The following is a 72089-nucleotide window of genomic DNA, read 5'->3' as shown; positions in this document are numbered from 1 at the left end:
AATCAATTGAATAGGATGGTGCTTAAATCAGAATACATTACAATTAAGGTATCAATATTTATTAGGGTTTTCTGTTGATAATTAAACTAAAAATACATTTTTTCTGAAATACGTGCATATTAAAACAGTCTTCCTTTAACAAACTTACCAGTGTATTTAGAAAATTTTACATTTGTTCACAAATATGTCAGATAGCAAGCACTGAAGATATAGCATTAAAATATGAATAAAAATATTTTACTTGAGAGGATAATATATGTTTCCCTAATCTTTTGAATTTTGTGTATGGAAGATATTTCAATGCAAAGAACACTTTGAGAGCTTCTTTCTCCATTTGTACAAACTACATATAATAAATTTTGAAAGTGCTAGTGCAGTGACACCCACCTATTAAAGTAAATTATTCACAACCTATTTTATTTTTCACGTGTCTTGTTAGACTCTAAACAGAAATTTGTTTCTAATTTAACACTAAAAATGTTAAATGTTAAATGTCAGGAGTTTTATCTTTAAAATTTGGTGAATTTTTATAGACAATGCTGGGCATTCAACACAAGAAGTCATATACATTGCAGACCTAATTACTATAATATGGAACATCCAAATATTATGTAATAACATAATTAAACTTTTTAAAATGTTTTTATTTTTAATCACTTTTAATAAAATATTTTAATTGTTACATTTAATTTTGATCTTTAGATTCATTACAATTCTGATTAAAAATTCTAATTAAGGACTGAACAGATAATATCAATGGTAGGCTACTTACTTTGCACATGGCTGACCCTGAGTTCAATCTCCGCCACCCAATAAGATCACCCAAGCCTCATTAGATCTGAACCCTGGATGCAGAGTCAAAATAAGCCCTGTTACCTATATTTGTGGTCCCCAAACCAGTATAAAAGCAAACTAATATAATTTTATATGTGAAGTTAGGATCACCCTTCATCTAAACATTTTAAGTATTACACCAGATATAAAAAATATCACATTAAATCTTCCATCCTTGGTTACAGCAAAACTATTAGACCTCACAAACTTAAAATACAAAGACAAAATATTTATCTCCATTTAGTAGTAAATAAAAAATATTAACATTGCAAAATATGACAGGAAACATTGATGTTATTGTTTAATATTTAGAGACTTCAGTGTTGTTTATAAGATTTTATTTTTTAAATAGAGTAACTTTAATTTATATGTTGATTTTTACTATTACTTGATTAATTCCAGAAGAAAATTCAAACTAAGAATGCAACTTAACATCCTGCATATGGTAATCTATTAATTATTCTCTATCGCTAAAGTTTGACAATTCAGCAGTCTTTTCTGGTCAATAGTTCTTGACAGCTCTATCCTTTAAATATCAACTTATTACTATAGTGAATTTTTACCAATCAAATTGTGAACAGGGAGAAGAAATTTTGTACTCTTCGGTGCATTTCATTTAGCACTTGTATAACAAGTATCATAGTCTTTTAAATAAAAGAAGCAGTGGGAATTCAGAGAATATATCAAGTCTGACACTAGAGGTTTTTTCTCAACACATAAGACAATCTGAGTGCAGTTTTCAGGTAGTAATAGTTTTTGCAAATAAAACATGTCATGAAGCTATTAGAAATCATCTCCGCCTTTGTTGCTCTACATATATTATGACACTAATTTTTTTAAGTTGAGAGTATCCACTACAGCTTCACAGTTATGCCTTGTGGAATTTTGATGTTACTAGATTACTAGAGTTTAAAACTTAAAATACATTTATGACATCTTTCAAAAAATTTATTTTGCTATTTTAGATGTAAATAGAAACAGATCACTTCAGATACTTTTTAAAATATTTATTGTCTCATAAAACTGATGCTTACAATTTAAAGAAAGCAATTTAAAGAAAGGCAAAATCTTAAGCCTACCTAAATAATATATAAAAGTTGTTTTGGTAATATAGATTCTGAATCATTCTTGTTTCCCAAGTAAATCTTCCAAATGTAATGCTTCTAGTAGTGTAGGGTAGATCTGTGATAATTATATTTTCATATCTATTGAATCTATATTCCCTTGTGGCAATAGAATAGATAACTAAAGGCTCATTGAACTCCAAATTTTAATTTTCAATACATAAACTAGAAGGGAAAAATCCAGGAATAATAAAAGAATACAAATAGTTGGCAAGGAACTGGGTTAGATTTTTTGATCGAGTTAATAAAGTCTCTATACTGACGAAACGGCTTATGCTTTTCTGTAGATGCAAAAGTCCTATAAAATTGGTATCATTCTTTTTCAGCTTTTAAAAGTCTTTTAGAGGTAAAAAATAAATTGAGCTTAGATCATTTTTGTCAGAATACTGTTCCAAAAAATGACTGAATGTTGCCTTTTCCCTGCCTCTAAAGCTTGTTATAAAACCAAGTTTGCCCAGTTCTGCCATTTAAATGCTGTCTTAAGGTTGTGATAGATGGAAAAGAATTTCCACAATGTTTGGTTCTCTTTACTCCCCCCCCCCCGAGAATAGTTTTCTATTTATCCCAGATCAACATAGTCAAGGAGTTTTGTATACATATGCTGTTATGCCCCTCTCCAGCACTCTTTCTGCATTGGATGTCATCTTAAATAAAAGTCAACACTAATATCTGTAACTACAGTGAAATGCATACAATGTTTGTAAAACTTGATCACAGCATAAGATCATTCAATGTAGATGATGAGTAATACCTAGTAAATGTGCCTTAAGCTGTAGAATTTTTTTTAACCTATACAAATTGCAATGTGGTTTTTTAGTTCAAACTTTCTAGAGTAAACTTTAGTATAGAACTAAAACTTGTCAGGAATCAAGATTTTACATTAAATATTATTCCAGACGAGTAATAAATACAAAAGTTATCAACATAAAATTCATAATTACAGGCATTTCTTATAATGACATTCTAATCAGATTTTTATAGCATACAATATAAAAATTGCATCATATGTGTAAGATGCCGGGTTGAATCTCAGATGTATAAAGAGGATAAAATAGAAAGAAGAAAAGAAAATAATTAAGAATGAATCTTGAAATACATTTTTTCTGATTTAATGACTTGTATACTAGTTAGATAAGTCAATTACAATATGTACTTTGAATTAAATCATATTTATTTATAATATGAACTAATGCAATAAATATATCATTAAATATTATGATATAAATCAATTATTGAAAAGACATTGAAAAATGTGGAAAAACATTTGAAGGACAATTAAATAAAAGCCTGAGGAACTTAACTGAAGTTGATCAAATGAGTCAAAGAACTAGAACAGCTAAGAAACAATTAACTTAGAACACAAATTAAAATTATCATAGGGTTTTAGTATTTTGAAAGATCAATTTTTGCTTTCAAGAAAATAAGATATATCGTGGTAAAATCAATATCATAAAAAATAATTCTTAGAGAAAATTACCTGATTTTTAGGTTGATTAATTAAATAATGGCTAAGAAAGATAGGAAACTACTGGGTTAAAAAAGTTTACAATATATTAATCAAAGTGAGAAATAGCCCAGTCACCAGACAGAACATGAAAGGTGATTAAGACACAGGGAAAATATAGAAAACAAGTTACACTGATTTCATTTATTGAGACCAATTGATTTATTGACTTTTTGGGTTAAGTTACTTAACCCAAGAAAAGAAATTATAAATGTGCCAAAAAATAAACAAACAAAAAAGAATGTATGGGTCAAGATGGTTTCTACCTTTGGACAATGCCACTTACCTTTCCCAAGCATCAATGAAATAATAGGAGTGATTAAAACATAGTGAGTAAATTGCTGAAGTATTACCTTAATAAATAAAGTTATTTTCACTTAAATGAAGAAAACTATGATTACTTTAAAAAGTGCTTTATATTTTCATTTTGTCATGCAATATAAACATAACCTTTAGCAAAAGTATCTTCAAATACATGTAAAAGTCGGCATAGTGGTTGCCTTTTTATTTGCTATCATTTCATTTAAAATTTTTATTGTAAATTTCATTGGAAGTTTCTAGAAGTCTTCAAAACTTTTTGTGAAACACAGTTTTAGATTGATCTTATTACTACTAACTTAAGATATATTCAGCATTTTGAATATTCATCTGTTATGGAATGCTTCAAGATTCTTACAAGGTTCATCATCTTGAACTGACCATTCAAAACATGTGGTTTTTACTTCGTGGTTGAACCAAAAAAAAAAAAAAAAACACAATCTTTTTTTGTTAAAGATCTTTGAAAAGTTTACTGTTATCCTGGGAACAAAGAAATAGCTTTGGTTACCTTTGAAAGGGTTATCAGCTAAGATCACAGTGTTCCCATTCATCAATTTGCTTTTCCACACTGATCTCTGCCTGAAAATTTTCTGGCTGTCTTGAAGGTCAAGTAACAAAATAGCACTATTCATTATAGGGAACATCACTCCTGCCCTTTCGTATACAGGGCCCCACTGTTCCCTAGGTGTGACAGCCTAGATGAGGGCAGGAAGGTCTAACTTCTCCTGACCTTTGTAAGCTTCATTTCAGGAGAAGCCAAGATTAATGGAGAGAAATGTCTCTTCTTTTGAAAATATTGTTAAAAATTACACAATGAAATAAAAACTTATCCAAATGTTGAATTTCTTAAAATAAACTCAAATATAATATCTAATTATAGAGATTGCACATTCATTACCATTTTGAATTGTTAAAAAATTGAACCTCTTAGTCTTTTGTGTGGAAACATTGTGCTTGACATAACCTGGTGTGGCTTGTTCTTATGGTAACTTAAGCATCTGCTTTGTAAGAGTAGTTCAGTAAACATTGAATCAAGTGCTCAATTCACCACTTTCTTTAATGAAAAGTATGTTCTGCCCTGTCAACTTATTTTATTTTATTTTTTTGGTTTTTGGGCCACACCCGGTGACACTTAGAAGTTACTCCTGGCTCTGTGCTCAGATATCACTCCTGGCTCGGGGAACCATATGGGACGCCTGGGATCAAACCGAGGTCCATCCTAGGTCAGCCGCATGCAAGCCAAGTGCTCTACCACTTCGTCACCGCTCTGGACCCCTGCCCTGTCACCTTTTGAAGGACAATTATTCAATTTCCTCACACAATGCCTCTCCCCACTTGGCTCTGTAGGATGTCCTTTCATGTTCATCCTACATCCTTAAAATTTGACCTAAAGAAGGAAGCTGCCTTGAATTAGTATATGAGCATGGACCTAAACTGGAACATGAGCAAGGGAGAAGATGTCATTTTGTATGAATCATTATCTACTTCAACTCTCTGGGTTTCATCATAGTAGCATATATGAGATGATATGTAAATAGATTATCATGTGCTTTAACCCAGAAAAGAGAAGCATCTCTCATTCAAATATATAAGTTATCTACTGAGAGTATGTATGGAATTAAATAAAAACAATCAGGGGGCTACAGATATAATACAGTGGGTACCATATTTGCCTTGCATGTGATTGACCCAGCTCAAATCCCTGGCATCCTGTATGATACCCTGGACAATGCTATAAGTAATACCTGAGTGCAGGACCATAAATAACTTCTGAAAAATGCCAAGTGTGTTCCTCTCAAAACAGCAGCAGTAGCAGCAGCAACAACAACAACAACAATAACCAATTATAAAGTTCACACTTTCAAGAATATGTCCATAAAATAAAATAAGCCATGGGGGCCAGAGTGATAGTACAGTGGTAAGGCATTTGGCTTGGACACTGAAGAACCAGGACAGACATGGGTACGATCCTTTGCCAACCCATATGTTCCTCTGAGTGCCAGGAGTGGCCAAAAAACAAACAACAAACAAAAACTAAACAAACAAAAAATCAGTCACTATCACTTTGCCAATAAGTCATTTGCCTAATATTTTTTCTGCAAAATCCAGGATGAAAAGAATAGGAATATTATGGCTCATTTTCAAGTCTTGATTTCTTTAAATTCATTTTATACATGATTATTTTCTAAACTTTATTGCACTATCATTTTAATCTTTATGACTTACTATTTTATTTTTTAATTTTTAATTATGAGAACAATGATGCAAAGTGAGAGGACAAGGTAAAGTTACCGTGGATATGACTTACTATTTTAATTATTGGTGTAAGAAACAATATTTTGTTGGTACAGTTTCCAAATAAATGTTAGCTGCTTTCCAGTTCATGCTAGTATTTTTTCCTAGTCATTATTATTTAGTCTACTGATAACTTAGATATGTGCAAAAATGTTTGAGAATAGGTGTCCCAGACATTGCAATAGATAGTGGTGTGTGTGTTTTATTTTAAGGAAACTAAAGACATTCTTTAAAATTAGGGAAGCTACTCTTGCCTCTTGCTCTGTCTAAAGCCTTTCGTGAACTCTAGGATGCTAAAAATAATATGAAGATACTTCTCAAATGATATTTTGTGTCTTGAAAATAATTTTCCTCTATATTATAACCATATCTAACCTAAAAATCTATGAAGTGATATTCAAGATAGTCTATCTGTTCAAGGAATCTTAATTTTTATAAATAATAATATAAAAATAATGTCACAACTGGTCTTCCTTGATGAATTTGGAACATATTCATTGGAATAGTAGCTTAGCATGCCTATGCTACAATCTACAAAGTTTGGTTTTCTATTTTTAGCAAATTCAGGCAAAGTATTGAGCAAGGTATATTCCCTAAATTCTATAAGTACTCTTTAGAATATCTAAAAAATTAACAAATAAATCAGGGGATGGAGTGGTGGCACAAGTGGTAGGGCATCTGCCTTTCACATGATAACCTAGAATGGACCACAGATCGATTCCCCGGTATCCCACATGGGTCCCCAAGCCACGAGACATTTCTGAGGGCATTGCTAGGAGTAACCCCTGAGTGACACCGGGTGTGGCACAAAAAGCAAGCAAACAAATAAATCAGAAGCTATTTGCTGACTTTCTAATATAAATTAAATTTTGAATATATACAGTTCAGCACTAATATTGGAAATATTATAAATTGTGCATGTGGAAAATTATTGACAATATGATTATTCAGTTATTATCTTACCTCTGTGCCACCACTTGGGCCCCTTATTATCTTATCTTTTTTAAGTATTTTTATTATAAGTGTTAAAAAGATATCTGTCTATTCAGAAGCTACTTAGTAATGAGCTAAATACATAGAAATATATAAATTAGGAAATTAAGAACTGGAAGTAAAATTGATTGTGTATATTGGAGAAAAACAATATCTAGAAAATAAGAAAATTATAAAGATAAATAACCAAACAAATATAATTACATAAGAAGTAGAAATAAAAGACAACTGCACTATTATCATAGTGAAGAAATCTACTAAATACAGAATAATACTTTTTATATATTCAAAATTTCAATATCAGCTCTTGTGCCTAATAAGACTGTTTAAAAGTCTCCTGTGATTAATAAAATGTGTTTGCTTAGCCCAGGAATTAGATATTTGAGACTCATAAGGTCTTGGTTTGATTCCTAACACCATACAAGGTCCTGAATATTGCCAGGGACAGTCCTGAAGATTCATCCAAGCACCTTCAGGATGCCCTAGTGTCCCTGACACCCTATCTTTGGGCCCCAGATTCAAACCACTGCCCAGATGACTAAAAGTTGCCATAAGTAATACCTAACCACCCTCAAATCACAGCTTTGGAGATGCCCTAATATAAATTTTTCTTCTTTTGCTTCTAAATACTTGCTAAAAAACTTCATTATTAAACTGTCTTTATGGTATCCTTATTATGTGTTATAATACATACTGAAATTTCTTTTATATTTCCAGTTTTTACAAGTGACCTGTCAAGTTTCATAAAAGAAAATTTATGCATTGGCAGTATGGGCAAGATTTCCTAGAAACTATAACTCAACATTATGTTTCATGTCCACCCAAAATATAAAATGGAATTTTACTTTTGAAAGTTAATTTCAAACAAGAAATGCAATAAAACTAATCTTAAAATACAAAAAAAAGTAAAATAGAACATCATTTTTCAACGTTTTAAAGTTAAAAGTTGCATATATTTATATTAAAAATCAAATTTAGGTTACTGAACAGGGGATAAACAGAAGAAAGAAAGGTCCAATGGCACTTGAAAAGCTGATGTGATTGGTACCATATTTTTGAAGAAGTGAGATTGAACCCTAAAACATAGTACATAATCTTTGAGCTTAAGTTAAGAAATGATTATTATAATATCTAGTTTTGAAAAATTCCAACTTGTCTTTGACCACTGTGTATCCTTTCTCATTTGAAAATATAGAAAACCTGCTTTATATTTCAGCTAATTATTTTTAAGGAAAAGGTAAAAGATCATTCTCATATTACAACATAGCAGAATTATAGGAATCTTTACATTTAGGGTGTTCAAGGTTATTCCTTGAGATCACACCACAAATGAGGATCTGAGGGAAGTGCATAGGTTTCTCAATAAAAGCCTAAGATACTGGAAACCTAAGAAAAAAAATATTTAACAAGAACCCAGAGTATTGCATGTGTGTATGTGTATAAGTTGTGTGTGTGTACTGTGTTATATTTGGGAAGTGAATAAACAAGGGAGGATTAGGAAAAAAGAACAAGAATTAAGGGGATTGGAGTTGGAATTATGTTCATGGGAAAACATCTTTAATAGGGTTGTAAACCACAAAACCTCAATCAAATTAAATAAGGCATGAATACATTTTTCAAAAACTCCATTTCATTTGAAAACTTCAGTCTTTAATTAAAAAAATTAAATAAAATTTTAAAAAGTTATAAAGAAATAGAAAGTAGTATATCATTCCTTAAAAAAAGGAAAGAAAAGGGGTAAAGAAGCAGAATACAAAAGAAGAACTTAGAATGAAGAGCAAAATGTACTTAATTAGGCTAAACTTGAGAGAGGTCCAAACAGCCATAGTTAATGTTTTTTTCATATTTGTCAATTTTCTTAAGCACGGGACTCCCTGTACCAATTAAACAATGCAGAACATGCCAGGTTTGCATGTAGCTCTCCTTTTGTTCTCAAACAGTTCTCAAATGGACTATTTTCTTCATATAAAAGTTCCCCTAAGTGGTATTGTGATTCTAAATTATCCTGGATAGGATTGAGCCATTTTGAAAGATAAGTGAATACACAATAATATTACAGTGAAAATACACATAAGAGACTAAGTTCTGGCAAGGAGGAAAGCCTAGTTTTAAATAAAGACATTCAGAAGAACCTGGCAAACATGTATTTCAAAATATTAATTGTATATTATGCTTTAAGTTTTTAACCTCATGTCTGTTTAACAGTAGATAGAATATACAGAGAAGTTTATTTCTCATAACTAAATTTTCAAGAAGAAAGGGTTGAACAGAAATTATTGGGTTATATTACCTTGAAAGCAGATAATACACAACATCCCATAAGGATCCCAGATCCCTGCCAGAAGTGATGCCTGAGAATGCAGCTAGAAGTTACCCTTCAGCACCATAAGTGTATATAAAATTCAGAGTAAGTTTTTTCGTGGATGAAAATATTCTCAATATTATTTTACTCATATTTTATAAACTGCATTAAACATGGCATATTTAGAATGTGCACCATTTATTATAATGCTTTTATAAGTAAGCAATAATCCAATTCTCCAATTAAGAGACTCAAAATATCTCTTAGGTCTGAATAAAGACGGAGATCAACTGATAGCAGCCCAGAGAATTTATTTTCACATTTCCCAAAGGCAAAAGAAAAAGGGAAATAGAGTCACTAATAGAGAAGATTTCCATCAACAGTAAAATGTTTTAATCTACTCATATTCCAAATCAATTTATGCCTGAAAGAAATATATCTGTAGATTTCTTGAAGACAAAACAAAGTCTGGTCAACAAGCCTTAGTGTTCAAGTCTAATCTGGAATTACCTCTCGCAGCAAACTTCACCACTGGCATGACTGGACAGACATCAGTGAAGAAGCTCTGGAGAATATGAGAAAACTCCCAGGTATGTTGAATTAAGTATTTAAGACAATCTACCTGGATTTTAGAGGTTGTCTGGGACTACTAATACCTCTGAAAAATAACAATACCATATATAGTTGGCCAAGCAAAACTAAATTTGTTAGTCCTATTAATTTTCCAATCTTTTGTACTGTCTTCAGGTTGGTGAACCAGATAAATGCAGATTTTATTTGGTTTGAGTTCTCAAATAATATGAATTACCATCTGCTATTCCAGTCACAGGATAATTAGATTTAGATATTAATTATCTATGTGAATTTTTGAATACCACAAATAAGCTAGAATTTAATATCTTTTATTTTTGTTCCAGAAGTTTAATAATCAAACTTCCAATAGGATTTTTAAAATCATTTACCAAAGCAAACAGTGACAATCTTTTGCCACAGAATTCCCATATGGTCCCCCAGCCTGCCAGGAGCGTAGAGCCAGGAGTAACCCCTGAGGGCTGAAGGGTGTGACCCAAAAATCCAAAAAAAAAATTGTACTATTATTAATAAGTTTATAACTCTGAAAATATACTACATAATGAGTCATTGAGACTTTAATAAAATTTAATTAGAAACCACTTTTTATGAATTAATATTAATATTAATTTATTCATACCTTGCAAGTATGAGAGGTCACTCCAGAAATAATGTAAGCAGGTCTTCTGGACCAGGTTAATTTACTCAAACCTGGATTTATTCGTGTGTGTGTGTGTGGGGGGGTTGCTGTTCGATCTACAATCAGCAATGCTTAGGGCATTCTACAAAGTTCAGGCTCAAACTTGGGGAGCACTATATGCAAATCATGGGTCTAGCCCATTGAGCAATCTCCTCAAGCCTATTGGGAAAATTTTAATATGATCAATAATTTTTTGTTTGTTTTGTTTTGTTTGTATTTTGGGCCACAACCGTTTGACGCTCAGGGGTTACTCCTGGCTATGTTCTCAGAAATCGCTCCTGGCTTGGGGGGACCATATGGGGGGAATGATATGGGACCATATGGAACACCAGGAGATAGAACCGTGGTCCGTCCTAGGCTAGCCCTTGCAAGGCAGACGACTTACCTATAGAGCCACTGCTCTGGCTCCATGATCAATCATTTTTACAATAAAAATGCATTTCAAATCTTGATAGTAAAATTTGGAAGCTCACATCTAAAAATGAGTAAGGCATCTGGACCTGATCCAAATTGAGGCCCTTCAGACCCACTGTTTCACACCAGGGCGGCCCAGGTTCCTTACGATCAAGGTATTTTACTGTGCATCAAACACTTAACTGACATACTTAAGTGAATTCTCTTGGAGGGTTGAAGTATATAAAACGGCTGGTTCCCAGTTTTCATAATGCTAAAGTTTCTACCCTCTGTGTGCAATTCAACACACTATTATCCAACTTTATTTTTATTCAGCCACTACCCTTTACATTTTTTTTTATTTACAAATGTCTTGTTTTTCAAACACTCACTCTTGTAACACACTAAGATATGATGATGTACAATTGAATAGCAGGTCTATTTTCAAAAAAAATAAAGATTATAAAAAATAGTGTAGGTTTTCAGGAAAAAAATAAAGCATCATGTACCCATATTGGCTGACACTTAAAAAGTGCAGTGGTGGGAGATAATGCAGCAGGTAGGGCACATACCAAGCATATACCTGACCTTGGTTTGATTCTCAGTACCACATGTGCCCCAAACATTAATAGTGTTCTTCTGAGTTCTATATTAAAACACTGCTAGAATTTACTCCTGGTGCTGGGCTCTGTGTTCAGGGATCACTCATAGTACCACTCAGGGGATGCAATGCAGTGACAGGTATGGAACCAGGTTGCTCACAGGAAAGACAAATGCCTAAACTCTATGCATGCACTCTTTATTTTTATCTTTCTTTTTTATTTTTTATTTTTCTCTTTCATTCTTTCTCTCATTTTCTTTCTTTTTTCCTTTCATTCTTTTTCTTTCTTCCTTCCTTCCTTCCTTTCTTCCTTCCTTCCTTCCTTCCTTCCTTCCTTCCTTCCTTCCTTCCTTCCTTCCTTCCTTTCTTCCTTTCTTTCTTTCTTTCTTTCTTTCTTCTTTCTTTCTTTCTTTCTTTTTCTTTCTTTCTTTCTTTCTTTCTTTCTTTCTTCTTTCTTTCTTTCTTTCTTTCTTTTTTCTTTTTTTTCTTTTTCTTTCTTTCTCTTTCTTTCTTTCTTTCTTTCTTTCTTTCTTTCTTTTTTTTCTTTCTTTCTTTCTTTCTTTCTCTTTCTTTCTTTCTTTCTTTCTTTCTTTCATTCTTTCTTTCTCTTTCTTTCTTCATTTTCTATCTTTCTTTCTTTCTTCTTTCTTTTTTCTTTTTCTTTCTCTTTCTTTCTCTTTCTTTCTTTCTTTCTTTCTTCTTTCTTTCTTCTTTCTTTCTTTCTTTCTTTCTTTTCTTTCTTTCTTTCTTTCTTCTTTTCTTTCTTTCTTTCTTTCTTTCTTTCTTTCTTTCTTTCTTTCTTTCTTTCTTTCTTTCTTTCTTTCTTTCTTTCTTTCTTTCTTTCTTTCTTTCTTTCTTTTCCTTTTTTATATCTCCAACAGAACAACATTGATTGAATCATCTTGTTCAGCCTCATAAATTGAGGGGGTAAATGAATGGTACCTGGTCCACACACTCATATGAACATTTAGTGGAAATAAAAAATGATCAGACTTGAACATAAAACACAAAGTCAACGTCAACAGAAGTGTTGACTAATCCACAGCAATCTGTACAAGTAGGGACCAGTTGCACTAGTATTCTGGGGAGTAAAGGAGGGAGATATGGGATGCATATTTTGAACAGGGGTGGAGGAAGGACATCACTGGTGGTGGGAATGCCACTGATTTATTGTCACTATGTACCTTAAATATTACTGTAAAATATTTTTAATTCACTTTGGCCACAATAAAAATTAAAAAAATATTCTCTACTAATTCAATAAGTTCTACTAAACATTAAACATCTTTGGGAAAATGTAGGGGCATACATTAGTAAAGGGAAAGCCACATATAGTTCATAAATTACGTAACCTGAATTCTTCCATTTCAAAGATTACTCACCCAATCTGATTGATATGTTTGTGTGTATTTGCTTTCAAGGTAAGTGCCATTCCTTACTTGTTCTATCTTTCTGGTCCCAGTTGAATGTATTTAATGAATAAAGGTTTGGAAGCTGGAAGATAGTACAGCACTCATGCTACATACCTATCAAGTGCCTAACCTAAATTTCATTTGCAATCTATGGTTGCTGAGAATCACAGGGTGCAACTCTGGAGACTTACATCACTGGTAAGTGACCCAGGTAATCCCCAGCACTTCTTAAAACCTTTCAGTGTGTCCCTAATCCCATTAATTGGGAATTGCCTATGAGACCTCCAGATCATCTGAGAAAAGGCAGTATAATTTATCCTACAAATTTTAGCTCGTTTTATTCAATAACCCACCACTTGAGCATGCTTCTATATTAATTTATTTATTATAAGTCAAAAGCACTTGCTATTCCTAAAAATATGAGGTCACTATTTTTCTTACTTTTGTTAACTGCAAGTCTAAAGTCAGTACTAAGACTAAAGCAACCCTACCTACACTTATTGCCTCCTGATTCTTATCTAAAATAATCAATCTGTAAATCTGACATACCATCACCAAAACCCACAATATTAGTTCTATTTGTTTACTTAGGAGGAAAAATTAGCTATAGATCATTTCACAAGTCATAAGGTAAACTTATCACCATTATTAACATTTATGATACAGATACTTCTTGAGTAAAGCATATTTTTATTTATAGATTATAAATAAAAAGCAGTAATGTCATTGAAAAGACTAATTTAAGTGCCTCTTTTACTTTTTTGCTGTCTAACATTATTTATTGTTGACTAAGTGAGATGAGCGATTATTTCACTCAAAAAGAGTCTTTAATAGCTGGATCAATGTGATAATACAATTGACTTGAACTACATATATAGTATAGATTAGTCTTGACTTTTAAATTTGGTTGCCATTAACTTTGTTTTATTTTGGGGCCACATATAGCTATTCTCATGGATTATTCATAGCTCTACACGAAAGAATAACTCCTGGCAGTTTTTTGGGGACCATATGGGATATTATGGAGTGAAACCGGGTCAGCAGCCTGCAAGATAAGCCACAAACCTGCTGTACTATCTCTCTGGCCCCTTGGTTGCCATTTTTAATTAGCACCTTTGTATTATAACGATCATAAATTATGAGCTAGAATGTAAATTAAAAATTTTTATACAAATATAATAATTTTATAAAATTTTATAAATAAAACAAGTGATGGATCTGTCAGCAATGAGCAAGAAATAGAAAGCCTCTTGCTGATATTGCTTGTTGTACATGCTTCAATTGTAAGGGATTGTTTCTACTGAACTAAGATGTCTGACTACAGTGTTCTCTTACTTTCTAATTTGAAGTAATCAACACAGTTTAGGTTTCGTCTTGTCATTTAATTTTAAGTGCAGGCATGATCCTTCAGAGACTTCAAGATTCAAATATGAAGAACTGTTTTCTCTTATGTACCTCAGAATTATGAACTGTGCTTCTGTACAGAGAAAGGCACATATGAAGGGAATGAAACTATTAAGGATGAACTCTAGTTTCTCAAATGACATCAAGTAAAATTTGCATATAATATAATAAAAATCTGGAATATCATGGAAATATATGAGTATCATATTAAAAAGTTGTATGATACAAATTTAAAAAAGTTTGTATGACACAAATTTACATAACTTAGACTCTTCAAAATATTGAATTATGATTACAAGTACTCTGTTATTCTTTTTATTTATTTATTTATTTATTTATTTATTTTGGTTTTTGAACCACATCCATCAGTGCTCAGAGGTTACTCCTGGCTCTGTGCTCAAGAATCACTCCTGGCAGGTTTGGGAGACTATATGGGATGGCAGAAATCAAACCTAGGTCCGTCCTGGTAGATCATGTGCAAGGCAAATGCCCTACCTCTGTGCTATATGGCCCTTCTCTGTGATTATTTAAAAATATTTTATAGCTTTTATCAGTGATGTATTTTAGTCTTCTCCAAAAATATTAGAATCTGGAGTGGTGGCACAAGTGATAAGGTGTCTGCCTTCCTTGCATTAGCCTAGGACGGACCGTGGTTCAACAAAAATTCTCTTATTTGCATATTGAAATAATTGCCATGTTCTCCAAAGGGTTATCCTTTTACTCCAGTTTTGCTGCCAAGAGTAGAGATATTTCAAGAAATAAATTAACAAAATTTCTTTCACATTTTCCATGAAAAATAAGATGTATGTTATTGTATGGCTTTTTGTAGTTATAGAAAATTTTATGCTGCCTACTAATGTCCTTTTTCAAGATATCTAGCAAAAATCAATTGAAACAACCTGGCCAGCTTCTAAATAATCACATATTTTGTCACAACATATAAGCCATGGAAACAACAGCCAGAAACTATCTGAGCAGAAAACCTGGTTTCTGAAGATTTGCTATAATCTATGATCAAAAAATGTGCCAGTAGCCTTTGGTTCTGATTTGCTAGATTTAATTTTAACATAAGCACATTCATTGGGTTATCTTCATTTTAGCCTTAATTTCTTTTAACATCACAAAGTTTTTAATTTTATGTAGTAGTAGTATTTATATATTTTTCTTCTTACCTTTGTTCATGGAGTCAAATTATTGGAAAATCATACCGTGGGAAAGTCTGCCTATCTATTTTTAATTTTTTTAGCATAATGTCAAGGTTTTTAATTCACCTTGATCCAATTAATTTTTGCTTAGGGTATGTCACGAGATCAATTCCTACTATTTTCCTGTGTATACCCAGTTTTTCTAGCACCATTTTTATTTATTTATTTATTTTTTTTGGTTTTTGATTTTTGGACCACAGCCGATGATGCTCAGGGATTACTCCTGGCTATGTGCTCAGAAATCGCTCCTGGCTTGGAGGACTATATGGGAACCACAATTCGTCCTAGGTCAGTGCATGCAAGGCAAATAAATGCCCTATTTCTTGCGCCACCACTCTGGCCCCAGCACCATTATTTTTTTTTAAAGATTTTTTATTTAAAACTCTGGGATTTACAAAATTATTTATAGTTGAATTTTAGATATGTAATGTTTCCTCACAAATCCCACCACCATTGTTACCTCCCTCCAACAATGTTCCCAGGGTCTGTCTTGTTCCTCCTCTCCCAAATTGTTATCTTAATCTGTGCCTTTTTAAGTTTGGTTGTTAAAAGTTTGAGGTTCATGATTTCAGTGTTGTTGACTCAGTTAAATACTTAGTTCTGTCCTTCCTTAAGACAACCAGTATACCTGAATCCTCTTGATTTTGTTTCTGTCTTTCTCCCCTCTACTTTTTTCCTTTCCATCTCACTATTTCCTGGGACCAAGAGAGTTTTAGGCAATGACCATTTTAACCACTGTGTTCCCTCATGCAGTTACTCTAAACACCTCATATATGGGATAACATCCTGTATTTATCTTTCTTCTGACTTATCTCATTTAACATAATATCTTCTAATCCATACATATTGTAATGAATCGCATTATTTCATTATGTAATATTATTGTAAATATATACGACATGTTTATGATCCAATCATCTGTTATTGAACATCTAGGTTGATTCCACTCTTAGCAATTGTACTAAGTACTGAAATAAATAAATGTATAGTACCATTATTTAATAACATTTACTTGTCTTTTGTGTGTCTATCCCCTTTTTCATAGATTAATTGTGCATGCATATGAGGATTTTAATTTTGTTTTATTAGTTTGAGTGCCTATCTTAATCATAGTACCACATTATTTTCTTTACTGTGCTTTTAATGATTTTGATTTCTGTAGTGTTATAGCATATTGCAAACCCAGAAAATGCAACATTTGTCCTTTTCATTTTTCCTCGGAATTCACTGGCTTTTCAGGAATTTTTCTGATTCCATACAAGGTAACTTAATTTTAATATATTGATAAAATTATTTTTAGTATATTTATGGTTCCAAACAAATAAATTCCATTTTATTGAGTTTTTTTCCAAGTTATTTTTCCAATTCTTTTTAAAATGCAAACTGGTATTTTTAGTTGTTTTTATTATATATAATGATTTGTATTGGATTGCCATTTTGAAAAAGACACCCAACTAAATAACAGAAACTATTTTATACAAAAAATCAGATAAAGGAATAGTATCAAAGATGCATAAAAAATAGCACACAAAGCTCAACAATAACAAATCTTCAAAAATGGGGAAAGATCCACTAACATTCTCATGTACAATAGTTACAGACTCCACTATATATATAAAAATATTTACAATCACTAATTTAAGGAAAACACAAATAAAAACGTGTGATATATCATCTCTAAAAATCAGTTAAAAATGACATGCATTTAAGTGACAAGAAACTATCAATGTTGATAAGAATGTGGTGAAAATTGTACTCTCATTCATTGTTGATGGGGCTGTTGTTAGGTTTAGGCTCTAGTGAAAATTCCATTGAGATTCCTGAAGTCTAAGAGTAGAACTCCCACTCCCAACCATGATTCCTTTGGTGACAATAGAATCCCTTAAAAACACAAAAGCATTAAGGCCCACAATAATCTCTTAGAGATAGTATACAGGAACACAGGTAAAGAACACCACAGGAAATCACTGTCTCCAATAGAAACATCTCATAACACTACGTTTTAATGCCTTTATCTTACTATATTTAAAATAACCTCTCAGCTTTTATGTCCACAGGTGTCCTTGGATACAAATGGCGGATAAACTAAGATGACAGCGCGGGATACCACACGAGATACCATACCTAGCTTGCACTATAAGATGGCCTCGAGAAAACACTTTAACATACACTTTATCTCTAGGTTACACCTTCTTTTAGGAATTGAAGCACGTGACCAGTCAGACCACCGAATCAGTAAATGAGACGTACAGACTTAAACTACACGCTCTATTCTTTGAACACATTCAAGCAAACTAGCATTCCCTTGCTATTCTCTCCTCTCTTCTCACTACTTTCTTTTTTATTTTTTCTCTTCATTTTTTTCTTTTCTACTCTTCTCTTTACTTTTTTCCTTTTCTCTTCTCCCTTTCTTTCTAAAGTATTTTCTCTTTTCTCCCTTCCTACCCCTTCCATATACCTTCCCCATTCCCCCCTTTGGAAATCCAACTATCCCTTCACCCCTCAATCCCATAGAGACCTCCCGCCATATTAAAACTCTCCAACCTCAGTCCTTAATCTATTAGACATCAAGATTGACCTCCTACCCCAACGAACCACTACCCAGCACCCAGTCGAGAGGACACCTAGTCAAACCCACACCTCGTCTCCTGCAAGAAAAGGCAGCCAACTCCCCTGCGGATTCATGCTGTGCGGCCCTCCCTACCAACTCCCCCTAACGTGGACTGTTACTTGAAACCGGACTTAGGTCTAAAAGTATCCTCAATGCAAGAACTCTTCCAGGACTTCCCTGCCACAAATCTTTTGCCAATCTGAAGAAGATCAGGGGATGGGATGGAAAGACGCCTGAGAACCCACATACCACAAGAAAAACCCAAAAGACAATGGGAAAATCTGTATTTCCAACATAAGCATAAGAACTGTATCATGCCACCTCTTTACCTGCTTTTCCCCAAATGTAAGATAGTCTTATGCATCACTTTGGTCCTCTAAATACTTTGCTACCTCATTTAAAAAAAAAAAGTCTGGCCTACATATACATATGTAAGCACATACATTTTTATTACCTATTTTTTTCTATTTTTTATTTTTTCATCTTTTTTTGGGTTTGTAATCTGTTTCTGTTTTCCCCTTTTGACCACCCCCAAATGCACTGACAATATAGTGTAGCACCATTTCCCCCTGCAAAGGCACACTAAAAAAGGGGAATTCTTACATAAAAAAAAGAGCTCTTATCTATTAGAGATAGGAATTCATAGTTGTTTACAATACAGGGATATCTCCTACCTTGAAAGTATGTCATGTGGAATCAACTTAGACCTCAGAAGATTAGATACCATTCATCCAGCCTTGAACCCTGGATCCCAGACATAGGAATGGCACAGTTCTTCACAACTGCTACAGGAAACAAATCCCATCCGGGACAGCTTTAATACTGCGAGGTCACCAACAAGTGCCAGCTCTAATATGACATCCTGACAATGAAGAAAATGGGAACAACTTGACCTAAGTGCAGGTTATCCTACCTTTCCAGCTAACGACAAGACAAAATCAGAAGACTTTTCACCCTTTGGTAGGCCCAAAAGCCAAGATTGCGAGTTACAGATGACTGGCTGCTAGAACCATGACCAGACTGTATACAGACTGGGACCAATAAAAAAGCCCTAACCTAGGGTTTGAACTACGACCTGCACAATAAACATGATCCCCAGTTCCAAAGGTCTAGCAGAGACCATTGTAATGGAATGGGGCTTCTGGAAGCACAAAGAAAGACACTATCCTAGGTGCCATCCTAGGTTCAGTGCAAATACCAAGATCACCAACCAGAAAAGATGAATTAAAATGACACTGATGGAACAGAACTTTTAGAACCACAAAGACTGACTTCATCATAAATCCCACCGCAGGATCTGTGCAGATACTGAGATCCCTAGACACAGAGGCCTGATAGTATCACCCAGGACAGAGCAGAGGTCTTCCAAACACCACAAAAACACCACCGGGAGAGTAAATGATCCTGAACAGAATCTATAATTGAACCCATGACAATACACTCCAAGGGCGGAGAAACCACATATCTCTTAGGCCAAGTGAATTCCTTTTCGAATGACCCCAATATTTACTGTGCCAGGGCAGGAGGGAAAAAAACAAAAAGCAAAAAACATCATTTATTTTTTTATATATTATTTTATTTTCATTTATTATTATTATTATTTTTATTTACCTATCTATTATTGGTCAATTTCTCTGTTTGGGTGTGATTATTGAAGTTGTCCCCAGTTATACTTATTCTTTCTCTTCCTTTCTGTTCTTTCTTTATATGCTATGCCATGTTTCTTATATCAAGACCATGGCGATTTTTTTTGTTGTTTGTTTGTTTGTTTTGTTTTGTTTTGTGTTTTTTTGTTTCTGTTTTTGTGTTTTTGTTTTTTTTTTGGTGCTTGTGGTTATTGTTGGAGTCCTCACTGGATATTTGACACTTCTTTTTGTCCTGGTGGAATGTTTCACCTTTTTTCTCTCCTTCGTTTCTCAAACCGATGATGAGAACCTCTAGAAGAATTCCGCTTATTTTTGGCATATTAGACTTTTACCCCAGTTTATTACTTTTCTCTCCTTCAAACAAAACCACGTAACTTGAACTAGCTAGTCCTGCCCCCCCAATTAGAGGGGGAAACAAGGGAGGCACCAGGACCAAACAGGTGCAAGACTACTAAGCAGTAGGCTAGATACAGAGGAGACCACATATTCTAGCTACCCTAGGGGTGAGGGAAGAGGATATGGGAGGTAGGACAAAAACGGAGGTGTAGAGAGGACAATTTGGTGATGGGAATCCCCCCTGATTTTATGTAAAAATATACCTAAAATATTATTGTCAACAATATGTAAGCTACTATGATCAAAATAAAAATTATATGAAAAAAACCCACAAAAGCATTAACTCAAAATGTATATGTATATATGTCTTCTTCCCAGTGTTATTCAATAGCCAACATTTGGAAACAACACAAATGTCCAATTACATATGAACAAATAAATAGTGGTGCATATACACACACACAATGAAATTCTATGAAGATATAAGAAAACATAAAAACTTGGAGTTCATTGGGGCCAGAGAAATAGCATGGAGGTAAGGCATTTGCCTTGCATGCAGGAGGTCGGCGGTTCGAATTCCAGGATCCCATATGGTCCCATGAGCCTGCCAGGAGTGATGTCTGAGTATTTAGTCAGGAATAACCCCTGAGCGCTGCCGGGTGTGACCCAAAAACCAGAAACCAAAAAAACACACAAACAAACAAACTTGGAGTTCACTAAAAATTGGATGAAACTAGGGAAGGTAATGCTAAGTGAAAAAAGTCAAAGAAAAATGGTTTCACTCACCTGAAAAACAAGACAAAAAAATAAGCAGTGTCAAGTTATAACAAATCTTTAGTCCTAGTTTGTATACCTAGGAACAATGAGCAATTGGGAGTAGAAGGAAATAAAAAAAGTTTAATGGGAGTGACATAGTAGAAGGTCATGAGCACATTTATTTTGATGAGGAGTCGTAATTGTATAACAAGACCATATGATGGCCATAGAAGAAGTACCTGGGTTAAGATATTAGTCTAGCACAAAACCAACCCAAATTAGATCAACATATATGCATATGGCCCTTTGAACTCTACAAGGAATATTCTAGTAATAAACCGTGAGCACTGCTATGCATGGCATCTAACCAAACAAAATAAACATGTTAAAACTACTGGAAGTATAGAACTAAACTCTAATACATAAATTGAATTAAAAAAACACATACTTATAACACAGGGGCACTTTCCACCCTGAAAATATGTCTTGGGGACTCAACTTAGAATTCAAGTGATCAAACATCCACTGTCCAAACCCAAGCCCCAGGTTCCAACCTTAGAACTGACACAGTTCCATGCAGCAGCACCTGGAAGTAAACTCCCCCCAGGAGAGTCCTTAATACCGATTTGATACCAACTTGCCCAGGTTAGATTCATACGACATTCTGTCAACCAGAAAACAACTTGATCTAAGGGAAGAATGTCCTTCCTCATCACCTAAAGATGAGATGAAATCAAAGACACACTGTCCTTTGAATTGTGCAAAAACCAAGATCGATAACCACAGAAGACTGACTACAACTATGATTGAGCAGAATATCCAGAAACATAAAGAAAGACATTATCCTAGACTTTGTTCTAGGGTTTGTGAAAAAATCAAGATCTCTAATTACAGGGGACTGACTTTGACAACCACAACTGTGCAGAACATTTCGTTCGACAATGAACATTTCTGGAGTCTGAATTTGATCTCATGACAATATATGCTTCAACAGTGGAGGCACCCTGTATCTTTTAGTCTAAGGGAATGTCCTTTCTAATTTCCCCAATACATAATGTGCCTACACAAACAATAACAGCAATAACAATGACAACAAAAACCTTACCACACCAGCCCCCTTTTTCTTTTCTCTTCCTCTAAATTTATATTTATAGCTTCTAGACAGGGGCTCCAGCCCACATTTTTTGTTTTTTACTTTTTTTATTTTAACCAACATTATTACATACATGATTGTATTTGGGTTTCAGTCATGTAAAGAACACCATCCATCACCAGTGAAACATTCCCATCACCAGTGTCCAAAATCTCCCTCCTCCCCAACCAACCCCTGCCTGTACTCTATACAGGCTTTCTATTTCCCTCATACATTCTCATTATTAGGATAGTTCAAAACGTAGTTATTTCTCTAACTAAACTCATCCCTGTTTGCGGTGAGCTTCATGAAGTGAGCTGTAACTTCCAGCTTTTTTCTCTTTTGTGCCTGAAAATTATTACTGCAAAAATGTCTTTCACTTTTCTTAAAACCCATAGATGAGTGAGAACATTCTGAGTTTTTTTCTCTCTCTTTGACTTATTTCACTCTGCATAATAGATTCCATGCACATCCATGTATAGGAGAATTTCATGACTTCATCTCTCCTGATAGCTGCATAATATTCCATTGTGTATATGTACCAGTTTCTTTAGCCATTCATCTGTTGAAGGGTATCTTAGCTATTTCCAGAGTCTTACTATGATAAATAGTGCTGCAATGAATATAGGTGTAAGGAAGGGATTTTTGTATTGTATTTTTGTGTTCCTAGGATATATTCCTAGGAGTGGTATAGCTGGGTCATATGGGAGCTCGAGTTCCAGTTTTTGGAGGAATATCCATATTGCTTTCCATAAAGGTTGAACTAGATGGCATTCCCACCAGCAGTGGATAAGAGTTCCTTTCTCTCCACATCCCCGCAAACCCTGTTTGCTCTCATTCTTTGTGATGTGTGCCAATCTCTGGGGTGTGAGATGGTACCTCATAGTTGTTTTGATTTGCATCTCCCTGATGATTAGTGATGTGGAGCATTTTTTCATGTGTCTTTTGGCCATATGTATTTCTTCCTTGTCAAAGTGTCTGTCCATTTCTTCTCCCCATATTTTGATGGGATTAGATGTTTTTTTCTTGTAAAGTTCTGTCAGTGCCTTGTATATTTTGGAGATTAGCCCCTTATCTGATGGGTATTGGGTGAATAGTTTCTCCCACTCAGTGGGGGGCTCTTGTATCCTGGGTGCTATTTCTTTTGAGGTGCAGAAGCTTCTCAGTTTAATATATTCCCATCTGTTAATTTCTGCTTTCACTTGCTTGGAGAGTGCAGTTTCCTCCTTGAAGATGCCTTTAGTCTCAATGTCCTTGAGTGTTTTACCTACGTGTTGTTCTATATATCTTATGGTTTTGGGTCTAATATCGAGGTCTTTAATCCATTTGGATTTAACCTTCATGCATGATGTTAGCTGGGGGTCTAAGTTCAATTTTTTGCAAGTGGTTATCCAGTTGTGCCAACATCACTTGTTGAAGAGGCTTTCTTTGTTCCATTTAGGATTTCTTGATCCTTTATCAAAAAGTAGGTGATTGTATGTCTGGGGAACATTCTCTGAGTATTCAAGCCTATTCCACTGATCTAAGAGCCTGTCCTTATTCCAATACCATGCTGTTTTGATAACTATTGCTTTGTAGTACAGTTTAAAATTGGGGAAAGTAATTCCTCCCATATTCTTTTTCACAATGATTGCTTTAGCTATTCGAGGGTGTTTATTGTTCCAAATAAATTTCAAAAGTGCCTGATCCACTTCTTTGAATAATGCATGGGTATCTTTAGAGGGATCACAATAAATCTGTACAATGCTTTGGGGAGTATTGCCATTTTAATTATGTTAATCCTGCCAATCCATGAGCAGGTTGTATGCTTCCATTTTTGCGTGTCCTCTCTTATTTCTTGGAGCAGAGTTTTATACTTTTCTTTGTATAGGTACTTCACATTGTTAGTCAAGTTGATTCCAAGATATTTGAGTTTTTGTGGCACTATTGTGAATAGGGTTGTTTTCTTAATGTCCATTTCTTCCTTATTACTATTGGTGTATAGAAAGACCATTGATTTTTGTGTGTTAATTTTGTAGCCTGCCACCTTGCTATATGAGTCTATTGTTTCTAGAAGCTTTTTGGTAGAGTCTTTAGGGTTTTCTGAGTATCATGTCATCTGCAAAAAGTGAGAGCTTGACTTCTTCCTTTCCTATCTGGATTCCCTTGATATCTCTTTCTTGCCTAATCGCTATAGCGAGTACTTCCAGTGCTATATTGAATAGGAGTGGTGAGAGAGGACAGCCTTGTCTTGTGCCAGAATTTAGAGGGAAGGCTTTTAGTTTTTCTCCATTGAGGACAATATTTGCCTTGGCTTGTGGTAGATGCCCTTAACTATATTGAGAAAGGTTTCTTCCATTCCTATCTTGCTTAGAGTTTTGAATAAGAATGGGTTTTGGACCTTGTCAAATGCTTTCTCTGCATCTATTGATATGATCATGTGGTTTTTATTTTTCTTGTTGTTGATGTTGTGTATTATGTTGATAGATTTATGGATGTTAGTAAACCTCCTTGCATTCCTGGGATGAAACCTACTTGATTGTAGTGGATGATCTTCTTAATGAGGCATGGAATATTATTTGCCAGGATTTTGTTGAGGATCTTTGCATCTATACTCATCAGAGATATTGGTCTGTAATTTTCTTTTTTGGTAGCATCTCTGTCTGGTTTAGGTATCAAGGTGATGTTGGCTTCATAAAAGCTATTTGGAAGTTTTCCTGTTTTTTCAATTTCATGAAAGTATCTTGCCAGGATTGGTAGTAGTTCCTCTTGAAAGGTTTGAAAGAATTCATTAGTAAATCCATCTGGGCCTGGGCTTTTGTTTTTGGGCAGACATTTGATTACTGTCTTAATTTCCTCAATAGTAATGGGTATGTTTAGATATGCTACATCCTCTTCATTCAACTGTGGAAGATTACAAGAGTCCAAGAATTTATCCATTTCTTCCAGGTTCTCATTTTTAATGGAGTAGAGTTTCTCAAAGTAGTTTCTGATTACCCTTTGAATCTCTGTCATATCAGTAGTGATCTCTCTTTTTTCATTCCTAATACGAGTTATCAAGTTTCTCTCTCTTTCTTTCTTTGTTAGTTTTGCTAGTGTTCTATCAATCTTGTTTATTTTTTCAAAGAACCAACTTCTGCTTTCGTTGATATTTTGGATTGTTTTTCGGGTTTCCACTTCGTTGATTTCTGCTCTCAGCTTTGTTATTTCGTTCTGCCTCCCTATTTTTGGGTCCTTTTGTTGAGCACTTTCTAATTCTATGAGCTACGTCATTAAGCTATTCAGTTATGCCCATTCTTCTTTCCTGCTTTGTGCTTGCAAAGCTATAAATTTTCCTCTCAGTACTGCTTTTGCTGTGTCCCATAGGTTCTGATAGTTTGTGTCTCCATTGTCATTTGTTTTCAGGAAGGTTTTTATTTCCTCTTTTTATTTCATCTCGGACCCACTGATTATTTAGTATGAGGCTGTTTAACTTCCAGGTGTTAAAGTTTTTCTTCTGTGTCCCTTTGTAGTTCACATATAATTTCAGGTCTTTGTGGTCAGTAAAGGCAGCCTGCAAAATTTCTATCCTCTTGATATTATGGAGGTATGTTTTATGTGCTAGCATGTAGTCTATCCTGGAGAATGTCCCATGTTCATTAGAGAAAAATGTGTATCCAGGCTTCTGGGGGTGGATTGTCCTGTATATATCTACTAGGCCTCTTTCTTCCATTTCTCTTCAGGTCTAGTATATTCTTGTTGGGTTTCAGTCTGGTTGACCTGTCTAGTGTTTACAATGCCGTGTTGAGGTCTCCCACAATTATTGTGTTGTTATTGATATTATTTTTCAGATTTGTCAACAGTTGTATTAAATATTTTGCTGGCCCCAAATTCGGTGCATGTATGTTTAGGAGAGTGATTTCTTCCTGCTGTACGTATCCCTTGATTAATACAAAATGTCCATCTTTGTCCCTTACAACTTTCCTAAGTATAAAGTTTGCATTATCTGATATTAGTATGGCCACTCCAGCTTTTTTATAGGTGTTGTTTGCTTGGATAATTTTCCTCCAGCCTTTTATTTTGAGTCTATGTTCATTCTGACTATTCAGGTGCATTTCTTGTAGGCAGCAGAAGGTTGGATTGAGTTTTTTGATCCATTTAGCCACTCTGTGTCTCTTAGCTGGTGCATTTAGTCCTTTGACATTGAGAGAAAGAATTGTCCTGGGAATTAGTGCCATTTTTATATCAAAGTTTGGTGTGTCTGTTTGTAAGCCTTGTCTTAAAGTATCCGTTCAGTTTTTCTTTTAAGAATGGTTTTGAGTCTGCAAAGTTTCTGAGCTGTTGTCTGTCTGTGAAACTATGTACTGTTCCTTCAAACCTGAAAGTGAGTTCTGCTGGGTGCAGTATTCTAGGTGAAGTATTTATTTCATTGAGTTTTGTCACTATGTCCCACCACTGCCTTCTGGCCTTGAGTGTTTCAGGTGAAAGGTCAGCAGTAAATCTCAAGGATGTTCCCTTGAATGTAATTTCTCTTTTCGATCTTGCTGCTTTCAGAATTCTGTCTCTATCTATGGGATTTGTCATTGTGACTAGGATGTGTCTTGGGTTTTTTCTGGGGTCTCTTTTAGTTGGCACTCTTTGGGCATGCAGGATTTGATCGCATGTATTCATTAGCTCTGGTAGTTTCTCTTTAATGATGTTCTTGACTGTTGATTCTTCCTGGAGATTTTCTTCCTGAGTCTCTGGGACTCCAATGATTCTTAAGTTGTTTCTGTTGAGCTTATCATAGACTTCTATTTTCATCTGTTCCCATTCTTTGAGTAATTTTTCCATTGTTTGATCATTTGCTTTGAGGCTTTTTTCCAATTTCTTCTGCTGTATGGAATTGTTATGCATCTCATCTTCCAGTGTACTAATTCTATCCTCAGCTGCTGTTAACCCATGGGAACGCTCAACATGTTTTTCTTCAATTCATCTACTGAGTTTTTCAGACCTGTTATTTGACCTGAAATTTCAGTTTGGAGTTTTCTCATTTCTATCTTCATATTCTCTTGATTCTTATTAGTGTTCTCTTCTATTTTTTGAGTTCTTCGAACATCTTCCATATTGCAACTCTAAATTCCTTATCTGAGAGACTGACTAATTGGTTGGTCATGCTCAAGTCATCAGAGTTGCCATCTTCATTCTCTATGTCTGGCACTGGCCTGCGTTGTTTCCCCATTGTCACACTTGTATTGTGGGTTTTTCTACGTGTTGTGGTTGTATTCATTGGCTAAATGATGTGCACCATTGCAAGGTGAGTGGAGCATCCGTGCTCCTCTGGCCCCTCCCTTTCTGGGTTTGTTGAGTCACCTCCACGGAGGGCTCACGGGAAGGCAGGCCGTCCGCTGATAAGCCACACACAGGATGAAATCAGGCGAAAATGCAGGACAGCACAGAAGAGAGGCAGATAGGGGTGCTGGCATCTGAGATCCAGCAGAGTTCAGTGGCTCCTCCCTTTCTCTGTTTTTTACTTTTTAACAAAACCATAGAACATGAATAATCTGGTTCTGCCTCATATTTCTATGTCTTCTTAAAAACTGAAAAAAAAAGTGGATCAGATAGTACTAGAAAAACAGTCTCATGAGCATTGAGTGGAAATAAAAATGATCAGACCTAAATAACCAGCCAAAGGTCAGCTACAATAGAATCTAGAGACACAAACTACAACATGCTATACATAAAAGAAATCTATTACACTACAAGTCCAGGGGGTTAAAGGTGTAGGTATGAGATGCATGCTGGGAACAGTGTTGAGGGAGGTCAACAGTGGTGATGGAAATTGTCCTATTCCACTGTCATTATGTACCTTAAATATAAATCTGAAAGACTTGTAATTAAAAATAAAAAAGCTGTAATAGAACTATAGTGCTCCAGTAGGGCATTTGCTTTACTCGCAGCTGACCCAGGATGGACCTTGGTGGCAACCCATACGCACCCCCAAGCCAGGAGCGATTTTTGAGCTCAAAGCCAGAAGTAACTCCTGAATGTCACCAGGTGTGGCCCAAAAACCAACGAAAAGAAAAGGTAAAAAGAAACAAAATAACCCACATGCATAAACATGTATGTTTGCTACATAAATACATGTAGTATTTTAGATAACTAGGTCCTGGCTGGAATAATTCTTTTTTTTTCTTTTGTCGAATTTTATTTTGAAAGCAATCACAAGCCATTGATGGGGCTTAAACTAACAAACAAAAAATAAAATCAAACCAAACTAACATAAAACAAAGTTCTAAAATAAAAGCTTAAGGGCTGTAGCAATAGCACAATGGTTGTGCCCAGCACATGGTTGACCCAGATTTGATCACTGGCATCCCATATGGTCTCGAGTCTGCCAGGAGTGATTAGTGAGCACAGAGGCAGGAGTAATTCTTGAGCAAAAAAATGTTTTAAAAAATTTCCCCTACCCCCCCCCAAAAAAAAAGGTTAGAGAATTGAAATTGAGTGGGGGCTGGGTGATGTGGCTCCATGGTAATAATATTCTCCTGCCTGATGACACTCTCCCCCGGAATAGAGTCCTTGAGTATATATTACTCTTGGCTCTCCCAGGGAAACTCTTGGTGCTACACTTCTTGGTGACTTCTGGGTCACCTATGCCTCTTTATTTTTTTTTTTTTGGTAGTCCAGGTAGTGGTTAGTAGTTCAGGCTGGGGGCTGGAATAATTCTTAAACAAATGAAAGTACATGCTCTCTGTTAGGTTGACTACATTAAAATAAACATGAGATTTTTTTTTTTGTTTCATAGGAAAATAACAAAAGAGATATAAATAATTTGTATAAGGCATATATTGAATATAATTTACAAATTTAAATATACTTATCAACTTATATATCATAAAATTTAAATTTACTGGGGCCGGGCGGTGGCGCTGGAGGTAAGGTGCCTGCCTTACAAGCGCTAGCCAAGGAACGGACAGCGGTTCGATCCCCCGGCGTCCCATATGGTTCCCCCAAGCCAGGGGCGATTTCTGAGCACATAGCCAGGAGTAACCCCTGAGCGTCAAACGGGTGTGGCCCAAAAACCAAAAAAAAAAAAAATTTAAATTTACTAAAGAGATATTTAAACCCTTATGCTAATATGGTCTTACTTTTTGAAATTATATAATTGCTTTATAGAGGTAAAAATAATTCATAAAATAGTGAGAACTATGTTGAAATCAACTTTTTTGCATGCCTCAAAGTTACATCCCTTGAAACAAATGTATTTATAACAATTTTATTACATGGCATTTAAGGCAATATATAAATAGCCACAACTTATTTTATTTTTACACAAAGGATACTAAAATTTTTATTTCATTGAGAAGTAGTTCCATTAAAATACCTTGTACTTAAAATAAAATAACTACACAAATTGGATATTTTTGAAGAATAGTTTAATGTAGCAATAAAGGCATTGCTAGTATCTGCTTGCTGGGAAAAGATGAGCCAGCATCTTTCATGGGTCACATGAATAGCTTGCATAATTAGAGAGTGAACCACGATACTGCTATGCATTTGATTGGGAGAATTCAGGAAACTTATTTAATCCCAAATGACACAAGGAAAGGCCCATTTTTAGTCTCTAACTCTAAACATGTACATAGATAATTCATTTATCACAAGGAGCCCAGAATTTAGAACTCAGCTAAAGGCACCTATTCCTTCTATCTCATTAAACTACAATTACTTTCTTGTTTTTTTTCATCATTTCCTCCTGACTTTTTTGATCTCTATTTTGTACTCAGTCCACCAAAATCTATCCCAGTCTCCTGACTCAGTGCATTTATGGTATGCGAAATACCCATTAACTAGATTTGAAGTGAAGATGGAGAAATCATAGTCACTTGGGTATAATATGAGACCTAGTGAATACAAATTTATATGCATGATATTAAACAATTCCACCTACAACATCAGGAGACTTTTCTTTTTTCTGTGAGAGATCTCTTCTGTAGGATCTTGTAGTTAAGTGTCCATTCTGTTAAATTGGGGTGTTCCTTTAGAGATAACAGCATAAAAAATATGAAGTCATCAAGAAATTCAAAGCACTGTTACTGATACAACATTTAGGGACATGTAGTCAGCCTCCACTCTGAGACTGCTGGACACAAGATACACAGTTATTTTAAGCCAACTTGGTTGCCTTTTTAACTTGGTATTGAATAAGTCTTCAAGGGGAGCTCAAAAATTTTTTTCCATGTATTGGGGATAAGTTCTCTTTGGATATTGATATTGTCTAGGACTCCTTGTTTACATGTGCGATCCAAGGTATTCCAAATACTCAGTCTTCACTAACTTACCTACATAAAAAAATAAACCCAGATCCATTTGTTTACTCTCATCATTACAGCTGTTTTCTTTATAGCTTTTTTGCCCCAGTCATAAATAATTTTTCATTTGTTCACTGGATCTTCCTGTATAAACTATCAACTCCATAAAGACTGATACCATTTTATTCACTAGTCTCTTCTTGGTCTGGCATAATAAGTATTCAAATATTTTTAAATTAATCATTGTGGTCCTCCTTCCTTATAAAATATGTCAGATACTCAACAAAGGTAGTTGTGGAAATTGTCATCTGTGAACAAATTGTGTCAGGCATGATTCTTCAGATAACAAGATAGACACTGTGACATACAAGAATGATTCTTGAGGATTCTAGAAACTGCTCTACCCATACTTTGAATAGAGAGATTTTTAGAGGAGACACTTTGACTTCCACTTTACTTTTCTTTTACAGAAAGAGCTGCCTGGAATTATTACTGTCTTTGTGTATTCATGGCCTATACAAACTTGAATTCTGTGGCTATTAGAGAACAGAAATGAAAAGGATCTCCAAGAAATGTATTGTTGTGGAGTTAACACTTTTCATGTTTTCTTGATACAGCATATTTTTTCTTGTTTTGAAAATGGAGTTACTGAACTCAAAATAGACAATAGTTGATTTGTATTGTTACTCCTACTGATGTTCTTGAATAAGAGCTTGCCATGTAACTTGTTTTGCTTGACGAGATTTTCTATTTTAACCAAAGCAGGACTTTATAAGGTTAAGGGTATTTCCTCCTCCTGCCTCTTGAATTGAAAAAACTCAGCCTAACACAGCATCTGATGAATGACACCAGAGGATAAGACAAACTTGTTATCATGGAATAAAAAAACTGAATTGTTTATAATGGGACTAATTTTAGCCTCTTCACACAGCTGATTATCTGTCAGACTGAGATAATGGCCAGATATCTATGAATGAACTTGTAACTAAACATCTCTTTCTTGCAGCTCTCTAGCCCTTACAATTACCATTAGGTGGCACATGGTCCATTATTTGATTTTATTTCCATTGTATCTCTGGAGCAACTGAGGCTCAATGCATTTTAAAACAAATTATATGAAATTATGGATAAAAATGTGAGCATTATTAAGAGCAAATACTGGAGCTAAACATTTTATTTTAATAGATTGATGTTATTTACTTCAAGCACATATTCATTTATTATTTCACTAATTTTAATTGATTCTAGAGAACCTATCATTACCATGACACCTGCAATAGAGAAGTTCAAAGGATACGTTTAATAAATATTAAATTTTTTCTCCAAATGAATATTAAAAACTGGCTAATGCTCTAGATGACATATATATGCTCAAGTAGAAAACAAGTTATAAAGAATTTAATATAAAAATCTAGGGACAAAGTTCTAGTTCAGTAATGATAAAAAAAATCAAGTAATAATGTTGATCAGATTGGTAAATGAATTGAGCTAGAAAGAGCAGAGTGTCAGTATGGATGCCAAGAAAGCAAAGAAATTGAGTGTGTGTGTGTGTGTGTGTGTGTGTGTGTGTGGTGTGCGCACATGTTCATGTGAAAAAATAGAGCAAAAAGGTAAATAGTGTGGGAGAATGTGAGAGAACAAAGCACATTTAATTTATCAACATGTTGCAGATAACAATAGAGACTAATGCAAGAAAGAATATACTTTATCCTGGTTACTGGCAAAGCACATAATTCAAGCATTTAGGAGATGTGCCCCATTTCATAAGAAGCATATGTTTGATTTGGCTACCCTATTTTTTGTCAGATCCTGACACCTCAAAATGAAATTGTTTTAAGAAGCAAAAGAGAATTGTGGCCTTATCATGCACACTGTGGTATTGGTAGGAATTAGTAACAAGAGAATAAATGGGAACTCTCAAGGCACTTCTGTTTAATTTTAAATAAAATTTTAAATGATTGAAAAATAATTTCACAGATGTTCAAAGAATATTCTTCTCTGGAGACTGATTTGTAGACTTACTTGTTTAATCACATTACATGTTCAGCTAGTTAATATATAAACAACATTCCAGCAAGATTTCAAAGCTCTTTGCTTAAACTCCTAGCAAATAATTGCCAGAATGTAATTACACACATCAACTTTGAAGTCTGAAGTCTAGAATGTGTAAATGTGTTTAGTTTAAATTAGCTATAGGGTATCAGTACTGGCTGGATTATAGAATTCTCTCTAAACTAGATGAATGTTACATCCATTTTCCCATATCCTACATATGTGCCTCAGGTTAACTTTACAAATATATGTGTATAAAATTGAAACATTTATTTTTATAGTTTTCCTTTAACCATTTACTCTCTGAAATTTCTTTGTAGTTCATATGGATCCCTTTCACTAGACTCAAGTCAGGTACTTAGAACTTCAATGTCATTTCAATATATACTAATTTTAATAATGATAAGTTAATTTTGTTTATTTAAGATAGATATGTCAAGTTAGTACCTATGCAAAATATTCATGGAGATATTTTTCTTATGTAAGAATGTTACATTCTAAAATTCTTAACTATAAGATATTAGATTAGATATCTAATATCTATTAGATAATAATTAAATATTAATTATAATTATATTTTATATATATTATAAATATATTTTTATATATAAAATAATATATAAATGTGTTGTTTATATATTATTATATAATATATAATATTAATATATTTATATAAATATAAAATAATATATAAAATAAAATATATTTTATATATTATAAAATATAATAATTAGATATTAATATTGTATTAAATTAATTTTCCTTTTTTAATTTTGTTTGTTTTAGAGACACATTCATTGATTTGTCCCAACTTGCAACAAAGGACCTTAAATCATTATGTTTAAACTTTACCTCATTCATGAAAATAAATATATTCTATTAAAAATAAGTACAGGGCTGGAACAATAGTACAGTGGATAAGGTATGTGACTTGCATGTGATCAACCTGGGTTTCATTCTCTAAACAACCAACCTATTGTTCTCCACTGGTTGTCAGGAGTGATTCTTGGAGAAAACAACCACTCCAATGACATTATATTTTTTTAATGTGTGTGATTTCCAGAAAAACCACATATAGATTAGGAGGAGCCTTGTTTGCACAGTAATCTCTTTTTGTTCATCACCATTATAACAACCCTATTCAAGGACAAACTGTCTAAGCAAAATTCATTAAGAAGGAACTACTTAAGCTTTTCCTATGAGCTGATATGCATGGGGAAGGCCAAAGTCTTGTCTCTTAAAACTTAAAATTAGGTTGCCTTGGTTTTTGCAATAGCATCTGGAAATGTGGACTCCTACTTGAAAGAAAGCTCTTAAAGAAACTAAAATGATCAAATTTCTGATGAGTTGGGGCAGTAGTGATAGCACAGTGGTAAAGTGTTTGCCTTGCACAGGGCAAACACAGGATGAACCCTGGTTCTATTCCCGGCATCTCATATGGTGTCCTGCCAGGAGCGATATCTGAGCGCAGTCGGGAGTAACCCCTGAGCTCAGCAAGTTGTGACCTCCCCCCCCAAAAAAAAACCCTGAATTTCTGATGAGTTGGTGGTTGTTTTCGACAATAGTAAAATATTCTTCAATGGAATTTTTATTTCCCATATAGGAAATGTACTTAGTTCTGCCAGAGATAAATGAATGCATGAACATTCATTTATCTAGGAGTCTCAGTGATTCTATATATATTCTTCTATATATAAATTATCTATATATAAATTATAAAATATTCTATATATACATTATCAATAGCAAGACAGAATTAGAAAATAATTTCTTATATCGTTGAAGCACAAGAGAAAAAATTAAAAATACATTTTTGGATTATTCATGTAATTCTGCTTGTTGCCCATATTCTGTGGTTATATTGTTTAGAACAATTTTATTTTTTTTTATTTTTGTTTTTGTTTGTTTCTGGGTCACTCCTGGCTCCATGCACAGAAATCACTCCTGGCAGGCTCCGGGGACCATATGGGATGCTGGGATTCAAACCAATGACATTCTGCATGAAAGGCAAACGCCTTACCTCCATGCTATCTCTCCAGCCCTATAACAGTTTTATTTTTACATAATGTTCTAGTTTTTATTTTTAAAGTTTTATCATCGTGTATTAATGATTTTAGATTCAAGTTAAAAAGATGTTTAATTTGTCAATTTCATCATTTTCACAATGATAATGCTTCCAAGTAGTTTTTCACATTTGTCACCATTTAGTGAACAAATAAAAGGTATCTGTTTTCTCCCTAGACAATTATATTACTATATATGTCTAAGAATTGTCAAAGATGGAAAGTGGGTGATACCCTAAATTGCTTTTTCCCCTGCTTTGTGTCTCTTGAGAGTTTTTAATCTACTTTAATATACCTACATTGCCAACTTCCTACTCTACCAATTAACCATTCATTACCTAATTATCTCCTCCAGCTGAGCACTTTAATTCTTTAGAGTAATTTCCCCTTGTTATCAATTTGGTAACATTATTATTTGTACTCTTTAGTTAGTAATTTCTAGTAATTTGAATTGCATTCATATAATTCAGCTGATTTTGTAGCAGGCATACTTTAGTTATTTTTTTTTCTGTTATTCCATTGCAACAAATATGCTGTAACTTTTCCTGCCATTACAGAAATATCATTGTATGTTAGAATTTTAAAAGGATGCTAAAACTTTTCCATACAAAAATATCAAAAAGCAAAATCCAGGACACATCATATTATAGATAATTTGAACATTTATTACAAAATTCACATGATACTGTTATATATGATCATGTATTGTATACTTAGCAAATTATAACAAGCAATTTTCATCCTAAAGGACTTAAAAATTCAACATTATAGCATATTTAAAATTCAACATTGTAGTATAATTAGAATGGGGTAGTTTGTGCTTGGAGTAGTCTACTACCATTTGAGGAACAGGACACAGAGACAGAATCTCCCAAAATAACAATATGAGAAGTTCTTTCAACCAGTGCTGGGACTTGTGACTTACTTCACATGAAAGAATGAAGTAGGATTTCAACTTTGCATCAACTAAAATTTGATATACAGACTAAATTCCATATACTTTTTATATAAAATAAGTGTAGATATTATGTTGTAAATCTATGATGAGTTTATCTGTAACTATGTATAAATTATCAATAGCAAGACAGAATTAGAAAATAATTTCTTATATCATTGAAGCACAAGAGAAAAAAATTAAAAATACATTTTTAGATTATTCATAATTACTCAGTGCATTAAAATATTCAGGAAAATTAAAAGAGAAATCACAGTGGGAAAAATATCATAACACATTTATGCTAAGGAACTAAATTGGAAATATATAAAACCCATACAATATAAAGATCACATGTAACTGACACATAAATATAATACATATACATATACAATGCATTTTAATAAACTGTAAAACTAGAGTACAAAAACAAAATATTTCATTTGAAATGTGAAAATAATCTGTTCATATATTTCTCAAAAAAGAGAAAGAGATATAAGTGACCAATCACATTTGAAAAGATACTGAATATCCTTTATTTCTAAACACAGTATAAAAACAATCTACCAGGGCCAGAGAGGTGGCGCTAGCAGTAAGGCACCTACCTTGCAAGCGCTAGCCTAGGGAGGTTGGAGGTTTGATACCCATATTGTTCCCCAAGCCAAGGGTGATTTCCGAGTGCAGAGCCAGGAGTAACCCCTGAACATCAAATGGGTGTAGCCAAAAACAAACAAATGAACAATACCTCACAATGAAATCCACAGCTGCAGAGCCACAAATGTTAGCAAAATGGCTGACACCAAGTGCCCATGGGGAGTAAAAGGAACTTTGATCTATAGGGAGAGACAAAAAGACCTCCAACCATAGGGGGGGATAAAGAGTTCTCCATCCATAAGGGGTTTAAGTATTCTCCATCCATAGCTGCTAGAGCAAAATCCTGCACTTGGTTTAAAAAAGCAATTTCGATTGAAATTAGATGTTTGTAATTTTTCATTGTACTCGGTAACAGTTTAATCCTATAACCCTGCAACACCACTTCTAGGGTGAGAAGACGAAGAAGGAGAAGGAGGAGGAGGAGCAGGAGGAGGAGGAGGGAGGAGGAAGAAGAGAGGAGCAAGAGGAGGAGGAGGAGGAGGAGGAGGAGGAGGAGGAGGAGGAGGAGATGGACAGAAGAATTTGTGCAGGTGCACACAGGTCTGCAGCTCTTTGCAGCTGGGAACCCCACTGTCCTGGAGTCATAGTGCCACCCTAGGCCTCAGGCTTCTCCTGGAGTCTCTTGTTGGTGCCCCGAAGTGTGACCTGGGATTCTCTGCTGAAAAGCAGAGTTCCTTTGCATGAGCTGTGATGCGGTGTCTCTGCACCCAGCCTGTGTCTTTCACAACACAGACTGTAAACTGACTCCTTCAGCACTGAGCCTTGGTGTCCAGCTTACTTCCCTGCCTTCCCTGCCTGCCTGCACGCCTGCCTGTCTGCCCTAGACAAAGCAGTATATATTATCTCAGAATCCAAACACCTGGGCTGCAGAGATGGTGCAGGCTACAGCAAACTTCACCCCCCCTCCCAATATTGTCACCATGGAGCACAGAGCCTGTGTCACTTCTATGAGGTTTTAGCTGTCGCTCCACCACCTCACTCATCTAAAACAAGCAAAAACAAAACAAGCAGCAAAAGCCAAAATGCCGACTAGTGTAAAGTATAAATGGTGTTATCCTTTATGTTTGTTTGTTTCCAGTTTTTTGTTATGGGGTCACACCCGCTGATGCTTAGGGTTTACTCCAGGCTCTGTGCTCAGGACTTAAGTCTTGGTGGTGCTAGGAGGGACCCTATAGGGTGCCTAGGTTCAAACTCAGGTCAACTCTTCGTGCAAAGCAAACACCCTATCCATGGCACTATTGCTCAGGCCCCAGGTTCTATCTTCATGTATTAAGAAATTGTGGATAGAAGTAAGCTGAATCTGCTGAGGTTAGATAAAATAAACACAAATTCAAAACATCTATGATACACAGCATCAGAAATAAGAGGGAACATTATGTGTCCTTATCCATGTAACTATCAGATAAAGGGAAGCGAAAAGTATAGAAAACTTTAAAATATATCACCTTAGTGACTGATTAAATATGGCAAGGAAAGTTTTACACTGCTAAAAAGTCTTGAAATGAATAATTTAAAATAACTAAGACTGGAAGAAAATAAAGGTTTCAAAGATCTGAGTGGGACATATCTAATACGAAATCAGTTGGGATAAAAAATATATTTAAAATGCTACAAAGTTTTAAAATATAAATATCAAAGGCAGATTTCAGAAGTTTATTAAACCACAGATAGCAGATGTATTATCACCAAGATCCCTGAAGAAAGTTAAATCAAATTTTAGAAACTAAGGTAGAAATTCCTGAAAAGGACCAGAAAAAAATCATTACACAGATAAACAGAGTTAAGAATTATTACTGACTTTTGTCAGTAACTATGTAAGCAAAAATATACAAGTGATAAGTTCGAGGGAGTTAGGAGTTTCTAAAAGAGATGAAAGATGCCACAACAGTTATCAAAAAAACATAAAATGATAGCAGGAAGGTTATTTAACATTGAGCAATTTTTAGATTATTTGTTTATTGTTAAAATATATCATATATTGTTGATCTCTGTACAGATTGGCCCTCATAGTGAGTGCTTTTAAAGTAAAATGGCAGGTACCTTGAAGTAACATTGTGAAAAATTTCTTGAAAATTTCTTTTAGGTGAAACTTTGGGATGAAATTTAAACATAAAGTATACAATTTTAGACTTGATTCTTAGAATTTCACTTTCTCATTTTCTCTAGTATGCCTTTATGGAGAAATTATTGCCACCTTATGAAAATGTACCTATTGCTAGAGAGAAGAGCATCTAGGACTGAAAAGATTTGAGGGTTGTGATGGTGGGGGTCCCCAGCACGCACTACTGGATAGAGGTGATGGTTCCCTAGCACCAGCTATGTGTTGTATGCAGAATGTCTTCTTTCCCAGATTTTTTTTCCAAGAATGGGGCAAAAGTGTGAGGACTACTGATTTCTGTTGACTTTCTGATCTCAATACTAATTAAAATACAGAGAGTAAACCAGACCTCTGTGCTCATTTCTGAATCTGCATTTATATTCTGGATATTTTAGTCTTCATTGGTAAGTTCTCTCCATTTGTAAAATATATTTTTTGCGAATGTGCAGTTTTCTCTTTATTGTTCTTGAGAAAATCTTGGCAGAAAGAAGGGAATGAGTCTGACAGTGATATAAAGTCAGAACTGATCTGTTGATTAAGATAAAATAATGTTTTTGTTGGATCTTTCTCTTAGGCCATTTTGTTTGTTTATATTTAAGCTCTAATTTCTTCTCTACTTTATTATTATTATTATTATTATTATTATTATTATTATTATTATTATTTGTTTTTTGGGTCAAACCATGCAGTGCCAGAGGTTACTCCTGGATCTATGCACAGAAATCGCTCCTGGCAAGCTCAGGGAGACCATATGGGATGCCAGGATTTGAACCACTGACCTTCTGCATGCAAGGCAAAAAAGCCCTACCTCCATGGTATCTCTTCGGCCCCTCTTTTGTACTTTTAAAGGATTATTTTGCAGGCTATTGAGCATAACTGGCTGTGCTCAGGACTTATTGCTGGTTCTGTGATGCTCAAGCATCATTCCTGGTAGGAATGATGGGATCATCTATACTAGTGGAACTAGAACCTGGTCTTCTGCATGCAAGGAAAGCACCTTACCCACTGTGCCTTTCCAGTAACTATTGGCTTTGAAGATGTCATCCCAGTACTTCTTTCTCCTTAGTGTTTAGGAATTATGTTACTATAATTTTTCTTTAGAAATAATGTTTGCAGATGACTGGCTGCAAGAACCACGACCAGACTGTATACATCTTGGGACCAATAAAAAAGCCCTAGTTTAGGGCTTGAACTATGACCTGCACAATAATCATGATCCCCAGTCCCAAAGGTCCTGCAGAGACAATTGTAACGGAATGGGGCTTTTGGAAGCACAAAGAAAGACGCTATCCTAGGTGCCACCCTAGGTTCAGTGCAAAGACCAAGATCACCAACCACAGAAGATGGATTAAAATGACACTGAGGTAACAGAACCTCTAGAACCACAAAGACTGACTTCATCATAAGTCCCACCTCAGGATCTGTGCAGATACTGAGACCTCTAAACATAGAGCAGAAGTCTTCCACACACCAAAAAAAAAAAAAACAAAAACAAACACCATCGGGAAAGTAAAGGATCCTGATCATGAGCAAAGTCTAGAGTTGATCCCATGACAGTATGCTCCAAGGACAGAGAAACCCCATATCTCCTAGGCCAAGTGAATTCCTTTTCGAATGACCTCAACATTTACTGTGCCAGGGCAGGAGGGAAAAAACAAATACAAAAAGCACAAAATCTTGGTTATTTTTATATAAATATATATATTACCTTTATTTATTATTGTTATTATTATTTTTGATTTATTTATCTATTTTGGTCGATTTTTCTGTTTGGGTGCGATTATTGAAAGTGTTGTCCCCAATTATATTTATTTTTTTTTCTTTCTTCCTTTCTTCTCTTTCGTTATGTGCTATACCATGTTTCTTAATTCAAGACCATGGCGTGATTTTTGTTTGTTTGTTTTAGTTTTTGTTTTTTTTGTTTGTTTGTTTTTGTTTTTGTTGGTTTGTTTGTTTTGTCTGTTCTTTGAGGTGCTTATCAATATAGCTGGAGCCCTCAATTCATGGGAGGACTGCCCTGGTTTGTCTCTAAGGAGGCGAGATTGGGGAACAGGTGACTGGGCTGCTAGAGCAGTTCACATGATCTGTGGTGGTTATTCATTGAAAATGTACCTCATTATATCTGCTTTTGCTTTTTTTGGGCAGCCCTGTCAGCCAACCCACCAGCTGTTAAGCAGTTTACAAGTAAATGTAATTTTTTTTTGTTGTGGGGTTTTGGTTTTTTTTATATTTTATATTACATTTTGTTTAAAGTCCTATGAATGTATATGTGTGATTAAAATGGCTTTTTCTGTTTGAAAAAAAAAACATTACAAAAAAAAAGAAATAATGTTTTTATTTCACTTTGTTTCTTTTTTATTTTATTTTATACATTTTACTTATTTTTATTTCATTTAATTATATTCTTTTTATTTTAGTTATTCATTTCTCTTTATTTTTTCATTTTATTTTATTTCTATTTTCTTTACAAATAATATTTTAATTAGATTTAATTTAATGTATTTCACATCTCAGGCATATGCCAGTTTACTTTATGTTTTCCAAAGGCCTCTGAGGCTTGTTCTTTCTTTTTCATTTTTTTTTAGAATTGTCAATGTCGATTTGGCCTAACTTCTAGAATACTAATTTCTCCTAGCTTTCAAATCTTCCAGTCATCCCCCCTAGTTGATTTCTGTGTATTCCAATTTTTAAGTTTTTTGTAACTGCAATGTAAACTTTGTTCCTTAAAATTAACTCTAATGTGGTACATTGGTGAAGGAAAGTTAATACTGGTGATGGTTAAAACTCTTTTATAGACATTTGTAAATCATGGTGCCTAAATTAATATTTTTGTTTTAAAAAATAATAACCATACAGTTCATTTTCTTATTGGTATTTTGTATTTGCTTAGTAAACTCCTTTCTCTCCCTTTATTTCATTACATTTGGATTAGTTTCGTTCTTTAAATATTTATAACAGTGAATTTAAAGATTGTGTTTAGTAAGCCAAACTCATACTCTAAGGTTTGGACTTCCTTTGATTTATTTTGATTACTTTGTCTTCCTTTTTTTCCTATATTTTATATTGGTCTATTCTTGGTTTATAACTGAACACCTCAAATAAAAGATGTCAACACTTAAATCAGATTGTCTCTTCCTCATGGGATTATTGTTATTTCTGTATACTTTAGTTATTTTCCTATATTATACTGTAAAGACTCTATTGTTATATGTAGAAACTGAAATTCGTGCTTTATTTTCCCTTTATTTTTAAGATAATGATAGGTAAAAGAATCATTACATGTTTTTTTCCCAGTGAAACAAAATAGTTTTATGGAATAAAACTTGCTTAAGAATATGCGAGAAGAGAGAAAGAGGAAGGATGTGTAGTGAAGAGAGAACACAGACTTCTTCGGAGTGGAAATAGTAGACAGACAGAGAAACATCAATTCAAGCAAGTGGGAATCATAGTTAAGGTAGACCACAAGCTTAAAGAACAAGCCTGTTAGCTGCTATAAACAATAAATCTTCCAAACTTTCTTTGCTTTTGTATGTAGTTGGTATGTTTCCATATCTTCTGCCTAAAACTATGTAATTTATATTCACATTCATATTAAGAATTAAATATTAAAGTTAAAGATGTTCAATTAATGAATAATTATTAAGTCCATTTACTTTAGATGGCTGAGTCACAGATTACCAGATATTGTGTTAAATTATTTCTAGACCAGAAATGGCAAGGAAATTTTCCCAACCTGCCCATTTATTTCTAAATATGTTCCACCTGGCTAATTACTATTTATATCTTTTAAATGAATGGCTACTCTAGTAAAATGTTTTCTTGGAGTCTGTGAGCTGCTCTTGGGAAATTAATTGAGCTTGAGGAAGAGATCATTAGAATCTCTGATCTCTTAATGTTGAGTCAGAACTTCAGGAAACAATTTTATTTTAAAACTGACATCTGAAGCACAACTGGGTCAAATCTTGTGATACTGATCCTTTATCCTGTGAGTTTTGATGCTGTTTCTCTTTAGAGAATCAGAATTATATTTACTCAGGCAATTCCTAGATGGTGATGGAGACTTGCTTGGTGGTGTGGGAAACCCACAAATAATAGGATTAAACATTTTTTGATATATGTTCATTCATTTTGGTTTTAGTCTTATTTTTAGAGAACCTTGACTAGTAGATAATATAGAAATAATAACTTTTCCATATGATTGTAGAACATATAGAAACTAACAGTTTCCCACTGTATGCTTTAAAGATGAGGAAGATTCTAAAACTCTAAGTATTATCTTTAGGAAAAATGTTGATGATTGTGATTTGTCATGTAAAATTATTTTTCTGTGAAGTATAATACTAATATATAAGTTAAATGTATTTTAGATTTGTAAATGTATTTATAACTCTAAGCTAATAGATAATGTTTAAGATATGGACATATGAATATATCTATATTAAATAATTGAAAATAATAGAAAATGAAGCTCTGTTTAAATAGGCACAATTCAGAGAGAGAATTTACTGAAGATTCTAAAACATAAACAGATTATTAAATTGGAGGAAATTATATTGGTAAAAATAAGAAATGTAACAAAGCCATGTTTTGACAGTGAAGTTAGTATTTGGGAACTCTTGATAGTGAGTGGGGTTAATAGTTGTATAGTTAGTAGTTAATATTAATATATATAATTAATATATTTTATAGTTAATATTTGTAACCATATTGATGAGAAATTTATTAAAATGGTACAAAGATTAATAGGTACAGCCAAATTTAAGAAGAATTTCTTTCAACTTGCTCAAATTAAGTACATTATGTCTAAACACATAAAAACTTTCCTTTGGGTAAAGATATTACAGAAATCTATATAGGTACAGATGAAGAAAAGAATGATGTTGCTTAATTTAGATAAATCTTTGATGAATACAAGAAAAGTATTCTAATATTTCTGGTTGCATAACATACTCACATATGTATGTATACACAGTATTGTATTTTAGTGGCTCAGTGATACTCAAAGTAAATGTTAGTATAGTCTGTGTACAAAAAAGAAAATGGAGTTTTTTAGACAGATAAGAGAGATGATGATGAGGAGGAGGAGGAGGAAAAGAAGGAAGAAGAGGAGTTAAAGGCTAATGGAAGAGAATCAGAAGGAAAGGATTATGATCTGGGAAAAAGTGCCTGCTGGAAGATAAAATTCCACCCATTTTCTCTTACCCAATGAATCTGGTCTCCCTTTCCTCCAGTACTTCATTTTGTTGTTGTAATTATTTGTGTATGCCAATCTGCACAGCTACTCTGAAGAATCCTCCAGGGCAGAAACTATAGTTCTTCATCTCTCTAGCCTCCATTTCTAGTATTGTAGCTGACATCTAGTTGGTTCTCAATAAATCTGTGTTGAGTGGATATAGTATCTGATTACAGAAGTGATGGCAGATTAAATCTGAGCTTTATTTCGTGTAGTAAAGGATCTTGATTCCCTTTCCAGATGCCTTTAGCAACTTGTTTCTGCCCTTGTCTTCATGATGCAGCCCTGTTGCACTGAGGGCTTCCACATCAGACTTTCTCTGGAGACTTGATCTTTGCTTAAAGCTGTTTTACAGAATGATGATATGTACTCTGCCTTTACATGAGTTTCATCATCTGATAAATTGAGGTAGCTCTAAATTAATGTATATTGTTGTCAGGGCAATTAAAATTAATTTAGAGGCATCAACTGATTGCCCAATTCAATTATGCATAGTCCTATTTACATAAGATGCCCAGCATGCTCCATCTCAGTGACCCCGTTTCTAGGGAAGGAAAGAAAGGTTTCTGGATGTAAGTAGCCTCATTCGTTATCCTTGTGTTTAATGAGGAAAAAATTATTGCCATTTTTAAAAAGTTCATTCTATTAGTCCTCAAGTTTTTGAAAATAAAGAAGTTATATTGATTTCCAAATGAATTATGTCCCAGAAGAAATACATCATTGCCTACACACAGTTTATGAGATCATTTAACATTTAAAATGTTGGGAAAGTAACATGACAAACTGCAATTTCCTTAACTGCTCACCAGTCAAAGCAATTTATGTACTCTAATAGGTTCGAAACAACTTTCTGTTATCAGCGGAAATATTTCATCATGTCATCTCCCTACTATAGTCGTGCAAGATGCAGAGACATATTTGAATATCAACCTAGGTTTGTGAGAGAGTTCAATTAATTATTTTATTTGGCTGTCTATATGTGACTCATATTTCAAGTTTCTAAAAAAAGACCACAGGTGAAATAGCTTGTAATAGGTGGTAATAACATCACTTACTTCCATGTCGGTCATTGCTCATTTCAGAGGCATTGAAAAATAAGTACAACCTACTCGTTTTTCTGTTTTGATTTAGAAACCAGGAAGAAGTCACACATGATTCAGGAGTAGAAAATTGTTGGAAGGGTTTCCCAGTCTGCTGGAGAAATTGTCTCTATATCTTAAAAAGTTTACCATACTTTTGCAAAGATACATTTTCTATTTCTGATGAATAATTTTTAGCAAAAAAAGAATGTCATGGGCTCTGTGTGAAGTACAGGTTTCAAAGTTCAGATAAATAAAGTTCTACTCAGAATGGATTTACTCTTGAATTATAGACTTTTTTTTTCTTTTCAGGGGAGAGCGTGAACGCAGTCCCCCACTACCACAAATTATGCAGTCGAGTTTCCCACACTTGGGGAAATCGCAGGGGTCAGCACACCCGGAGTGCAATGGGTGAGCCTGGCCCTGGGGAAACCACCTTCGTGATCATGGTATCTCCCTTGCCAGGTAAGTATGAATTATAGACTTTCTTATATTGAGAATGCTACTAAAAGGTTAAATCAAGAAGATTTAGCAGCATTAAAAACACAAAAAAATAGAGTTGAGCATATTGGCTACTTTTCTGCAATCTTTTTAAACAAATTTGAGATACCAGCATTTATAATATTGTTTATGATAGAATGTACTACCCCAGGAAGTTTGCTTATCTTTACTATTGTCCCAGGGTCACCTAAAATGTCCCGTTTCCTTTCTTGGTAAGCTCAGAGTATATCCCTTCCAGGTTCTGTTGCCTTTGACCATTAATGTTCCTCTACTATACTTCTTTACAGATCTCTTTCAGTTTCTGCTGCCTGGTCAACATTAGCTGTTCCCTCACTATGTTGTTATACCTGCCTCAGAGAGATTGTTCTCTTAACTTTTCTATCCTTCTGACTGACTTCACAGCATGCCACTTGAGTTTGTTATTTTAAAATTAATGAATGTAGCTTTCAGTTATACAATCAAGCCTCATTCTATGGTTTTAATTTTACGTGAGTGTTTTTATAAATTTTTCTCAAGAATAACTTCACAATAACTTAAGACAATTAAATCCAGTTAAAAGTTCTTCTTTGCCCCTTGAGATAGAATAATGCAAGAAAGATTTAAAGAGATAGTATTTAGATAACAACTAGAGCAACGTGGTGAAGGAAAAAAAAATCACTGTATCTTTCAGAGTATCTCAGTTAATTAGGTTTTGTGAACACTGTTAGATTGTTTTTCTCTCACTGAGATATCTTTCTGAGTGTGATAAAATTGATGAAAGGAACCAATATGTGCATATATTTCCTCACTTTTAGTTAGTACTAGTGCGTCCAAGGTGATATAAAGGGGTAGGCTCCAAACTAAGAAAAACTTAATGTGACAGTTGACAAGAATAACTTGCTGTAAACCAAGTAAGACAGGTTTCACTGCTCAAGTCTGGCATTACAAATTCATACAATGTCAGTAGCACCATTTCCCACCACGCTGACACTTGAATGATTCCGACACTAATCCCTTTATGCTGTTGACAGGGAGAGTCGGAGCCCTGGGGATAACTTGAAATTTACTCGTTTTCTCAGATTGAGAGCTAGCAAAATTTTCAAGAAAAAAAACTATCAAATAAATTGCATCAGTGGGATTACTTTGCATCTCAAGTGTGTTGCCATTCCAATTTTAAATTGTTTTTTTTAAAGTTAACAAATGCAATTCCCCCAAATCTGGAGAAGGCCTGTAAGAAGGCCCTTTCTTAAGATGAAAATTATGCATCTCTAATGTGATAAAGAGAGCAAAATATATTAAATATATTTTAAATATAAAACTTTCTGCCCCCAAACTCTTTTTCTTCTTTATAAAAACTATTTCATCTATGACATTTATAAGATTTTATACATAATTCAAGATTATTTTCTATTAGAATAAATATTAATATAGTATACTTATATTACAGCCTCTATATTATCTTTGTTTTATTTCTCAATTTATAGAAGTAAAATAAATACTATCATAGTAAAAATATTATTTCCTTAGGGGACAAGCTGTGGTGCAAGTGGGAGGGTGTTTGCCTTGTATGCACTGACCAAGGACAGACTTTGGTTCAATCCCCTGGAGTCCCATAGGGTCCCCCAAGCCAGGAGCAATTTCTGAATGCATAGCCAGGAGTAACCCCTGAGTGTCACTGGGTGTGGCCCCAAAACAAAAGAAAAAACAAAATATATTATTTATTATAATATTATTATAATATTATATATTGTTATAATATATATTATTATAATAGGAATTTTACCTATTATCACTTGTTTGGTTTTTATTTATGTTAACCTTGTTTTGTTTTCTTGTTTTGCTTTTTTAGCATTAACTTATATTTTACAAGATATATTATTCACAAATATTATCTTCTGATTTATACATTTTAATTTAATTTTATTATTCAAAGAAAATGCATCAAATAATTGACATAGTTGGCCATAATGCATTTGGTTCCAGATAAGTGAAAACGAAGGAAATAAAAGGAAAAAAAAGGAACAGTAGCAAGCATATTTGTGAAAATTATTGCATCTCCAGAAAAGTCATTAATACACTGACAAAAGCTTTGGTAGGGCTTCAGAATAACCTGGTCATAGCATCCCCCAAACTGGCATACCTTAAGTAAAATCAGATTGGTGTTTCCAAAAGGAATAATGAAGGGTCAGTGTTGCAGTGTGGCTCATACTTCTGATGTTTCATATAAGATATCATATAAGAATGTTGTCACAAAGACCTTTCTGTCCCCTTTTAATTTTCTTCTAGGAATTTTGAAGTTTTAGTTTCATGTTTATGTCAAAATTGTAAGTGTATTCATTTAGCACACTTTAATCTTCAATGCAAATAAGAATTTAGCCATACCTGTGTTTATTTTTATGTATGATATAAGTCAGTGTTACCCGAAGCTGGATATATCACCTCTGTAGAATCTGGAACAGTATTGGAATTGTCTGAATAATTCAAGGTTAGGTGATAACAGTGTAGGGGGCAATTGGAAACATAGGTAAAGTTTGTTTGAAAAAAAAAAGTTATATTTTAATGAAGATACGGTGAATTTCTTTTTTTTTTTTTTTGGTGGGGGGGGATCACATCCAGCAGTGCTCAGGAGTTACTCCTGGCTCTATGCTCAGAACTCTCTCCTGGCAGGCTCGAGGGACCATATGGGATGCCGGGATTCGAATCACCGTCCTTCTGCATGCAAAAGAAACACCATACGTCCATGCTATCTCTAAAACACCTCAGTTAATTTCTTATTCTTTAAATATCTGGAGATATTCTCTGAATACCTTTGAATATCTGAATATATCCCCAAATATATTTTGAAACTTCTAAGAGAAAAAACTCCTTCCCTCCTCCCTCTTCTCTACCTCTCTCCTTCCTTCCCTCTCTCAATCCCTTCCTTCCTTCCTTCCACCCTTCCTCCCTTCCACCCTTTCTTCCTTCTACCCTTCATTTCCTTCTTTCCTTCCTCCCTTTACCCTCCCTTTCTCCTTCTATTTCTTCCTTCTGCTCTTCCTTCCACCCTTCCTTCTGCTCTTCCTCACTTCCTTCCTCATTTCTTTCCACCTTTGATCTATATTTCCCTCCCTTCCTCCATCTCTCCATTCCTCCTTCCTCCAATCCTCTCTCCCTCCCTCCTCCCTCCCTTCATTCCTTCCTCCCTCCATTTCTTCCTCCGTCTCTACCTCCCTCCCTAATTTTACCCTCTCTCCCTTTATTTCTTCCTTCCTCCCTTACTTTTTTACTCTCTTCCTCCATTTCTTCCACCTTTTTTCATTCTATAATTCCTTTTTCCTTCCTTCCTCCCTCCCCTTATCCCTCCCTTTCTCCTTCTATTTCTTCCTTTTGCCCTTCCTCCCTTCTTTCCACCCTTTCTTCTACCCTTCCTCACTTCCTTCCTTCTTTGCTTCCATCTTTGTTCTATATTTCCCTTCTCACTTCCTTTCTACATCCCTCCCTCCCTTTCATTTTCCTTCCTCCCTCCCTTCCTCCACTCTTCCACCCTTTCTTCTTTGTTTATATTCTTCCTATTTCCATTCCTCCCTCCATTTATCCCTCCCTTCCTTCTCCTATTCCTTCCTTCTGCCCTCCTCCCTTTTTCTACCTTTCCTTCTTCCCTTTCTCCCTCCCTTCTCCCTTCCTCCCTTTTCCTTCCTTCCTTCTTTCTGTCCTCCCTCCCTTCCTTCCTACCTCTTTTCCTCCCACCCTCCCTCCCTATTTTACACTTCCTCCCTTTCTCCCTCCCTCTCTTTCTTCCTTACTTCTACCTTCCTCCCTTCCTTCCACCTTTCCATCCTCCTTCGAACCTTCCCCTGTACTTTCCTCCCTTTCTCCCTCCCTCACTTCTTCCTTATTTCCTTCTGCCTTTTCCTTCCCACATCTTTCTTCCTTCCACCCTTCCCTCCTCCTACTTTCTTCCTTTCTCTCTTCCTTCCTCCCTTCCTCCATCCCTCCCTCAATCCCTTATTTCCTCTTTCTTCCTCCCTCCCTTCTTTCCTTCCTTCCCTCCTTTCTCCATCCTCCCTTCTTTCTCCCTTCTCTCCTTTTTTCCTTCCCTTTTACTCCCTTCCCTTTTCCTCCTTTCTTTTTTCTTTCCTTCATCTCTATTTTTTCTCTCTGTTTTTTATGTCTTTTACCCTTCCTTTCTTTCTTCTTCCAGTTTTGTGAATATTCAGTTTTCCAAAATAATTTACTAGAGAGACAATCCTTTTTCTTTTGTGTAATTTTTAGAACACTGTTGAATAACAATTTCCTTGATAGAAAGAAATTGAACACTATATTTTATCCAATTGTTCTGTGTGCATTTTATAAATTGTACTTTTCTAATTATATTTTCTAATATCTATTAAATCAAGATTGTGATGTCTCTCGCTTTCTTTAATGTATCCTCTAACTTATTTTGTAATATATTTAAATATGTTTTTCAAGGAAGATGTAAATGTGGTCACTACATTTAAGTAAAGATGTTTAACTTTATTAACCAGGAAAATGAAATTCAAACTACAAGTAAGTATATTTTTGTGCTTGTTAATTCTACAAGTACATCTAAAAATATTTTAGAATATTGACAAGAGAACACTATATGGATCGTTAGTTCTCTAAAATGGTGCAGCATCTGAGGAAAATGGATGTTCTGTAAAAGATGAAAAACTTATCATGGACCAGCAGTCTTATTTCCAGGTAGAATGCAGTAGAATTGAAATTAAGATCGTACATAGATAGTATATTGTCATTTTCACTACAGAATAATTTCTTATGTAACAGATATTGAGACAACTGTCATTATCAGACCTATTGATAGATAAATGGGTTGGGACATTGGTGATGGAAATGTTACACTGGTGATGGGGATGTCATCTTATATGACTGAAACCCAACCACAATCATGCTTGTAACCAAGGTGTTAAAATAAAAAAATATTTTTAAAAAAAGAAAATGTAATATAAGCTTGCTTGCTAAGGAGAATTTTCTCTTAAACATGTATCACTGTCAGCTTGCTCTTTAAGCCCATGTTCTCCTTTGAACATGAATCCTTGAGTGTTTGCATAGGAGAAGCCTATATTCTCTTTGGATCATGTATTTCCTTGTTTTATTCCCTTACATCTAGGTAAATTTTTCTCAATAAATATTATCACGTGGTGTGGAGTGGTGATGATAAAATGGGTAGGGCATTTGTCTTGTGTGCAAACCATCTGGGTTCAATTCCTGGCTGCACTCAGGGGTTACTCCTGGATCTGCACTTAAAAATTGCTCTTGGCCATCTCAGGGACCATAGGGGATGGCAGGAATTGAATCCAGGTTGAATTCTGGGTAGTCTGAGTGCAAGACAAATGCCCTACCACTGTGCTATATCTCTGCCTCAATATTGAATTTTTTATGGAGAACTTGATGGAGTATATACAAGCATTTTGATTTTTCCTAATGTATACATATGCCTAATATAATGTGATTTTCTTTTCAATAAAATAAAAATGGAAGGTCCTGACCTGTAGCATAGCTGTAGGGTGTTTGCTTTGCATGTGGCTGACCCAGGATGAATGCTGGTTTGAGCCCTGGCATCCAATATGGTCCCCAGAGCCAGGAGTAACGCTTGAGCACCACTGGGTGTGGCCCCCAAAACCAAAACAACAAAAACAAACAAAAATGGAATAAACATGTATAATTTATGCGTTATAATTCATTTTAAAATAATGTATTTCTTGATAATGTGAAGAATTTGAAATTATAAAAATTATTTTGACCTCTATAGGGATATTTTTTATCTGCAATGTAAAATAAGAAAAAAATTGGTCATGCAGATTTCCTACAAAAGATCCTTTGAAATAGAGACACCCCATGCATTAAATATCTTGTAGGAAAATTTGTGCTGTGCCCTGATAAATGGATTGATATTTATGTACTCTAATGAGGTAATGCATTCCTCATAGTTTTTACATTACTAAGCATTCTTATCTGAAACATGTGGGGTGTGAATCTTATTTTTTGATAGTGATATGGTCTTAAACCTTTCTAGAATGAATTTATAAGCCATTACTTTTTATAGGGAATTGATTACAGCCATTTCAACTTCTGGAATACTGTGTATTGGCAGATTTTATGTTCAAAATAAAATACATTAAATTGAAATCAATAAGTGATATCTTTAAAACTGACATCTTAAATACAACATTCTGTAATATATTTACCAGTAAACAAATATCTATCTGCATCAGAATGGGAGGCTATAAGGTAATAGAGACTATGATATCTGCTCCCTAGGACACTTTTTAATCAACACTAATTGAGAAGGAAGTTTACTGCTGAGAAAAGGGCATGAAGGAAAGCAATCAACTTCAGGTATTATTTTCTACTCACTGGAAAGCAGTGAGTATGCCAGACTTTTATTGAAACTTTGAAATATACTTGTTTCTACACATATATTTTTTACAATTTGATCAATAATGTATAAAGGTAATGAAAATGATAATTAGAATTGATGCTTGTTTTCTTTCAGAGGTTATAAAGATTTCAAGTGTAAAAGGGCCATTAGCTAGGACAGAGATTAGGTCACACCTAGTATATGTCTGATTAGATTTGAGTAATTTTACCTTATATGGGAAATGCATTATATCGTTAGAGTACATTAACTTATATTAGATTAGAGTACACACCAAGTAGATGCCAGAGCACCATTGGTTGTGGCCCCAGAGGCCCAAGATCACTAGTATTGCCTGTGCATCCTCAAATGGAAGGTCAAAGCAACCTCACATCCTGACAATCACCATTGGAGTTTCTGGACTTCCTGAATACCTTTAGGAGTTCATCTGTACCCCAATGTTCAAGTATTTACAGGTCATTAGACGACCGACAGCATAAGTGGACTTTAGGGAGTAGCCGATCCTGGGCCTGATGATTGATGACTAGTGACCATGAACGGCTAGTATGGCAACATTGCACCTCACAATATGGTTGTGATGTGTGGCAGAAGTCCATCTGGTAGTGGTCCAAAATCTCCAAGAATCTGGAATCTCAGGGTGAAAGTACCACATCCTGGGCAGTGCGGCCACTTCTGGAACAATCGTGCCCTGTGGAGCTCGGGGACAAATAGGAAACTTCCACAAAGACAAGATTAATCTGGACATGGGAGCATTCCCCGGGCACCCTTAGCATCCTACTGATCCTTTTGATAAACTGCTTGGAGCATCTCAGCCTGAACACCACAGTCACCAAAGTCCTCCCTCATTCATCTTCATGAGGCCTGGTATCCGAATGCATAGGCAGTGCAGGAATAACCCCTGAAGTGGAGGAAACCCCTCTTCAGTCTCCGGGCTGTCACCCAGGCCTTCCACAGGATTATAGCGTGCATGTGCAGCCTCCTGGTTGTGGAGGCTGTGTTTTCCTTCCTTCCTTCCTTCCTTCCTTCCTTCCTTCCTTCCTTCCTTCCTTCCTTCCTTCCTTCCTTCCTTCCTTCCTTCCTTCTTCCTTCCTTCCTTCCATCCTTCCTTCCTTCCTTCCTTCCTTCCTTCCTTCCTTCCTTCCTTCCTTCCTTCCTTCCCTCCATTTTTTATATTTTCTTACTTCCAAAGTTCCCTACAAACAAACCTGGCTACTAGTTTCTTGTTTCAATTCCACATACTTGGACTATGTCTTCTAAATATATGAGAATCACTTTATATGTGAATGTTTTTTTTTTTTTTTTGGATGCTCTTAGTAAAATTCCTTTAATGGAATGTGGAAAACTATTTCTAGGTGGTAAAAAAAAAGTTCTTTGTAAAATTCTCTGTGTTATGAAGTACATATTTACTGTATAATTAAAAGACTTTTCAGGTACCCCATCTTTCAGGAATAGTGAGGAGAGGAGGGAATTAGGGGGAAGCAGAGTGATAGACACGATGGTGGTGATGAAGGCTGGTTTGAATTGGAGACATTGCATTTTGTTTTGTTTTGTTTTCTCATTGGGCAACATTTGGTGGTTTTCAAGACTGACTCTTAGCTCTGATCTGGGAGCACTAATGGCAGAGTATGGCAGGGTGTAGGAAGGTGTGGTAGTGAGGCTCTGAGATATGTGCTGTGTTCTCTCTCTGACCTATCTCAAAATTTCTCTGTAAAACATAAATTTTGTTTCCTATAACTTTCTCTAATTAGTTGATTACAATAAAACACTATATGTAATCTCATAAAAGGGCATCTTCAATAATAAATAAAGGTCATTTTTTTGTTTTGCTTTTTTTTGTGTGTGTGTAGCTTTTTGTTCACACCCGGCAGTGCTCAGAGGAAACTCCTGGCTCCATGCTCAGATATTGCTCCTGGCAGGCAAAGGGGACCATATGGGAAGCCGGATTCAAACTGATGACCTTCTGCAAAAGGCAAATTCCTTACCTACATGCTATCTCTCCAGCCCCAAAAAGGTCAATTTTTTTAATATTCTCACCGTTCTTTACCACACCACTGCAGTTGACCCATTTTCCAATCTTTGGAAACCAATTTTATTTTCTGCTGTATCTGTTTAAAAGATTTATTTTCATCTTATAAACTTAATAAACTGTAAATGTAAATTCTTTGACTCCTCTTAGGCCTAAACTGATCTGAAGCTAGTGAAAAAACATTAAATAAAGGCTTATAATTAAAGGAATGCTGAAAATGGGAAAAAGATCTATTTGTGTATCTCCACATATGTGATTAAATGCTACTGCTTAACCACAATTAATAAACATATGATAGAGCAAGAAATTTAAATTTTCACCTCAGTTCATAACTAAGAGAATGAGATCCTAGAAGCAGAATTTATTGATGATTCATGAAAATCAATTTTCTTAAGAGTCATTTTAAAGGCATAAACAAGCATTGTGGTTACCCAGGGCAAAATTAAGCATAAAAACGTATTGCCTCTGAGGAAGAAGAAAATCGTTTCTTACAGGGAACAATATTGCGGAGTCGCAGCATGAGGTTTGAATTCTATTTCAGGGAAGAGACTGAGAAAAAGGAAAACACATTAATAATCAGCTTCTTCCAGGATCACAGAAATCTAAATGCCCTGGATGGAATATGTGTGCTAGAGTAAGCTAACTATACTGCAGACTATTTTAAACTGTTAATTGGTACTACGTTTCCACTACCACATAACCTCATCTATTTATTTTAATTACATAAATAATTATTGTTGATAGTTAACTATGGGAACTGTTTTTCTTTGTCACTTTTCAAGTTTATATAGAATAATTCTTTTTAACTGTGGGATTTATGTCATTGAGGAAACACCCATTTTATTTCTAAAATATCTTCATGATGTTATTTTGTCTTGAATGTTTTATGACCTCAAATCAGATAGTAATTATATATATATATATATATATATATATATATATATATATATTCCTTTGCTGATATTTATTTCTTGACTATATGTGCTTGTACCAGAAAGTCTTTTTTCTTGTTTTCAGTACCTGTATTCCTTTAACTCAGAATAAGAGATTTGGTTAGTATTTTCTCTTAAATCAAGCAGAAATGATATCGTAGGACTCAACTAGTGTGTAAGTAATTTAGTCTACACCTCAGCCACTAGGGTGCCCTCCCAGGACTATTGAGTAATCCAACAACATAATCAGGCCTGGGCCTGTGCACCAACTTACTTAGCAATATGGGATTTTTACTTGGCTACACATTTTATTATTGTGTCACCTGGATTGCTTTATTATTATTTTTTCTAGTTCCTTAAAAGCAGACTTTCCTGCTTTCAGATAATGAAAAAAAAGCAAAGACATAGCAATATCCAGAAAAAAAACAGCTGAATACACATAATCATCATGAAACTTCACACTGTGATATATTATCTCTGATGCACTAGAGCAGCTGTACTATATTTAGTTTTAATATCTCGGAAACAGCATGGATTCAACATTGTGCATTCGTCAGTTCCCATAGGAAACAATTTTGTTTTCCATAATTTTCTTTTTTCATAGCTACCAAGGATGCATTCTTTCTTTGATTCCACAAGTTCTTTCTTATAATGATTTTTTGATACTGATTGAAAGATTGGCATCATAACCTTGCTTAAATGCTGGAGTCCTCTGCCATGTTCTTTCCATGAAATCACTGTTCAAAGGTTTTTAAAGTGTGACATTGCTTCACAATTATTTTATGCATTAAGAACAGGTAAATATTTCTGGGAAACAACTGTTCTCATGTAGTTCACCTTGAATATATATCTCTCTACATATTAGTTGTTGGATCACACCCAGCAGTGCTTAGAACCTACTCCTGATTCTGCTCAGAGGTTAATTCTGGTAGGGGTCAGAGAATATACAGAATGCAGGGAATCTACCTGTGTGGACTACGTGAAAAAAACATACCCATACTAACAGTGTAGCCCTCAATCTTGCATATTTTAAGGTCTGCTATGATTTTTAATTTACTCGATAATTCTCCCTTAATTCTATAAATATTCTGCATTCTGTGCTGGCTTGGAATTAACTCTATGGAAAAACTAGTCATGTTTAATTATCTGATATTAAGTCCATTCAGAAAAGTATATGGCATAAATTTATCTATACATTTAGTGAACTACATTGAATTTGTTATACCCCTGTGATCTTGTGTACCCTTCCCATATCTTTTTATTCACTAGTAAAGTATAACTAAAAGTACAGTTACAGAATCTATATAAAATCATTTCCCCCTTTAATAAAGATTTGTTAGATGTTAACTAAAAAAGAGGTGCTAGATTTTTCATTTTGCTCTTTGAAAATTGTTAGCAATTATTTTCTTTATAAGATGTTATATCTGATTGAGAATTCTTTATACTAAAATCTTTTCTGAAATAACAGTTTAGACTTTGGAATCCTTAAATTGCAGTGGATAAACTGAGATATAAATGTATCAAAAACATGATGTTTTAAACAGTATTGGATTACATTATAATTTTAGTTTACAAAATTATAGTTTAATCGTAATATTAATTGTAGATTATAATTATAGTTTATACATGTATCATAACAAATGTTAAAATGGTAAATATATAGTACATTTTTAGGTAATATGAAAGTTATTGATTCATCTATAACTTTATTAAAGGTTTATACTTATTTTTAATCTAAAGTACCCAATTCATTTCACAATGGGAAGCACAGAATGCATGATTATGTCTGGAAAAATTAATTTGCCATGGTTTGGAGGGATATAAGCCTTCATTCACTTTTGGCAATTAAATTGGTTCACCTCAATGAATAATAGGAAGAGCACTTTAAAGTTTATAAAATGGATTTACCATGTGTATTCACCAATTTTATCTGTTGAGATATATTAAAAGAAAACAAAAACACTAACAACAAATGATAGATGCACACATTTGTTCATTTGAAATAGGAAAATTATGTAAAAGGGCCACTTGTTTAAAGCCATAAGAAGGAAAATATATATAAATGTGTAGGTATATATGTTAATATGAATATATAAATATGTATGGTATGATATATAATTAAATGAAAATATGTAGTATGCAATATATGCATAATATATTATATAATTTATGCTATACAAATATTAATCTATAAGGTTAATTTATATATGTATTAATACACATATTAGTAAACTTATGTCCTTTGAAAAGAAATAAAATTATGCCTCTAAAATAGTCATGTATGTAATTTTTTTCAATAAAAATGAAAATCTAAGCATCAAAAAAATAAATATATATAAATGTGGAAAGTAGAGGACATGTAGCTTAAATGAAATTATTAAAAAGGACTTACTTTATTTGTTGTTTATTTATTTTTGTTTTGAAGAACTTATTTTAAAACACATTTTCCATTTAAAATTTATAACTTGCTCTGAACATTATTAAAATGTTTCTTAGTCATTTAGATATTGCTTATGGATTAACATCAGTACACTAGCCTATTAATTTTAAATCAAAATAGAAATTTTTTGTTAGTGACATATATAAATACAAATTGAACAAACTGAATTTCTATTTTTGTGATTATTTATTAATATTTAAGTCTTATTTTAATCATAGGTAATTTTTTCTCATTGTGTCCAGAAACTTTCAAGTCACCTTTAGATTCTTTTAATCCCTATTCCTTCTTAATATATTAAAGATAACATTATGTGAGACTCTGCTTGTCATATATGTGCTTCTAATTTCTTCCCGAAGAAATTATGTTAGCTGGCTGTCTTCTACTCTCTAATCACTGCCGCAAGTATAGCCATAATAAATTCTATAGTTTCTATGTTAAAAGTGAAGAATTACACTGGACTCTGAGGGTTATTGTTGCACTTTTTCCCAGAGGTTTTAAAATCTGTAAGATTACACTCAACAAAACATTTCAAGATTAAATGAAGTTTTCTTCACATAAGCATAGTAAATACACAAAAATATAGTAAGGGAAATGGGGCTGGAAGCATAATACAGGAGGTAATGCACTTGTCTTGCATGTGACTGACCAGGCACCTCAGGCTCATTATCAAAAGAAATCTTTGGACACAGAGGTAGGAGAAATCCGGAGTGTTGCCCCAGAACCTAATTAAAACAAACAGAAATAAAAATGGTCAGGCAATATCTGAAAACAGCCCAAGTGTCCAAGTAACTAAACTGTGGTAAATGTACACAACTTAATACTACTTTGTTATAAAGATAAAATTCATCAGTTTGGGTCAGAGCGGTAGCACAGCATTGGGCATTTGCCTTGCACATGCCTGACATGGGACTATCCAAGTTTGATCCTAAGCATTCTGTATAGTCCCCTAAGCCTTTCAGGAGTCATTTCTGAGTAAACCCTGAGCACTGCAGGGTGTGGCCAAAGTAAAACAAAGCAAAAAAGAAACAAAGAATTCTGCAATTTGTTGAGACTTGAGTTGAGCTGGAGATGATCATGTTAACCAATGTGATTTAGATGGAATATGACAAACAATAAATGATCTTACATCTGGAGTAGAAAGGAATAAAATGTAGCCAGTAATCCTGAAACTTTATAGAATTGAGTTCCCTAGGGGGCAGTAGGTGAGAAGGGACCTAGTAAAATTACCACTGGCGGTGAGGAGTTAGAAATAAAATTTTCCTGAAACATGAATATTAATAGTGGTATGGATATATCAAGTACCTCAATATAAAAAAAAGTGTCAAGAATTATGTCTAGTTCCCCATCACTCTGGGATCAAGCAGAGGAACACATATAGCATGAGGGGGACCCTGAATTTGATCCCTAAACTGGCATATGATACCTAGCACTGCTACATGTAGCCCTTTGGTCCTTTCAGCACCCAAATAACCCCTGAACACAGCTGTTCTGAGCACTGACCCATCAGACTCAGAAAACCAGAAAAAATCATGCAGAAAGGTGACCCACCACCCCTTTTCCCGGCAACTTTTGGTGTGCTCCCGATATAAGTCTAAGACACTGAGCATCCTGCGAATTGGTCAACCAGAAAATGTTCTAACATTTGCTCCTTCTTACATTTCACGGATTATTGAGATAAATGATAATACAAGTTGATCGCTGATATTTTTATGCATGAGTATCTCAGTAATATTATATGTAGTTAATGATATGAAACTTCTAAATTTGACTCTTTTAAACAGTAGACAAACCAATTTTAGAAGTCATTGAAAATGCAAATGACATTTTTATATATATTTGTTTGCAAGTTATTCTCATGAAATATGCACAGAGATATCTAACTGTAGCCATTATTGTCTACAGGTCTCTGCAGATCACATCAATGCACTTAAATTAAGGGAATAGACACATTATTGAATTAAATTCAAGGAATTCCCTCTTCATGCCACTACATTAAGTTTTAAATACACCTAATTGTTTAAGTTTTATATTTGAGGAAAAATTTGCTTTTGTACATGTACATTTATTACTTACATCTGTATTAAAATGCTACTAGAAATGACTTTAATGCACACCATTATTACATCATTATATTCTTCATTTTGTATGGGCCCACTTGTTTACATAGGAATTAAAATAAAATGTGTATGTAATTAATAGTGGTAGAGAGTGAGGATTTGTCAGTAGTCTTAGTTGGTATAATTGTACTATCTAAATAACTCAGTATTTTAAACTAATGTTGCATTAATAAAATACATCATACAAGCAAATACTTTATTTTAGACTTGTCTTGGTAAAACTAATACATTTTCAGAATATTTTGTTTTTGTGGAGATAACAAAATATTTGGCAAAATAAATTATTTCCCCAAATACCCCAAGTTTGCAATCATGTGATAAGAAAAATTACCACAGCTTTCCATGCATTTTGGTGTCTATGCTTTGTATGGTATTGGTTTCACACCAAACTGGATTTACTCCTGGCTGTGCTTTTAAGTATTATTTCTGGCAGAAATCAGGGGAGTGCAGTGCTTTGATCAAACCCATATTAGCTGAAGGGAAGGCAGAAGGCATTACAGCCTTACAATCTTTCCAAACGTCTATAACATGTTTTCCCCAAAGAAATTTGCACCTTCCCCCTTCTAAGAGGGAATCTTTGTGCCACATTGAACTTTTTTAGTCTTCTACAGCTTGAAGTAATAGAATGCTATGTATTTTAAACTTAGTTTAAAATTAAGGTATCAGCAGGGGGATTTCTTCTGAGAACTCTATTTTTGGGTGATTGTCCTTCCACTGTAACTTTACCTTGTCCTCTTTCTTTGCATCATTGTCACATAATTAAAAATAAAAGGAATAATAAAGAATGCTATATATTTAATGTTGTGCATTAAGAGGATTTGTAAATTCTAGACTTTATTTGAGATTTTGGTTTCCATCCTAATTTCATAGAAGCCTTATAAAAAGCAGTTCAAGAACACACTATATTTGGTTAAGGACTTCCTACAGACCTGTGATTGACTTAACAAAGATGGAACATATTTATTTGATTTTGGGGCCAAAATCAATTTGGGGAGGGGCTGTGTGGGGCCAGGGATACAACTTAAGATGTGTAAGCAAATGCCCTACCTGCTGTATTATTGTTCCAGCCAGATCAACATTTCTGACAAGCCAAGCTCAGAGTAGACCAGCTAACCAGGCTAATTGAATAAGGGATGGCTGTTTAATTAAGACCCTGACTTTTATTTTTAATCAATGATAGATTATTATACAGTATATTATAGTATTATATAAGTGAGGCATATTTCAGACTAGTAATTATTAACCATTTTAGCAGTACATACATATTTAAGAATCAAAGGTTATCTTTTGAAAAGTAACAGCCATAAGAACTATTGTTATAACTCATAAGTTGTAGGACAGGGGTCCTCAAACTTTTTAAACAGGGGGCCAATTCACTGTCCCTCAGACCATTGGAGGGTCTGACTATAGTAAAAACAAAACTTATGAACGAATTCTTATGCACACTGCATATATCTTATTTTGCAATGAAGAAACAAAACAGATACAAATGCAATATGTGGCCCGTGGGCCATAGTTTGAGGACCACTGTTGTAGGAGGGGGTGAAATAAGCTAAATTTCCATTTTTATGGTGGGTAATGATTAAAAAAAGGCACCAAAATAAAAATCAAGAAACAGTCACACACACTTCTGAAATAAGGAAGTTGGTGCTAGAAAAGAAGGAAAAGAAAAGCTGTCCCAGGTTTTCCTCTAAAATGTAAAAAAGAAATATGGAGCAGGTTAATATTTGATACTTATACTTTAACTATTTACAAGATACTATTTACAGAATAATCATGTCAATATAATATATTAATATAGTACATAAAATTTATATGACAATTTATTAACTTATATAATTAATGCTATAAAGCCATAGACATAAACAAATTTCATAATGGTATAAAAAGTTAGATGCATTATCATTTGTGAAAAGTAAATTTAAAACTATATTTATAATTCAAATTTTCTCCAATAAGTAATGGAAACAAAAGATGCCTAATTTGCTGTAAAATTTTTCCTGGTTTTGCAGAAAATTTCTTGACAGAATTACAATATGTTGGAAGTTCACATGTATATTTTTACATTTGAAAATATTTATATGATCAAATCAACTAACATATCAGCTCAACTCGACCTTTCTGATATTTAACTTTTCTAGCAAATTTCAAGTTTTTTAACTATAATTAGTTTACTGAAACCACGCTGTATTCTGTATATTGTTTGTAGAACTTGGTTAGAACTAAAATGTGTATCTTTCAATAATAACTACATATTTGTTTTTCTCAAGCCCTTATTATATTCTCTTTTCATGAGTTTGCATTTTTTAATTAATAAAATAATTATTTTATTTATACCATTCCTGCTGCGGTTCAGAATTTACTACTGGCTTTGAGCTCAGGGATTATTCCTGCCTGGTTCAGAAAACCATGTGGCAATCCAGGAACTGTAACAGTGATTGTACTCAGCTACATTTTGTGCAGATTAAGTCCCTTACCTCACCGTACTATTTCTCTGTGTCCTGCATTTTGCTATATTGTGTTTGTTTCTTTTTACATTTAACTGCTGCATAAACAATTTGTTCTTACTTTTATGACCTTTGCTGAGTCTGTGCCCTCCCAACCATTCATTAAGATTACAAACTTAGAATTTTCTGAATAAGTATCTTGCTTTAGCGAAGCATGAAGAACCTAAGGTTTCTTAGTCACTTGATTGTGATGTTTACTCGGTTAATTTTAGTGCCTGCTATTGCTGATTCGCTTTAGTAGTGACTCTCCCACACTTGGTCACAGTGTTCCATGATATACAGTGTGTCGTGCACATATACACGCATCATAAATAGGACTGCTAGGATCCTGACCCATGTGTCAAGTGTTGTGGGATTTGAACTGCCCACAAACAAGACTGGCTTTCCAGCACTGAGCCACGTCCTTCGGTACTATTTAAGGAATCTTAATCACAATCTCACAGTGGCCATATCACAGTGAGAAGAGCTCATGCAGCTCTTTCCAAACCCCATTGTTTCTGAATGAATTTGGAAGAATGAAGCTTAGTATTTATTTAAGAGGGTCACTAGATATGTGGGTTCCTTCTACCAAAAAGCAAGGCACTTGTTTGTCTTGTTGGCTTGAGCTGTGGAAAGGTGAGAAAAGTGTTCATGAGTTCATACAGACCCTGCTGCACAGGCACTTAGCTCCATTTAGGCTTGGTGGCTGCCCAATGGTCAGGCGTCCACTTTAAAGACACAGACAAAGACCATCTGGGAGACAAGAGACCTCTGAGAGATGCTGCCGCCTCCCTTCTCGCTGAGTGCAGAAAAAAACACTCCGAGGAGGTATTCATCTGACCATTGAGAAAATGTGTCTGCCAAAAAGGCCCATGATAGACTCCTCTGGGGCCATCTCTGTTGCTTTTTCAAGAGACAGGTGAGATCTGGGTTGCCTAAGTTAGTGGCAGTTGTAAATTTTGGAATGTGAGGCATGTTGTGGTGAGATTGGGTTGTCTAAGTTAGTGGCAGTTGTAAATTTTGGAATGTGAGGCATGTTGTGGTGAGATTGGGTTGTCTAAGTTAGTGGCAGTTGTAAATTTTGGAATGTGAGGCATGTGGTCCAGATTGTGCCCCTTGGAGAGATCTCGGGTGTCATGAATCTCCAACTGATGCATGATAGTGTAGGGGTAAGATTCATGGCAAAATTGTGCTTTAACCTTTTCCGCCATTTTGAGTGTTAGTTCTTTTGCCTCTGCACTTGGCTCACTCACCTGGAGTCTGGATTTCTCTCCAAGGAAACTGACCAAGTAGTGGATTTGATGAGTTCACAAGTGAGAACCCTCAAGAACCTCGTGGGCATCTTACACATAGCTTTGATAGAAAAAAAATTTTTTTATAGCAAAAAAAATGTTTTTAGATTTAAACAACTTGAAAGATTTCTTTGTATGGGCAATGGATGTGCAATTTCTTTTTCTTATGTTTTTAAAGCTCTTTAGTCCAACAGTGCACTTAGCATCATGAATATCAATGCTGATACTTGATCATGATTTCCTTACTATATTCTATAGACAGAAGGCCCTGGCATAGTAAAAAATATATACTCCTGTAATTTGGTGGTTTATACCTGTACTAATGCGTGATATCATTAGTGATATGCTGATTCCTCATGCCAATTTGGAATATCACTTTCAAAATCCCCATTAGTCACAAGATTTGAGATAGTTTTATCACTTCTAATACAAGAACACATTTAGAACACAATTCCAAAAGGACTAGCTTGTCAATTTGACTTTCATAGAGAAATATTTTAAATTCTGATATCATTCATAGATTCAATTCAGTCTTCTCTATTTCTTTATCACCTTTTACAGTATCTGACCTATTGCTACATGTTCAGCTATTATCACTCATCTCTCCCAACAGCATGAATGTAAGATGAGAGCAGGGCATTTTCGTCTGCTTTTATTATCTTTTATTCAATGTCTACTCATTCATTTGTGGACATATGGCTAACAAAAGTGATGCTCCACAAATAATTATTTAAATAAAGAATGAACACTATTAAAATCAATCCAATAAAAGATACATTTTATGTAGATACTAATTGAGTTAGAACAAGTCTCTGTATTTGTTTTAAGAAAAGAAAGAAAGATAGATGATAGATAGATAAATAGATGATAGAGGGAAGAAAGGGAGAAAGAAAGGAAGGGAGATAAGAAAGAATGAAAGAAAGAAAGAAAGAAAGAAAGAAAGAAAGAAAGAAAGAAAGAAAGAAAGAAAGAAAGAAAGAAAGAAAGAAAGAAGAAAGAAAGAAAGAAAGAAAGAAAGAAGAAAGAAAGAAAGAGAAAAAAGAAAGAAAGAAAGAAAAGAAAGAAAGAAAGAAAAAGAAAGAAAGAAAAATCAAAAAGAAAGAAAAGGGAAGAAAGAAAAAAGAGAAAAATATTATTTGGATTGAGAAAGAACTTCATAAACTAATGGAAAGGAAGCCTGATTTGTGTTATGTAGAAGGGATATAGAAATTAGTATTTTAGACAAAAATATTGAGTTTTAAAATGACTAATTTTATTTACTGCAGACATACTCTGAAAAACGATATGTGAACAATCCTAGTGAGTGATGGAACCTAGCATAACGAAATGCCTTCTGGAGAAAACTTGGCATTAGAAGCAAATGGGGAGGCTCTTGCTTTTCCTTCCTTTGTTACTCTATCATATAGTGACTGTGTCTTCAACACACTTTGTGGGACTTGCAGAAGCATTAGGATTTAGCATCAATGTTCACTAGGGTACACTGTGGTGCTTAAGTGTGCTAAAAGACTTCCACATTCCAATTAATTGTGCTCAATTGGGTCCACACACTTTAAAGTTGTGGATCCCCACACAGTTTGCCATGATGCACTGGAGATCACACAAATTGGTGCAATGTCAGGAGTCCCAGGTAGCTGAGTTAGAAAGTCTTAGACAAAAATTATACTAGCATACAGTAAATATATTAAAGATAAGAAGAGAAATAATAATTAAGGCCAAATTCATGAAAAACAAATATTTTCATGAGAGATTTGATGTCCTATAAACAGGAAAAAATTCTTTTGAAGCTCTCTGAGCAATGTTATAACTTAATCTGATCTGTGTATTTGCAAATTAATTCTGCGGGTAGTGTACCATAGTTGAAGTTGAGATTACTAAGATACTCCAATCTCCATAATTTAGGGAAGAAATAGCACTGGTATTAAAGTTGTGAAAGTAGAAATGGAGATAAAGAAACAATTTTGATGTAATATTCAGAGATTGCAAACTAATTCCATGTATTTGGTAAGAGAAGAGGAGGATTGGAACATGCCTCTTGATCCCTCTGTGTTGGTGTAGATGAGAGCTGCAAATCTTATCAGAAGTTAATGAAAAACAAATTCTACGCATACTGAATTTCTTTGGGGGAGGAAGATATAGTTTTGATAAGGAGAAATAAACAATTTTCTTCTTTGCAAAATCTTCAGAGTATAACCCGATTTTATAATTCAAAATCTTCCAAAATTTAATTCAGTATTCAACTGATTTCTAATTGAAATTCTGTTATGTTTATTCTGAGTCCATTGATTTTCAAAGCCTAAAAAAATAACCTTTCATTTATGATGTGTCCTGTAATAACTTTCACCTTACTCAGTAAATTTGAATGATTGATAAAAATCATTCTTACACTCATTAAACACAGATCAAGAACAGCTTGCAAGAAAGTGTATAACAATTGAAGGTGGAAAACAATATGAGAGAAGAGAGAAGAGAGAAAAAAGAAAGAGAGAAAAAAAGAAAGAAAGAAAAAAGAAAGAAAGAAAGAAAGAAAGAAAGAAAGAAAGAAAGAAAGAAAGAAAGAAAGAAAGAAAGAAAGAAAGAAAAAAAGAAAAAAAAAGAAAAGAAAAGGAAAGAAAAGAAGAAAGAAAGAAAAGAAAAGAAAGAAAGAAAGAAGGAAAGAAGAAAGAAAGAAGAAAGAAAGAAAGAAGAAAGAAAGAAAGAAAGAAAGAAAAAGAGAGAAAGAAAGAAAAGAAGAAAGAAAGAAAGAAAGAAAGAAAGAAAAGAAAGAAAGAAAGAAAGAGAAGAAAGAGAAAGAAAGAAAGAAAGAAAGAAAAAAAAAGAAAGAAAGAAAGAAAGAAAGAAAGAAAGAAAGAAAGAAAGAAAGAAAGAAAGAAAGAAAGAAAGAAAGAAAGAGAAGAAAGAAAAGAAAGAAAGAAAGAGGAAAGAAGAAAGAAAGAAAGAAAGAGAAAAAAAAAAAAGAAGAAAGAAAGAAAAGGAAAGAAAGAAAGAAAGAGAAAGAAAAGAAAGAAAGAAAGAAAAAAGAGAAAGAAAGAAAGAAAGAAAGAAAAGAAAGAAAGAAAGAAAGAAGAAAAGAGAAAGAAGAAAGAGAGAAAAGAAAGAAAGAAAGAAAGAAAGAAAGAAAGAGAAAGAAAGAAAGAAAGAAGAAAGAGAGAAAGAAAGAAGAAAGAAAAAGAAAGAAAGAAAGAAAGAAAGAAAGAAAGAGAAGAAAAGAAAGAGAGAAAAAGAAGAAAGAAAGAAAGAAAGAAAGAAAGAAAGAAAGAAAGAAAGAAAGAAAGAAAGAAAGAAAGAAAGAAAGAGAAAGGAAGGAAGGAAGGGAAGAAGGGAAGAAAGAAAGAAGGGAAGAAAGAAGGAAAGAGAGAAAGAAAAAAATTGAAGGGGTCCTTCTAGGTTTTATAGATATCAATTTAAAAGAGGGAAGAGACAAAGGAGAAAAAGGTAAAACAAAAATATAAACAAAAATTCAACAAAGCAATAACAAGAAACATACAAAAATGACAGACAAAAATACAAAACCAAAAAAAAAGGGAACAAAAAATAAAACCATCAACTAAAAAAGGACTAAAACAACAACAACAACAACAACAATAAAACCAACCAGCAACTATATAAAAAGGTTTATGCTGCTGCTACTTTTTTTTTTCCAAAGGCATAGTAAGTATTGGAGTAGTTAGAAAGGGAATTCCTTTGGCCTAAGAGATTTTGTGTTTCTCAGCCCTTGAAGCATACTCTCATGAGAACCACTACAGACTCCGAACATGCTCTTTTTCTCTCCCCAAGGTCTTTTTATGGTGCCAGGCATCTTTCCACTCAATTGTGGATGATATAATCAGGCCTCTCTAATGCAATATCTTGGTATTTAACAGGTCATAGGACTTAGCCTAGAAGGATACAAAATATTCTTGAAAATTACATACATTAATTCCTCATGTTGGAAAATATTTTGGAATTAAAAGAAGTATCAATAAAAGCAGTGAATAATCAATAGAAAAATCAACTAAAGCACAAAATGTCACTAATGGTGTGAATAAAATAAAAAACTGAAAATTATGTATTTGAAAATAGCATGTTTAAGGGCATAATTGACTTATTATATATACAAAAGAATTAGAATTTTATTTTCTTTTCTTTTTAATTTTATTGTGGGGGCCACACCCAGTGACAGACATTCAGGGGTTACTTCTGGCTATGCACTCAGAAATTGCTACTGGCTTGGGGGACCATATTGGATGCCAGGGGAACAAACAGCGGTTTTTCCTAGGCTAATGCTGGCAAGGCAGATGCCTTACCACTCCACGCCACTGCTCCAGCTCCAAGAATTGGGATTTTCTTAAATTATAGAGAATAAAATTGATCCTATTAAAGTAAAGAAAAATTATTTAGCAATGAGAAATCTAATTTATAAAAAATTCTGAATCAATGTTTCTTCAAACAAAATATATGACCACACATAGCTACAATACAATTTCAATGGGCTGAATATTGTGATATTATACTCTTAAAATAACAGATAAAAAGGAATACCTTGCAGCCTTCTTTTCAATTGGAGACCATATGAAAGGCCAAATGTATTGCCAAAGTTTAGTATATCTTGTTCACAAAGATAACCTATATATATATATATATATATATATATATATATATATATATATATATATATCCTTTTCAAAAAATAGACCAAATAATTCCGACTATTGGAAAAGAGTAGAAAAATGTTAGATGAGTTTAACACATTTCTTTCTATGTTTATGATATGTCCAATGACCTAAATTTATATGTTTTTAACATTTGCTTCTATAACATTCAGCCTTTTGTAATTATGTTCCAATATTGTATTCTGTTTGAAATCTGCTACCTATGTAAAATTCTAATTCACAGATTTTTTTAGAGGCTAATAAATTATTGGTAATAACCTCCAAATTAACCTTATATTAGTAAAATCTAAAGAGGCAGTTTCCTACAATAAATTATCTTTCCGGTTACTTATGCTTACAATTTCAGTGTTAATTTACCTGGCTTTATTTTGGCTTGAAAACTGAATAATGCTTTTGTTTATGAAAAGAACATGTCATTTATTTAGTACAGTGGCATATCAGATTGAAATTTAGAAAAGTTTACCTCACATATTAAGCATATGACTAGTTTTATTTCTTTAAACTATTATGTCTTGTGTGTTTTGATAGTGATTCAGTTAAGTAATTTTATATGTCAACACTATAAACTTTAATAGTAGTGTAACCATGTTATCTAAACTATAATAAAATTTTAATAGCTTTTTGAGTTACAAAAGTTAAGTGCATGAATTTGCTGCTAGTATTTTTGAAAAATATTACACTCTTGGGGCCAGAGCGATAGCGCAGTGGTAGGGCATTCACCTTGCACATGGCTGACCCAGAATGCACTGCAGTTTTATTCCCAAGTGTCCCATATGGTCTCCCAAGCCAGGAGTAATTTCTGAGCGCATAACCAGGAGTAACCCCTGAGAGTCACTGGGTGTAGCCCAAAATTTTAAAAGAAAAGAAAAACTAAGAAAAATAATTACACTCTTCAAATTAATATCAACAGTGAAAAAGGATCATAAGGGTCATGAAATATCACAATAAATAACTCAACAGAAAAAAATTATAAAATTACTTTTAATGACATAAAACTGAATAGCTGACTTCTAAGAGCTTTAATATATGAAGCTTTTCCAATTTTCTTTAAAAAAGAGCTACATGGAAATTCCAGAGCTAATGAGTTAATACTCTGTTCTGACTGGGTTGAACTGTAAGTTATAAAATAAATTTTAAAGTAATATAGTGATATAATTTAAAATATTAAAACTATAATACTATAGCTGAGTGAAATTTAACATAGTTTACATACAAAACTCTTTCAAGGGATACTTAAAAAATGTGACCCTTTATGAAATTCATATATTTACTAAAGTTAATCAAGAAAAAGGAGCTACTATGACAAATTCTTTGATTAAAAATATTTATAAGGGTAAGGACATCAAGATATGAAGAGGCAGTGACATAAACACATAAAATAAAAGATGGTGCAAGTAAGAATGTAGACATTTTGTTGGTGGTGAGATTTAATTATTACACACAAACTAAAATATTAACACAAATGAAACCAGTTGCCTAACTTGTTTTGTTTTTTTTTAAATGATAAGGCATGGTTCTAAAATTTTTGGTGTGGGGACAGACTGACAATAGGAAAACTGAGGATCATTTCATTGTGGCAGGTAAAAGCTTTTCAATAATAAATTCTTCTTTTTGCTTGTCAAGTAGCTAATATCAGAAACTGTTGGCTTGTTTCATCATCAAATTTATAATTTTAAACTACTGTGAACTAATTCCAAAGACAATTAAACATGAGTTTACAATATAAAACTCTTTATGTTTCAAACTGTTTTACATTTAAAACTGTTTTCAAATTTCTTTAAGAATACAAATATTAATTGTAGTTTATTTATTTTAATATAATTTCAATATATGTGTATTAAAATAGACATAGTGAGTGTAAAAAAATTAGGTTCAATTATATACATTAAGCTTGCCCAACAAATAATACATATATTGTGATGTACAGAATATATTGGATAATAGAAAAGAGTTGAGGACAATCTGCTATAATTTGCATATATTTAACATTAAGTCTGACTTGTTTTGAAAACTACAGAAGTTTAATTATAATTTCAGCAGTAGTTTTTATTTTATATTTGTTATGCCTGATGCAGTCTACATGCCGAAACATCAGTGACAAGTATATCTTCATGCTTATTTGCATTATACCCCCTCTTTTCTAGCCCATTTAGCTAGTATCATGATGCATTTTAAACAGGAGGGAAACAATCAAATCTGTTTCACAGACTTGATATATAATTTTTAATTTTTCTCATTACATACTTACACTGAACAAATAGTGGAAATGTGTATCCCTTTAGACTGTCATAACCTACATATCATTTGAAATAAGGAAAATTCTTTGCATTTTGACATCTCATATTCTGTCATACCTTTCTTTTTTTCTTTTAATTTTTATTTAGATTGTGCAATAAAAAACTTTTCATATCATTTTGATTGCAAGTATTTTGTAGCTTGCTATCTTCCAGATGTGCTTTCATTCATATTAAAACTAGTCTTGGAAAAATAGGTTTTTGTCAGGTACAAGTATGTCTTCATACCCTGAATTTAAGAACTTAAGTGACACAGACTATTAAAATTAAAAATTTAAAGGCATTGAGGAAATATTCACGAGTGAGTATTTTCATTACTTTTAACATAAAATTAAGAAATAAAAATAAGACATAATTTTAGCATTTTAGTGACTCAGCTGATAATTTTAAATAACATTAATTCATTTAGAAATGTTCCTAATTGGTAAGTAAAAGAAATAACAGACATTTTTAACAGTATCTCAGAGACAAGAGAGATGAAGGCTGGTATGTGCAGCTCATGACATGAAGCTCATCACATAGAGTGATGAGTGGAGTTGGAGAGATGACTACACTGAAAACTATCATAACAATGTGAATGAATGAGGGAAGTAGAAAGCTTGTCTCGAGTACAGGTGTGGGGGGTGGGGAAATTGGTGGTGGGAATGCTGCACTGGTGAACGGGGGTGTTCTTTACATGACTGTAATCATACAACTATGATCATGTTTGTAATCACGGTGTTTAAAAAAAGATAACTATAAAAAAATAAAAAAAAGTGGAGAAGTGATTTTAAGTATAAGAAGGATGAATTCCTAAGAATAAAAATTGCTGGAGATCCACAAAGCACTGTAAGAAAAATGAAAATAGTTACAATTGAAGACTGGACTCAGCTGAGCAAATTAACTTTGAGCTGGAGGACATATAAAGAGGTTCCTCAAAGTTCCCAAATTCAAAAAAGTAAAAAAAAAAAAAAAAAAACCTTCAAAAATTTCAGAAGTAATAGACTGTTTCCTTTTAAAATGTAATAAATAAGTAATATGCAAAACATTGTGGAACACATGCATAGCGAGTTTATGTTTTATTTTAGAACCACTGCTTTGTAAAATCATTTTGGTATTTTTTTTTCTCTCCTGTTATATGTTTTTGAAGTTTAAAACTTCCCTTCACGTCCTGTTTGGCATGCATCTGACATTATTAATATACAACAAACTAGCTTTTAGAGTTCATTTTCAGGAAATAGAAACAAATGCAAATTACATTGCAGATGTGTATTTTTAAATATTTTCATTGATTTTGCCTTGACAAATAAAATACGTCTATGGTTTCTTACTAGTTTTTGTAGAATTGTATAACTGTGAAAAAATAAACTTTCATATGATAAAATAAATATGCAGATAGCATTTTACATGATAATAATGCAATTAATAAAAGCATACTGGGAAATTTTACGTTATGGCATTTAGATATATGCTTTATCTTAACCATATACCGAATAATAAATAATAAGAGAAAGATATAAAATGTTTAATTGAATAATATTGGAGAAAACTACATATTTGGATAGTTTTGCTTGTAAATCCTCTTTATTATAGAAAATTCAAATATGTTAATAGCAGCTAGAAAATGGGGAAAACAGCTTCATTTGTCATAAACATCAAAGTTCAAATGACTTGCATTATGCAAATTGTGTATATGTATTATTGCACATAAAAGCCAACATAGATTTGGGTAAATTAGAATGCTTATTATATTGTACAATTCCAATTAAATAAACCACAAAACTAGATTTGTGATTCAGAGTACTTCTATTTTGTGTAAACACTATACCTTGCAGCAAGCAAGTTGATTATTTTCAAAGTAAATTGCTTTCTAAATGCTCACTGTAGCAGCATTTATTAAATATAAACAAAAGCGACCACAAAAATTTCAATAAGCATAAGTTTAAAATGTGTAAAGTTGGACACATATGTTTTCAACTCAGAGTAATATGTTTTTAAGACTTCCATACACAGATTTTTTTCTAGTCTAAAATCTTCTTTAGAAGTCTTTTGTTATGGATTCCTCTCTCTGTACAAAAATGGATCCAATTTTGGAGGATCCTTCAAGATTATTGCTAATTTTTTCTAAAGTGTACTATGGTTGTCATCATTTTATCTTGAAGTAATTTATATAATTAAAATAATGCATGTGTACGTAAGAGAAATGTCTATCTGTATATACTCAAATGCATACATGTCTAAAGCATCAGACACACATAATGATCTGTTCTGTGGGCTTGTGAATTTGTGTGTGTGTTTTTGGGCCACAATCAGTAATGCTCAAGGATTACTACTCCTGGCTCTGTTTCCAGGAGATCAATTTCCATGAAGCTCGGGCAGCTATATGTTGCCAGGAATCAAGTATAGGGCTTCTACATGAAAATATAATACCTGTTCATTGGGCTACCTCTCTTGCCTATGCTTGCCTATGCTTTTGTTTTCATGCGTATTATATAA

The 72089-nt window shown here is 33.8% G+C and overlaps 1 non-coding gene across 1 annotated transcript; it reads right to left on the bottom strand.

The window, feature by feature from the left end:
* Positions 1–44810: 44810 nt before the first annotated feature.
* Positions 44811–44974, bottom strand: LOC126005722 (U1 spliceosomal RNA). The gene has a single exon (XR_007494760.1). It is a non-coding gene; the product is annotated as a U1 spliceosomal RNA (small nuclear RNA).
* Positions 44975–72089: the final 27115 nt, after the last annotated feature.

Source organism: Suncus etruscus, chromosome 3 (assembly GCF_024139225.1).
Source record: "Suncus etruscus isolate mSunEtr1 chromosome 3, mSunEtr1.pri.cur, whole genome shotgun sequence".
Lineage (NCBI taxonomy): Eukaryota > Metazoa > Chordata > Mammalia > Eulipotyphla > Soricidae > Suncus > Suncus etruscus.
Note: the sequence above shows the minus strand (reverse complement) of the source record. Positions and strands in the feature narration are given on the sequence as shown.